General features: G+C 47.3%; 6 protein-coding genes across 10 annotated transcripts; 3 read left to right on the top strand and 3 right to left on the bottom strand.

Moving 5' to 3' along the window:
* Nucleotides 1-470: 470 nt before the first annotated feature.
* LOC102687906 (3-mercaptopyruvate sulfurtransferase-like) lies at nt 471-3,171 on the top strand. The gene is made up of 2 exons (XM_069196461.1): nt 471-1,362; nt 2,543-3,171. Exons 1-2 carry the CDS (start codon nt 783-785, stop codon nt 2,887-2,889), a joined length of 927 nt encoding a protein of 308 aa, XP_069052562.1. The 5' UTR covers nt 471-782; the 3' UTR covers nt 2,890-3,171.
* Nucleotides 3,172-4,811: 1,640 nt separating this feature from the next.
* Nucleotides 4,812-13,460, bottom strand: mpst (mercaptopyruvate sulfurtransferase). The gene is made up of 2 exons (XM_015359613.2): nt 12,776-13,460; nt 4,812-6,497 (listed from the first exon to the last, which is right to left on the bottom strand). The coding sequence occupies exons 1-2, from the start codon at nt 13,362-13,364 to the stop codon at nt 6,199-6,201; spliced, it is 888 nt and encodes a 295-aa protein (XP_015215099.2). The 5' UTR covers nt 13,365-13,460; the 3' UTR covers nt 4,812-6,198.
* A 264-nt stretch (nt 13,461-13,724) lies between these two features.
* Nucleotides 13,725-17,158, top strand: rps19bp1 (ribosomal protein S19 binding protein 1). Its single transcript, XM_006636839.3, has 4 exons — nt 13,725-13,920; nt 14,986-15,171; nt 15,769-15,866; nt 16,540-17,158. The coding sequence occupies exons 1-4, from the start codon at nt 13,866-13,868 to the stop codon at nt 16,687-16,689; spliced, it is 489 nt and encodes a 162-aa protein (XP_006636902.2). The 5' UTR covers nt 13,725-13,865; the 3' UTR covers nt 16,690-17,158.
* Nucleotides 17,159-19,407: 2,249 nt separating this feature from the next.
* Nucleotides 19,408-27,126, bottom strand: LOC138242017 (uncharacterized). Its single transcript, XM_069196690.1, has 4 exons — nt 27,067-27,126; nt 25,121-25,583; nt 24,228-24,632; nt 19,408-24,024 (listed from the first exon to the last, which is right to left on the bottom strand). Exons 2-4 carry the CDS (start codon nt 25,580-25,582, stop codon nt 20,140-20,142), a joined length of 4,752 nt encoding a protein of 1,583 aa, XP_069052791.1. The 5' UTR covers nt 25,583; nt 27,067-27,126; the 3' UTR covers nt 19,408-20,139.
* Nucleotides 27,127-28,647: 1,521 nt separating this feature from the next.
* On the bottom strand, nt 28,648-57,520 carry LOC102687500 (uncharacterized). Of its 5 annotated transcripts, none has more exons than XM_069196411.1 (4): nt 57,358-57,520; nt 34,988-35,450; nt 34,149-34,553; nt 28,648-33,751 (listed from the first exon to the last, which is right to left on the bottom strand). In XM_069196411.1, the coding sequence occupies exons 1-4, from the start codon at nt 57,360-57,362 to the stop codon at nt 29,876-29,878; spliced, it is 4,749 nt and encodes a 1,582-aa protein (XP_069052512.1). In that variant the 5' UTR covers nt 57,363-57,520; the 3' UTR covers nt 28,648-29,875. The 5 variants fall into 5 exon arrangements, with proteins under 5 accessions (XP_069052512.1, XP_069052513.1, XP_069052514.1 ...); XM_069196412.1 differs by lacking the exon at nt 57,358-57,520 and adding an exon at nt 47,091-47,277; XM_069196413.1 differs by lacking the exon at nt 57,358-57,520 and adding an exon at nt 47,096-47,277.
* On the top strand, nt 49,056-54,051 carry LOC102687292 (cytochrome P450 2J6-like). Its single transcript, XM_015359601.2, has 5 exons — nt 49,056-50,024; nt 51,021-51,174; nt 52,389-52,550; nt 53,224-53,400; nt 53,964-54,051. Exons 1-4 carry the CDS (start codon nt 49,818-49,820, stop codon nt 53,319-53,321), a joined length of 621 nt encoding a protein of 206 aa, XP_015215087.2. The 5' UTR covers nt 49,056-49,817; the 3' UTR covers nt 53,322-53,400; nt 53,964-54,051.
* Nucleotides 57,521-60,948: the final 3,428 nt, after the last annotated feature.

Below are 60,948 nucleotides of genomic sequence, written 5' to 3'. Positions count from 1 at the left end.
TGGGGCATCATCCAGGTGGGGGTACACACTGGTGGTGATGGTGGGATTCCCCATGACCTGTACAGCACTTTGAGTGGAGTGCCCAGAAAAGCTCTGGATCACTGTCAGGAATGACTAATTATTATTAAAACTATGATTTTAGGACTATCTACTACAAAGTGCTTTTACAACTAACACCTTTGCAAACATGAACAGGAGTAGGCTACTGTGGTGTGAGTTTTGTAGTATTTCTGGGACAGTTGTGCACACCTGGACAGATCTACCGCAGCACAGAAAAAGGAAAAGAACCTCACCTCTTTCTCCATTTATGGAATCACAGGTGCTACTCTGCCTCTTAATTTTCTCTATAATGTTTCATCTTTTTATTTTTCTGCTTCCGTGGTTCATTTTACAGTTCCGTTATGTCGTTTCACCGGCTGTTTACATCGTGCCAGCATAAACCAGATAAAAACACGCAACTGGTCTCAAGATTGCCGTTGTTCTTGTTTTTTCGTAAAAACCAAATGAATTCTGGCGGTGCACAAATAATTCTTTTTTAGGACCGCCTTAAGCAAACGCCCTGAGCTTAGCCTCGGGCCTATCTTCTCAGCTCACACTTCAAGCGCCCTTAATTATCTTCTTTAATTCGTCTGCTTCACAGTCTTATCTTCGGATAGGTGGGCGAAGCCTCCGCGGTAGACGTTGAACGCCAAACGTATGAGATACGGTGAAGCAAAATCGAGCAGCAGCACCCTCCTGACTTGACACCGCAGCAAATCCTTCAACGTGCCCGGCATTTCCAAATGCCGGCTCTCGTCTCTGCGCAATTGCTCTGGAGAGCACTCCGAGACCCGGGCAGCCGACCCAATCTTCACATTTTAGATGCGTCGTGGTACCTGCCGGAGATGAACCGGGATGCCGAGAAGGAATTCAGGCAGCCGGGACACATACCCGGAGCCTCGCTGTTCGATATCGATGCCTGCTCCGACAGAGGGTCCCCCTTCGACCACATGCTCCCAACCGAGAGCGAGTTCGCCGCCTACGTGGGGAAACTGGGCATCGGCAACGACGCGCACGTCGTGGTTTACGACGCCAGCGACTTCGGAGCCTTCTCGGCGCCCCGGGTGTGGTGGATGTTCCGGGTGTTTGGGCACCGGGCGGTGTCGGTGTTGGATGGCGGGTTGATCAACTGGATCCGGGAAGGATACCCGGTCACCTGGGAGCACTCAGAACCCAAGCCGGTGCCGTTCGTGGCGAAACTCGAGGCTTCCCGGGTGAAGAGCTACGAGGACATCCTGGAAAACCTGGAGCAGAGGGCCTTTCAGCTGCTCGACGTGAAAACACCTGGCAGATTCAGAGGAACAGAGCCAGAGCCCATGGAAGGTGAGGAGTCTCCGGTTACTCTCTGGGTTGATGTCTGGTCTATCATGATACTCGCAGGTCTTGCATGTGTAAGCGGTCAAGTCGGTGAAGAAAAAAGACATCTCTCACCCGGAAAATTAAAAAAAACCCCAACAAAATCTGGATTTCAAAGAGTCGTAGGAGTCTGTAACAAGCTGCTCATGAAGGTTACAGACAAGGAGAGTCCATGTGTTCTTTCTTGCTTTGGCTGCAGATGGTTGGTCGTTTCCTGAAGAATCTCGAGAGGATCAGATCCAAACTATTTGATTTGGCAGTTTGTTGACAAAGGATCCCAGATCATCAGTTTTAACTACATGTGTGAGAAGTGCGTTCCTTCAGGATACTAGAGAAACATCTTCAGCAACATGACTGGCCAATTTGTTTCCTTCAAGTATCTCGAAGAATCAGCTTTAACGACATGACTGAGAAAGTTCGTTCCAAAAAGGAGCTGGAAGAAGCAGCTGTAATAAAATGGCTGGGCAGCCTATTCCTGAAGAAGCTTTAACAGCTTGACTGCTAGATCTTTGCGTCAGAGCTAGGCATCAGAGAATTCGTCCTCGCTGGCTGGAAAAACCCATTAACCTGTCGTCCCGTTGGCTGTTTCCGTTTCTCTCTTCTTCTTTCTTCTCTCGTCTCTTATCCTGCCTCAGGGTGAGACCACTTTCACGTAAGGCACAGAGCCAAACAGGGAGGTGAACGTCATTAAGTGCCGAGAGGGAGCTTGTCAACTGACTCAAAGGTCGTGGGGACCCTAACAAAGAGGAAATTGCATGAATCCATATAATTATTATATAATATATATATATACACTCATACTCTTGTTTCCTGCCATTCAGGGTCATGGGGGAGCCAGAGCCTATCCCAGCATGCAACGGGCACAAGGCAGGGTACACCCTGGATGGGATGTCAGTCCATCACAGGGCACACACAGACACACACTCACACCAGGGCCAGTTTTCCCAGAAGCCTACCAGTAGGCCTTTGGACTGTAGGAGGAAACGGGGGGAGGGGAACATGCAAACTCCACACAGACAGCACTCCAGGAACTGAACCCAGGGCCTCGACCCTGTGAGGCAGCAACGCCAACCACTGCGCCGCTATGCCACCTGGGTGCTTTGTTATCTCAGTCCTCTGTGTGCCTTTGGTTTCCTCTCTCTTCCAGGCGTGGAACCTGGCCACATCCCCGGCTCAGTGAACATCCCCTTCTACGACTTCTTAACCCCGCCTGGGTTCTTCAAGCCTCCCTCCCAGATCCAGGAGCTGTGCGGCGGAAAGGGGCTGGACCTGTCGCGGCCCCTGGCGGTGACCTGCGGGTCAGGGGTCACGGCCTGCCACGCGGTGCTGGCCGCCGCCCTCTGTGGCAGGGCCGACGTGGCGGTGTACGACGGGTCCTGGGGCGAGTGGTTCCGCAGGGCCCCGCCCGAGCTGATCCTGTCCGAAGGCGAGGGAAAGAGGTCCCATGACCCCCCACCCCCCCAGAGAGCCGAAGTTACGCCAAGCTCCCTTTAGAGGCAGAGGAAGCAGGAGAAGCCGCCCTCTGGCCAGGTCCAGAAGCCTCACATGCTTGATCTCCAGTCCCCCATTTTAGCATGCTGGGATCATCACGCTAGACCCTAAAAACTCAGGGAAATGTATCTGTGAATGACTCCTACGGGCACAAATGACAGGGACAGGACTAAATGTCTGGAAATCAGTTGAATTTTGTAAGGCTTGACGCCATCATCAGCAAGACCATTTTAGTGCCACAAATGTTATCTTATAACAAAAGAAAAATAAAGATACGTTTGCTTACCTTTTCAGGACATTATTTCTTTTATTGTTGTTTTTTTTTTTTAAATATTGAAGCCTCTTTAATTGAAGATGCTCATATGCCCAGAGCAGCCACTAGAGGGACCACTTCCCATGTGTTTCCGACAGGTGGTGGCTACCTTGCCTTGTCTCATGTCAGGGTACCCACAACCCACCTGGAATAACTTTCCAAGATTTTTCCCATTGCATTTTTTTTACTGTAATGCCACATAGCCATCTCCTACAGCTATTAAAAGCAATGTGTCATCACACCCCCACTGTAGCTCCTATTGCATACAGTACATTGGAGCAACCGAGTTCGGAAAAACAGCTACGCATTCCTGCATTGCGGACCCAACTTTGGCATCGCCTGTTTGCACACTGATCTCATCAGCCAAGGCCAGGCCTGGTCAGTGCCAGCATGGGAAACCCTCACAGAAAATCAGGCTGCTGTTGTGAGTGATATTAGAGGACCAGTAGGTGGCGCTCTAAGCTTAAGCCCAGGATCTCCAAAGCATTGTCCCATGAGGTGACTGGGATCTTGTAAGTTGTAGAAGGCGTCTTCCTTCAAACAAGATATTAAATGTCTGGTCCTGACGACTTAATAATCATGGATCCCATGGCGCTGTTTTCGTAAGACAAGAACTGTGACCCCCCGGATCCAAAGCTAAATTTAATTTGGGCTGACGCAATCGAACCCCCCATTCTTTCAGAGGCTGAAGCGGGGTCTCCCTCCTGCACTTGGCCTGCTGGGTACTGGAGGTGCCATTGTACAGTATGTCACTCAGATGGGGGCTGTACTTGATTGGGTGAAGTAGGTCTCCTCCTCCGTGAAATCCTTTGAGATCCTTACAAATAAAAAGCGCTAGGCCAAATGGAAGCAATTAACTAGGAATTGTAACTATTTTTCTTTCCGTGGATAAGGTACTGATGCCCTTTCAGCAGATAGCGCCATCGGTGTCTTTTAAGAAGCACTGGAGTCCTCATTACCTGTAAAGCGCTTTGAGAGGGGTGTTTTACATAGAAAAGCACTATGTAAATATAAGGAATTAATAAATAATAATATATCTGCACTGCAGTGCAGTGGTTCTCAATCCTGAGTAACCCCTGGCTCAGGTGTTTGTTACAGAGTTCTTAATCACAGGCTAATTTATTTCAATTTTCTGTCAGAGGCCTTTCTTTCAAATTTGCTTTCAGGTCTGAAAAAGCCGAGCAAGGTCTGTAATGGCTACGAACCCCGTGCTAATTAACGAGGTTCAGGACTATAAGCTGAAATGAGCAAGAAAAGCAAATTCTAATTCATCAAGACCGGGGAGAGACAGTCCCAACGTCTCGGTGTTGACATTGTTGGATAAACTATGCGCTTCAACAGAAGCGTTTTTCACCCCAAGGGCTGGACGCTGAGAATCGTTTAAATTAGCAAGTGGGTCAACCACAACAGCAATTAGCCCAGCTGATTAAGGACCCAGTTGGACCAAAAGAACCAGCAGATGAACAGGTCCTCTAAAACTCAGACTGAGGACGACTGGCATAAGAGGAATCCGTCATATGATTACCCCAGACACAGGAACGCAATGACAAATGCCTGAGGTTCGGACCAGACCTGCAGTGAACACAGACACAGAGGCTTGCACATCTGTCACTACATGTGTACAAATGATTTTATTACAAGATTACTTACTGGATGATTTAACAGGAGAGTTCAAGAGAAGCCCGTAAGCCCCGATCCGTCCAACACCTGCGAAGTCAGCAAGGAAACCCAGACACGGTATTAAAAGAAAAGAGGAAGAATCTCCAGCATCCTGAGCGAGACAGGCGGGCAGGGGCAGAGGGAGCAGGCTTCATGTTCTCACAGGAGGAGAATTCCGAGGAATTCCCGGACAGAACACGAATCCCAAATCTTGTTACCGGTGCCCCCCAAACGTCCGCAGGTTTTCTTTCCAGCCAGACTCTGGGCTACTTAGTTAAGCCCCTGCAATAAGCTAATAAAACAACAAATTAGACCTTCCTCATTTTGCTGCTCCTACGAAGTGGCACTTTTCGGGGGACGCGAGAACGTCGTCAGGCGAGTTCACATCTCGCATCAACCTTTCTGAACTGTTTTTTTTAGGTTTGGAACCAAGTGGAAAGTGCAATGCGGGATCCAGTTAAAACAAACAAGAGCTCAGCTGGAACGCAAACCTGCGGACCTCAGCTTCAGGAAGACCTGGACTGGAACGCCCTGGGCCGGGCAGTGTCTATAGAAATGTTCAGGCCCAGGCTCTCTTCCCTTGGCTAGTCCGCTCCAAATCCTTTCCAGGTCTTTGATCCAGCCGGGACTTTTTAACAGTTAACTTCTCTCATGCTAAAGGCCACTTCAGCGTATAACGAGCTGCAGCTCACACGTGGCAAAGAAATGATAGCAGAGGCTGTCTATCCCTGAGACGGAGAGATGACGGGAAAGAATAAAAAAGGCGACGAAATACAAGAGCCTCAGGTAACACCCGAGTCTGGAAGCAACTGCAGCCTCAACTTAATTAAATTGGCTTCATTAAACCTGTCAAACATATTTTCAGTTGCTAGAAGACTACCTTTAACAGCTTGAAAACAGGGAAAAAAAAAATCAGGACCCGGGACCATTGCAAAGGACTAATCAATTAAGCCAAGAATGGAAACACCCTGCAGTAAAGGAAAGAGAGAAAAGGGTGCTTTTTTGTTAGTGCAAAGTAGCAAATGCTAGATAATCAGGAGGATCTGAGCTTCCAACAATAAACGTCCAATTATGGACGCACAGAGCCCTGCTATTTTACAACAAGCACCCCCAAAATAAAGTGGCATCTGCCTCAAGCCTAAATGACACTCCCACACACAAGAGCACGCCACTGCCTTGTTTGTGCCTGCTCCGTTTTGTGCTTGGTATTGTGTCTCTCGCACCCCGAAGGCGACTCCGTCTCATGTAGCGGAGCTCTGTAGCTTGCAGGAAAATTGGCAGCTCAATAGACTTGCCCCCCCACCCCACCACACCCCAAAAAACCCCAAAAAACCCCGTCTTCAGACGTGCTTGCCCCTGCCCTCAGAGATGACGTGTTCCGGGAGGGCCCTCGTGTACCACTCCGACCAGGCCCCGTCGTACACCGCCGTCTCCGGGTGTCCGCACAGGAAGGCCGCCAGGGCCACATGACACGCCGTCACCCCCGAGCCGCAGGTCACGGTCAGCGGCAGCCGCAGGTCCACCCTGGCCTCGCGGAACATCTCGGCCAGCTCCTCGGGGGGCTTCTCGTGGCCCGAGGGGCTCAGGAAGGAGAGGAAGGGCATGCTGGTGGAGCCGGGGATGTGGCCCGGTTCTGTGTCTGCGGGGCGGAGCAAGAACACGGAGGATCTGTGTTAGTGTCTCAGCTCCCGGCCTCCTGCAGAGACTGGCCCAGGCCCTGCTCGAGCGGGGCACTCTCCAGCGCGAGAGCACAGGTCCCAGACTGGCTTGAGCAAGCTCGCTCCCCGCTCCCCACTCTCTCACCCGCTCCCCACTCTCTCACCCGCTCCCCACTCTCTCACCACCTCCCCACTCTCTCACCCGCTCCCCACTCTCTCACCCGCTCCCCACTCTCTCACCCGCTCCCCACTCTCTCACCTGCTCCCCTCACCCGCTCCCCACTCTCTCACCCGCTCCCCACTCTCTCACCCGCTCCCCACTCTCTCACCCGCTCCCCACTCTCTCACCTGCTCCCCTCACCCGCTCCCCACTCTCTCACCCGCTCCCCACTCTCTCACCCGCTCCCCACTCTCTCACCCACTCCCCACTCTCTCACCCGCTCCCCACTCTCTCACCCGCTCCCCACTCCCTCACCTGCTCCACACTCTCTCACCTGCTCCCCACTCTCTCACCCGCTCCCCACTCTCTCACCCGCTCCCCACTCCCTCACCTGCTCCACACTCTCTCACCCGCTCCACACTCTCTCACCCGCTCCCCACTCTCTCACCCACTCCCCACTCTCTCACCCACTCCCCACTCTCTCACCCACTCCCCACTCTCTCACCTGCTCCCCACACCCACTCCCCACTCTCTCACCCACTCCCCACTCTCTCACCTGCTCCCCACGCCCACTCCCCACTCTCTCACCCGCTCCCCACTCTCTCACCCGCTCCCCACTCTCTCACCCGCTCCCCACTCTCTCACCTGCTCCCCACTCTCTCACCTGCTCCCCACTCTCTCACCCGCTCCCCACTCTCTCACCTGCTCCCCACTCTCTCACCTGCTCCCCACTCTCTCACCTGCTCCCCTCACCCACTCCCCACTCTCTCACCCGCTCCCCACTCTCTCACCTGCTCCCCACTCTCTCACCTGCTCCCCACTCTCTCACCTGCTCCCCTCACCCACTCCCCACTCTCTCACCTGCTCCCCACTCTCTCACCTGCTCCCCACGCCCACTCCCCACTCTCTCACCCGCTCCCCACTCTCTCACCCGCTCCCCACTCTCTCACCCGCTCCCCACTCTCTCACCCGCTCCCCTCACCCGCTCCCCACTCTCTTACCCACTCCCCACTCTCTTACCCACTCCCCACTCTCTCACCACCTCCCCACTCTCTCACCCACTCCCCACTCTCTCACCCGCTCCCCACTCTCTCACCTGCTCCCCACTCTCTCACCCACTCCCCACTCTCTCACCCACTCCCCACTCTCTCACCTGCTCCCCTCACCCACTCCCCACTCTCTCACCCGCTCCCCACTCTCTCACCCACTCCCCACTCTCTCACCCACTCCCCACTCTCTCACCTGCTCCCCTCACCCACTCCCCACTCTCTCACCCGCTCCCCACTCTCTCACCCACTCCCCACTCTCTCACCCGCTCCCCACTCTCTCACCCGCTCCCCACTCTCTCACCCGCTCCCCTCACCCGCTCCCCACTCTCTTACCCACTCCCCACTCTCTCACCCGCTCCCCACTCTCTCACCACCTCCCCACTCTCTCACCCGCTCCCCACTCTCTCACCCACTCCCCACTCTCTCACCCACTCCCCACTCTCTCACCCGCTCCCCACTCTCTCACCCGCTCCCCACTCTCTCACCCCCTCCCCACTCTCTCACCCGCTCCCCACTCTCTCACCCGCTCCCCACTCTCTCACCCACTCCCCACTCTCTCACCCGCTCCCCACTCCCTCACCCGCTCCACACTCTCTCACCCGCTCCCCACTCTCTCACCCGCTCCCCACTCTCTCACCCGCTCCCCACTCTCTCACCCGCTCCCCACTCTCTCACCACCTCCCCACTCTCTCACCCGCTCCCCACTCTCTCACCCGCTCCCCACTCTCTCACCCGCTCCCCACTCTCTCACCCGCTCCCCACTCTCTCACCTGCTCCCCTCACCCGCTCCCCACTCTCTCACCTGCTCCCCACGCCCACTCCCCACTCTCTCACCCGCTCCCCACTCTCTCACCTGCTCCCCACTCTCTCACCTGCTCCCCACTCTCTCACCTGCTCCCCTCACCCACTCCCCACTCTCTCACCTGCTCCCCACTCTCTCACCTGCTCCCCACGCCCACTCCCCACTCTCTCACCCGCTCCCCACTCTCTCACCCGCTCCCCACTCTCTCACCCGCTCCCCACTCTCTCACCCGCTCCCCTCACCCGCTCCCCACTCTCTTACCCACTCCCCACTCTCTTACCCACTCCCCACTCTCTCACCACCTCCCCACTCTCTCACCCGCTCCCCACTCTCTCACCCGCTCCCCACTCTCTCACCTGCTCCCCACTCTCTCACCCACTCCCCACTCTCTCACCCACTCCCCACTCTCTCACCTGCTCCCCTCACCCACTCCCCACTCTCTCACCCACTCCCCACTCTCTCACCCACTCCCCACTCTCTCACCCGCTCCCCACTCTCTCACCTGCTCCCCTCACCCGCTCCCCACTCTCTCACCCGCTCCCCACTCTCTCACCCGCTCCCCTCACCCGCTCCCCACTCCCTCACCTGCTCCACACTCTCTCACCCGCTCCCCACTCTCTCACCCGCTCCCCACTCTCTCACCACCTCCCCACTCTCTCACCCGCTCCCCACTCTCTCACCCGCTCCCCACTCTCTCACCCGCTCCCCACTCTCTCACCCGCTCCCCACTCTCTCACCTGCTCCCCTCACCCGCTCCCCACTCTCTCACCTGCTCCCCACGCCCACTCCCCACTCTCTCACCCGCTCCCCACTCTCTCACCTGCTCCCCACTCTCTCACCTGCTCCCCACTCTCTCACCCACTCCCCACTCTCTCACCTGCTCCCCTCACCCACTCCCCACTCTCTCACCTGCTCCCCACTCTCTCACCTGCTCCCCACGCCCACTCCCCACTCTCTCACCCGCTCCCCACTCTCTCACCCGCTCCCCACTCTCTCACCCGCTCCCCTCACCCGCTCCCCACTCTCTTACCCACTCCCCACTCTCTCACCACCTCCCCACTCTCTCACCACCTCCCCACTCTCTCACCCGCTCCCCACTCTCTCACCCGCTCCCCACTCTCTCACCACCTCCCCACTCTCTCACCACCTCCCCACTCTCTCACCCGCTCCCCACTCTCTCACCCGCTCCCCACTCTCTCACCCGCTCCCCACTCTCTCACCCGCTCCCCACGCCCACTCCCCACTCTCTCACCTGCTCCCCACTCTCTCACCTGCTCCCCACGCCCACTCCCCACTCTCTCACCCGCTCCCCACTCTCTCACCCGCTCCCCACTCTCTCACCCGCTCCCCTCACCCGCTCCCCACTCTCTTACCCACTCCCCACTCTCTCACCACCTCCCCACTCTCTCACCCGCTCCCCACTCTCTCACCCGCTCCCCACTCTCTCACCCGCTCCCCACTCTCCCACCCGCTCCCCACTCTCTCACCCGCTCCCCACTCTCTCACCCGCTCCCCACTCTCTCACCACCTCCCCACTCTCTCACCCGCTCCACACTCTCTCACCCGCTCCACACTCTCTCACCCGCTCCCCACTCTCTCACCACCTCCCCACTCTCTCACCACCTCCCCACTCTCTCACCCGCTCCCCACTCTCCCACCCGCTCCCCACTCTCTCACCCGCTCCCCACTCTCCCACCCGCTCCCCACTCTCTCACCCGCTCCCCACTCTCTCACCCGCTCCCCACTCTCTCACCCGCTCCCCACTCTCTCACCCGCTCCCCACTCTCTCACCCGCTCCCCACTCTCTCACCCGCTCCACACTCTCTCACCCGCTCCCCACTCTCTCACCCGCTCCCCACTCTCTCACCACCTCCCCACTCTCTCACCCGCTCCCCACTCTCTCACCCGCTCCCCACTCTCTCACCCGCTCCCCTCACCCGCTCCCCACTCTCTCACCACCTCCCCACTCTCTCACCCGCTCCCCACTCTCTCACCCGCTCCCCACTCTCTCACCCGCTCCCCACTCTCTCACCCGCTCCCCACTCTCTCACCCACTCCCCACTCTCTTACCCACTCCCCACTCTCTCACCACCTCCCCACTCTCTCACCCGCTCCCCACTCCCTCACCCGCTCCACACTCTCTCACCCGCTCCCCACTCTCTCACCCGCTCCCCACTCTCTCACCACCTCCCCACTCTCTCACCCGCTCCCCACTCTCTCACCCGCTCCCCACTCTCTCACCCACTCCCCACTCTCTCACCCGCTCCCCACTCTCTCACCTGCTCCCCTCACCCGCTCCCCACTCTCTCACCCGCTCCCCACTCTCTCACCCGCTCCCCACTCTCTCACCCGCTCCCCACTCTCTCACCCGCTCCCCACTCTCTCACCCGCTCCCCACTCTCTCACCTGCTCCCCTCACCCACTCTCCACTCTCTCACCCGCTCCCCACTCTCTCACCCACTCTCCACTCTCTCACCCACTCCCCACTCTCTCACCCGCTCCCCACTCTCTCACCCACTCCCCACTCTCTCACCCACTCTCCACTTACTCACTCCCCACTCTCTCATCCCCCCACTCCCGCGCCCCACTCCCACACACTGATCCCAGCAAAACACACACGACCCTTCCCAGCATTGCGCGCACACACACACACACTGTCGCACACCACCTGACTACATTCAATTAAGCGCTCTGTGACAACGTGCTGTGAAGGGAGAGAGAAGGGAAGAGAAATGAACTGACTTTAAGTTGGCACCTCAGCCCATACGAGGAAGAAATACTTTTCCTACACCAGTAAAAAAGATGCAGTTGAAAGAACACAGCAGTTTCCTGTTTAGAACACATATTTAACACTAAAGTGCAGACGCAAGGACAGGACCTGTTACACAGAGCTGTGGCATATTTCAGGTTTTGAATTCTGCAGGCTCATTCCAGATACTGGAGCTGGGAAGTTATAGGCTGCTTATTATTTAGCGCAGAACAATGCACGGACAGATGAGCAGGGTTAAGACCATCCCTCCAATAATAAAACACACTTATTACTGCTAAGAGTCTCGGCAACACACAGCCTGCCCCAGACACCAACCCATCGTGCACATGGGCACCAGCACACAGGGCCTGTTTAGAGCAGGGGTTTCCAATTCTGGTCCTGCACAGCCCTAACCCAGTTAACCTCACAGGTCACCCTAAACCACCTGTTGGATCTGTAATATTTAAGTAAATGATCAATTAAGCAAATAATATTTCAAGAAAGCAAACATCGGGTCATTGAGAGTTGAAGGATACTCTATTTTTGGTCCCACCCGATCTCTGTGTGACTTAATTGGACACGTCGTCTGTTTGTCTTTCACAGTTTACCCAGGCCTTCCCAAACGGATTATTTAAAAGCGCGGACCAGGTTTTACGTTTTTAAGATATGAAAGCGATCCATCATTCCTGTTGCTGCTAGATCATCAGCATGCACCTCATAAAACAAGGAAGTGCTCAGAGCATCTGGGGGTAAATAAAATGAAGACAGCCCTATTTCTTTGGGTCCCGAAAGGTCTGACCGCAGAGAGGTGCTTCAGTCCATTATCAGTGGACTTTAAGTAAACAGAAGAACAGTTAATACCCGAGTCAGCTACTCTGCTCAAATCAAAGTACGCTTCCGAGATAAGACAGCTCGAATTCACCCTTAACTGAATATTGTTTTTCGTCTCCAATTCCAGGGTTAAGCTGTGCCGTGCATGAACCCAGCAGACAGAACTGCCTCCGACTACCAATACTGGACTCGCAAAGTCGGAATGGTTCATTATTACACTGGTTATCGTGGACGAGTTTTAGGTGAAAGGTTATTGTATTCACAGACAGGGGTGTCCGAGGTGTCTCCGTCCAAAACTATATTTTCAGCACACCCTGTCCGACGACAATGACATCCACTCAACATGTTGGGTAGAACGGCGCTCCTTCCCTATCACAAACCGGCGTTTCGTTTCAATTTGCTTTAATACTAGAACTTTAAATTAAAGGAATCGATCATTTAAAAAAATGGAATTCGGTACTGTCGCCATGTCTCACGGATTATTATAAAAATGAGTGTGCAAAAGATTGTTCTAGACTGCACTGCCCATTTCATTTTGATCTTTGACATTTTCCAGGGAAACTAGACTTGACACTCACAGCCTCTGGATGCAGGGATATGAAAGGTGTCGTATTCTGGAGACACTGTAAAAACTGTAAATATTGGGGATCTAACAAGTTGATACGTACTGTCTCTCGGTTCTGGTTCGATTCCCCGGAATCTGCCTTCGGGTCTGGCGTCCACCACCTGAAACTGCTTGGTCTCTAGATTATCCAGCATATCCTCGTACGTCTTTACCCAAGAGCGCTTGAGTGTCGCCCGGTACTCCGAAGGCACGGGTTTGGAGTACTCCGAGCTGACGGGGTGTCCTTCCCGGATCCAGTTCTTGAACCCGCCGTCCAGCAGCGACACCGAGCTGTGCCCGAACACCCGGAACATCCACCACACCCGCGGCGCCGAGAAGCTCCCGAAGTCGCTGGCGTCGTACACGACAACGTGGGTGTCGTTCCCGATGCCCAGGTAGCCCACATAATCCGCGAACTCGTTCTCGGTGGGCAGCATGTGATCCAGGGGAGAAGTCCTGTCACAGCACCGGTCGATGTCGAAAAACGAGGCGCCGGGGATGTGCCTCTCCTTGAATTCCTTTCGGGCGTCCCGCTTGAGCTTCGGCAGATACCAGGAGGTGTCCAGGACCCGCAGGCCGGGTCCGATCCGATTGCTTTTCACTGCATCGGCCAGCCACTTCGCCGCCACCAAAGCCCGAGACTGAAGCGCCATGCTGGATTTTCGAGCCAAGGTGAAGCTCCCGCAGGTAGTTACAAAACAGCCACGCCCCCCGACCTCTCAACTTTCAGATCTTAAAAGGCATGAGGCTGCTACCGTAGTTGCACTTAATTTGCGCATCCTTTTATTGCGCAGTTTTACAAATATAGTTTGCTTCGTCTGTCGCGCTCACGCTCACCTTAGCCTCCAAATCAAAATCTATATATTGTTTAAACAAAGCGATAAAGAAAACCAAACAAACAGCATCGGGATCCAAATTAGCCTCCTCGTTCACTGTTGTTTCCAGGCGGAACGGTTTCGTTGCCGCACATCACCGCCACTTAAAAAAAAATAACGTTTCCTACCCGGAAGGTTATACCGAGGCGCCAGGTGCTAAGCGGAAGTAAAAGCCGCGTGTCTTTACTTATTTTTACGTGAGAAGTGGAGTTTGGCTGTTTTTTCCGTGGTGTTTAATCTTAATCTTTAACAAAGGAAACGATAAACTACGAGTCTGGTATGTCGGCTTCCCTAATAAGGAGAGGATTGGAACTCTTAAACGATGACCTTAAAGGTAATATTTTCATGATGCCAGGGTCTTGGCAGAGAGATGCATGCCTTTTGAATAGTCATATTCATAAAATGTTGGGCTTTAACGGTACAGACAGTTATTTTTGCCTATAAATGAATACCTGGCTAACAGCACTGAAGTCTGGAGTGGTAGTCCTCATCTCAAATGCTGTATAATTTAGTCTAAGGATTTTCTACTTTTTCCGTGTGTTATGTAACATAACTAATATTAAGTATTATTCTTTTGAAAAGAACTCACAGATGGCCACAGTCAATTCTTTGTTTATATCATGATCTGTGCAGAGGGTGTTGCCTGCTTGCTCGGCTCCCTTGTTTCTCACCCGGAATTTGCAGAAATTGGATCTTGTTTTATTTTGGCGTCCAGTGCGAAAGCTGAGATGCACCTTTCAGTGTTTCAGCGCTGCCTTAGAACGGAAATCAAAACTGGATTGAAGAGAGAGTAAAAAACTTGTAGAAACGCATTCGGCGTCTTCGTGTTTTAAAAGACCCCCCCTCGCTCACTATTACCGATTTCGATTCAAAGTACTTTTTTCGTCGCCGGCGGGAGGGGAAAGATTTAAGCAGCCAGCGGTGCAACATACATCACGTACTAAATTAAACAATATGACTAGGGCAAATATGAATACAAACACCAAACGGGCCATACAAATGATCATGAAAGTAACACTGTGCAGTATTTAAGAAAGTATTAAATTGCATGTACATTTGCAGAACGGGCTCTATAAAGGGATCATAGGGATAAAACGATTTCCTGCTCTTTATCTTGCACTGTGGACAGCGAAAACGTCTTTCTGAAGGCAAACGTTCAAAAGCCTGAGGAAGGACTTGAGATGGGTCTTTAGTGTTGCTGTAGGTCTTCCTCGTGGTCAGCTGCACAGAAAAGCTGTTCCAGCAGTCTTAGAGGCTCACTGATGATTTTTAGTGCCTAAGTCCATGACACTTTGAAGGTGTTTATTTTTTTAATCTTTTTGTCTGAGTGAAGTGAACCAGCACTTTCAAGCTGTGAGATAAAGGAACAAAGTTATCGGTCTATTGCCTCTTTTCCCAGGTGAATCAAGCGACGGGAAGCGGAGGAGCCAAAAAAAGGCAGACGTGGCTCCGGGGACCAGCGTGATGGACCGGATCCGCTCCGACAAGCAGGGGGTCACCCGGCAGGTTAGGCGTCTGCGCGGCCGGCCAGGTCCTGGGAAATCACGGGCTACGGTCAAGGACAAGCGGATCAAGTCTGCTGTAGGTATGCCCAGCACCTGTTCTCAAGAGCCTCTGTCAGCGTTCCGTATCTCTCGACCCGGTCCTGGTGACCCGCACACCTGCTGGCTTTCAATACATCGCTGAAGCCTTACCTGAGTTAAAAAGCCGGAATACCTGCAGTTTGTTTATAGTCACCAGTTTGGGATTTTATTTCAGTTCCAAAAGCACAATGCTTAAAGCTCCAACATGTTTAAAAGCTGGGAACAATCAGTTCACATTATTATTGTTGTAGTTGTTGTTATTATTAAGGTAATAGAGGGATCAGTTGGAACAGAAAGCAGCAGGTGTGTGTGGGGAAACCGCTGTCCTAGAAGCACTGAAATAAAGGGTTTCATTATTTGTACGATCGCTGGCAGTGCCTCGGGCGCCCGTTCCGTGACGCAGTTTGCTACTATTATGAAGAATCCGCATGTTTTGTGTCTGAAATAACAGCCACGCATTGACATGTAGAACTCGTTTCGGTTTGCCTACCGGAACAGTGTCGTTCGATGCCGCTTGAGAAGAGTCACCTGCCTCTTCGATCTCTCTCTCTGACCCACGGCCAGATCATGATCATGCGCAACCTTCTTGTGTTTTTCAGAGGAGTATCTGAAGAAGCAGAGCAGCAGCCATCTGAAGAGAAACCTGAAGTACTTCCTGGGCAAGGGGTTCAAAGCCGAGGAGAGCGTCACGGGCAAGGTGAGCTAAGGTGCTCCTTTTTCCACTCCCCACCAGTGACAAGAATCTGGCTCTGCCCTGCATACATTATACTGCTCTTCAAACCAATGATATTCACTCCTGGTCCTGGGGGAGGTGTGGGGGGGGTCAGGTGTCCTGGTTTTTGTTCTGCGTTAGGCTCTCAGTTACTTGATTTGAATCAGAATCACTTACGTACTTTTTGCTGTCGCTATTTCCAAGTCTAAAGAGGTGTAAACTATCACAGACCTGGCCTTCATAAAGTCACGGTGCTAGGTGGGACCCATGACCAATTAAGCTGGATTTGGGGGAACAGAGAATGGTTTGAGACTGATGGGTGTCGCATCTTAATTGTGCCATCTTGTGTCTCAAAACACTGTTTGTTCCCCCAACTCTAGCGTCTCAAAACACTGTGGGGGGGAACTGGAGGTTAGCCATGTGAACACAGGGAAAACATACACACTCCAGGTCTGGAATTGAACCCAGGACCACAGTTAAGTCTTAACACTTTATCTAGTGTTTAGAGAATTAAGATGGGTTTGGGAGAAGTGCCCATGACTGATGATGAATTATACAAGTTGCTGAATCGGGGCTCTCAGGACCAATGTTTGGACGCCCCCTAGTGGATAAAATGTGCAGGGCCGCGCCCGTGACCTCACTCTCTGCCTCCCTGCAGATCTTGTCACAGCACCAGGGCCGACAGGCCCGAGACCGCCCCCCCAGCCCTGCCAAGAAGAAGGAGGAGAAGAGATCAGTGTTCACCGAGGCCGAGTTCGAGCAGTTCCAGAAGGAGTATTTTGGCAGGCTGGTGGAGGAGAACGTCTGACCCTGTAGGGGGTCCCATGGGACAAGGGTGCGCAGCTGGTTCCTCGAGCAGGGAACAGACCGAGCCCTTTCTGACACTTATTTGGGCACCTGATCAGCTTCTCTGGACTGTGCACACAGAAGCAATATACTGTGGATGCGATAGTGGGGGGAAGAAAAGATCATTAACTCTTCCCATCGTTCCTCCTGTTATTATTATAAACATCTTTGACTGGAGCAGCTTAGCGATTTCTCTTGTTCGGGGGCAGGTGGGCTTGGTGGAATAAACTGGGAAATGTGTTTTATTCCAGCCAGGGAATAAATCAAGTCCTGAATAATCAAGTGCGTTTGGAGTAGCAGCACCTACCTGCTAATTACCTTCTTAATTCCTATGGAAGCAGTAAGGGTGTACTTTATTGTTCCCACCTGGTTTCTGCATGTTGGCTTAGTTTTGGTTGAATAAATAATAAAGTGAAATCTATTGAGTGTTATTTGAGGCTAGATTTGTCTAATTATATAAGTCAGTGAGGACCAGATTATTTATGCCCTGAAATGTAAAACCATTGAATTGAAAGAGGGTCAACTTTATTTTTCACATGACTGTCTGTATATAAAACGTCAGACAGTGGACCTTGAGCATCAGAGCCAAGTCCCCATGTGTGAATGTATTATCTGACAAAGTGGCTGTTTTCTTGTATACTTTATTTCTCATGAGTGCTGGAGCAATAGTCAGGCCCAGTACTGGATTCCCAAACAGTAGAAGGACTGTTAAGATATGCAAAAAGAAGTGCTCTATGCACAGGGGCATACAACAGACCTTTTCCAGAGCCAAGCCACTTTCTTTTTAAATATTTATTGTACCAAAAATGTTTGTTTTTTTTGGAGGAATTCAAAATGTTGCAGATTAGTTTCCCCTCCCCACCTTGCACATTTTACATTTAAATGTTTTGGACCTTTATTTCCCTGAGTGACTCGAGGGTAAACTACTGCCAGGAGGGATAGAGTAGCCTTATGAGAAGGAAAACACATGAGAGCCAGTTGCTCTCAAGGATCACAGTGGACTTGTAATTGCTAAAGCTCGCAGGACACCATTCTCCATCCAGCAGCAGGTGGGGGCAGCTGTGCATGTTCCAAGACTGAAGTAAATTGTGCCTGGAGTCACAGAAGTACCCCCTAGTAGGTATCCCACTTGTCTGGAAGGGTCAAGAACTTGACTTCCTTTTTTTTTTAGTTAAAGGACTAAGAGTGGATATTGTTTCCCTTCACTATACTAGTTTCAATTGATTAGTTACATTATGCAATACCATAAAATAAGAGACAAAAAAAAAAAGGACAGCTTAGGTGAAAAACAGAAAAAGTTTCTTACTTTAGAAAAGTAAGAATCACTGCTCCAGTGGAGAGGTGCATAATTCCAGTCATGAACAGCCAAGCTCTCTTTGGCTATTTGCTCATTCTCTGCTCTTGAGGACAAGATTGAACAAAACACCACCACAATTCCACATGTAAGTGTCTGGCCAGAAAGGACTGGAACTGTGCACCACTGTGCTCCAGCAGAGCCCCTAGGTTAAATGGTTTGTGTACATGTTCCTCTGGACTTTCCCCAACTGTCCAGGGAGATTTAAGGCATTGTCCCTGTAGTGAAAAACCCATCCTACTCAGGCTACCACTTATCTGCACTGAAACATTTACATGTAAAAGTAAAGAGCTTTCATCCACAATCCTCAACATGTCAAAGCTCAGGTTTTACCAGGCTATTATGGAGACTATTCTGGAGACTGAAATCAAAAGGCATGTTTAAGTTCTAGAGAGATACAACAGGCAAGTTCAATCAGTCTCGAGATGCCCTAAATCATAATCATTTTTGACGTAACTTTGTCACATTAGAAGTTATGTGAACTACACAGCTCAAATTATAGCCCCTTAGCCACTTTTCTCCCTCACATTCACATCCCTCCTGCACCCAATCTCCACCTTTGCAGCCGCCCCTTGGACACTCCTCACTCTGCATGGGGTTCCCAGCCTCCTCGTCCTATGGTCAGGTTAGCCCTCAGCCAAACCGGTTAAGCCAAAGTTTGCTATGACTAAAACACTCAATGAACTTACTTGGATGTTAGTCCTAGTTTAAAAATGCTAAAGAAAACTAGTTTTAGTTGTTACAAATAAGTCTCTTGACTTGAAGTTTAACCATCCTTTTGGTTTTTGCAACTTGCAAATCAAATATTTTGCTAGTTAACCATTGTGTTAACCAAGTGTACTGTGATTCAGCTCTTGAGTCTTGGAGAATATCTGTACTGAAATGATCCTGACTTTAGAGTTTTGTTAATGGCTAAACCATTCCATAATATGTTATTAAACAGCTACCATCACGCACTATGGGGCAAAAGGCTGAGATGAAAAGAAACCGCATAAGTTATTTTCAAACCCTGTGCATGAGGTTTCTAGGTGCTTGTGAGCTAGGCATCAACACTTCACAAGAAAACAGTGCAAATTCAGAATAAAGTAAGAGGAAAGCCTCCAAGTCAAAAATAGTTACTTTATTAAATGCAACATGATCTTCTATAAAGCAAATAGAAGGAACTTCAAAAAGTGCAATTAATGAGGGATTTAACACCAAGCATTAATCGTAAATATAATGGTTAGGTCTTGTTTTTATGAAAGGGTAAAACTTTAGTTTCTGGTAATGTAGCTTTTACCCAATTGAATTCTTTATATAAAAAAGAAAGGAAACCAAAGCCAAAAGTGAAAGCTTGAACATTTTATTTTAAATCTGAAAGCTGGCCATCTCACTGGCAGTACAGACAAAATCCCCATCAAGCTCTGAGCAGGTAACATGATGGAACAGCTTTTGTGAATCAAGAGTGTAAGAGTAAATTGGGAGGGGTGGAGGAATCCATAATTCTCTTAATAGAGAATGCAACAAGAGAAACATACCCAGACACCAACACCAGGAGAGAAGAAATTCACAAGTCAACTGGTTAAGTCAAAATGACAATTGACAATGTGGGTAGAATGTCAGTTTGCACTTTCTAAAAAGGGGCAATTACAAATGTATAGACAATCCCTGCTTGATCTGATAAAGATGTCCTCAAAATCAAGGACTTGTGAATGTCTAGACCACAAAGCTGTTTCAAGTCAATCAATAAGAGAAACATCAAAATCAATGGCAACTACTAGCAGGAATTTAGTCAGGGGGCGGGGGTCTTCATCCTATCAAGTGCTATATCTTGATCACTAATTTTTTTAGGTTAGCTTTTCTCCATGACATGCCTTCACAAACATGTCAGGCCCCAAAAATAACCCAAAGTTTTCTAGCTTCGGTCATGGCAGAACTACATCTGCAGAAGTGGAAAAATGACAACTGCAAAAAAAACAAAACAAACATTCATATACATGCATATTAAACAGCCTACATGAAGGACTCTGATGTAGGAAAAAGTAATTTGGGTGCGATGTTACTGCATAGCAGTTGCTTTCATGGTAGGCATTTCATGAATTTCATCCTGGGGATAATGTGCATGTCTCGGACATCATTGTGTTGAAGCAGCCAGCATAAATAGCGCTCTGTTCCCATCCCCCACCCACTTGTGAGCAAGGGTTTGACCCGTCTCATATCAACATACCATTTGTAGACCTCTTCGGACACCGTGTGCTGCTTTAGAGCTTCCTGTACCTTCTCGGCAGTGGAGTGCCGTTCACCAAGCCCCAGAGTCTCCCCTAAGCCCAGGAGCAGGTCAGCCGCTTTGGCCTTCTGCTTGTTGGTGCCATCAACGTAGGCTTGATAGAAGGGGACGCCAAGGTGATCCATCTCGGTCAGCCACACGGCACCGCCAAACTTCTTGATCAGTACCCGCTCCCCTTTACGGGTCAGCTTCCTGCCGAACTGGGGCTGGCCCTCTACCACCCACTCCAGGCATTCTTCCGATGGCATCATGGTGAGGGCTTGGTCCAGTGTCACTCTGGGAAAGCCTTTCAGCCCGCTAAGCTTCTCAAGGAGGCTCTCGGCATGGGATAGGGTCCCAGCAGTCTTGAGAATGAGGTCCGCATGCCTTCGGAGTATGGAGCGAGTCAGGTACGCCACGTATGCTTCTGCTACTCCGATGGCTTTCTCCATGTCCCCCAGCAGTTCACACTCCACATGGTAAAACTGGTTCAGGTGAGTAGCATCAGGATCTTCTCCCCGGAAACTGGGGGACACATAATAGGTTCCTGGCAAACCTTCCTGAAAGCGGAGAAAGTATTCCAGAACAAACTGCATGGAATCTGCCAGATAGATATCTTGTCCAAGCAAGTTCACACGTACTGGCTCTGAATCGGATCCCAGGCCCATGGGAGAGGAGATTGTGTCTGTTGTAATGGGAGTCAAAGCATATGCATACCTGCAGGTGTTGTGGAAGAACTCCACAGTTGCATGGTAGAGGGTGTTCTGTATTTGGAAAAGGTTGCGGTACCACTGGCTTTTGATTGCTGAAATGGCATGCTCTCGGGGGTTCTCCCATGAACGAGGAGGCCTGCTTTGGGTAATCTTGGCCTGGAGGTCCTTCAAGTCCTGGGGGTTGGCAGGTGGCCCATCCACAGAAGATACATGGCCTGTGTAGATGGGGCAGAAATGTGGCTCGGGAGCCTCAGGACCTTGAGAGGGCATGATGAGAGGTACAAGCTTGGCATGGGCGTAGTCAATCTCTAACCCCTCGAAGATCAAAGCACAACTCTGGGCTCCAAGGCCCTCCTCCAGCAGCAGGGCCACCGTACTAGCAGCAAGTGCCAGCTCAATATAGTTCTCTTCATCCAGGCTGAAGAGGTCACTAGGAAGATGACGTCGAGGTGCCAGCACTGTAAAACCAGGCGAGTTGGGGAAAGGGGTAAGAAAGGCCACGTGGGCATCATCCTCCCACACTCTCCATTGCTTCTTCTCTACACCTTGCACAATGCGCGAGAACAGATTATCATCTGCGGAATCGCCAAAGAAGTGATAGCTGGGGGTAGGAATGGGTGACCTCAGCTTAGCCTGGATCCTTGCCTGGACCTCCTCTAGGTCTGCATCTGTAGCTCGTGGGCCATTCTTGGAAGTGCAGTAGCCTCGATACTGGGGATGGAACTCCTTCTCTTCATGAAGATGTGGCTTCCACTCTGGTTCTAACCCATGCAGTGGGAGCAACTTGACATGGGCTGGTTGATCCGCCTGAGCCTCCGCCATCAGAGCACACCGGTGAACTGGCATCTGCTGGCACAGCAAGCCAGCCACAGCTCGAGCCCCCAGCATCAGTGCTGTGTACTCTGGCAGAGGCAGATGAAAGATACTGGATTGCCAACTTGGGCTCTTTGAGGTCAGGATAGTGGTGCCAGGAGTCCAGGGATTAGGATGAAGGTAGGCCACCAGATCCTCCGATTCCCAGATTACATTTAAATAAGTCTTCTTTGGTCTAAGCACTTCTGCACGTGTGACATCGCCTTTGACCGATCCTACAAACATTACTGCAGCATTGGTTTCAACCACGGCTTCCCCCTTGGAACTGACAGCAATGATGCCTCCGCAAGAGCCTTCCAAACTCTCCCTGAGGACCTCTTTGCAGGCCTCTCTCAAACTGTATCCTTTTAGGTTGTACATGTGGGCCACTTTGCTGGCTACCGTATTTCTCAAAAAAACGTCACCATCTCCTGAGCAGGTCACAGCCACGTTCTCATCTGCATAAATCCCTGCACCCACCACAGCCGTGTCCCCGATCCGTCCCTTCCACTTGCCCACAAGTCCACCAGTAGAGGTAGCAGCTGCCAGTTTCCCCCAGCGATCAAGGGCTATAGCCCCAACAGTCTGGGGGTGGCTAGGTCTTGTGGTGAGGCCACTCCGTTTTGCTTGGAGCTCCATCCAGCGTAAGTCCGTATGGAAATAATCTGAATCCACAGCCTTCTCTTTCAGAGTTTCCAAAAAGGATTCAACCCCTCCACCAGAAAGCAGGGCATGGGGGGATTTTTCCATAACCAGACGGGCAACTTTTACTGGGTTTTTAATGGTCCGCAGACAAGCCACAGATCCTGAGCGCTTTCCACAGCCCTCAATGATGGTTGCTTCCATTTCCTGTTCACCATCCTGGTTGTATACAGAGCCCTTGCCAGCATTGAACAGGAAGCAGTCTTCAAGGGCTGCAACACATTTCTCCACAGCATCAAGACTGCTCCCCCCAGAAGAGAGCACCTGAGCCCCAAGCGAGGCAGCGGCTCTCAAGGAAAACTCAATGACCTCCACCACCTCCTGCTTCAACATCATCTCCTCACCCGCTCCTCCATGAATGATCAGGGTACCATTTTGAACTAATTTTGGAGTTGTCCCACTTGGATATACTTCTTCAATCAGACTCTGGCCTGGAAGGTTAAAATTCTGATTTATATCGCCCCCTTTTTTCTTATCTTCAGAAGAGTCTACTCTTCCCATCTTCTGGAAGGACCCCAGCAGGCTTTCAACAGCACCCATCTGCTCCGTGATGGCATATCTCAGAGCCAGACCCTTCACCAGCATAAGTGCTCCGTTCAGGTTCTTCTGAAGGCTTTCCAGACATTCAACGAAGGTCCCTTTGCCTGAAAGCACCATTCGAACCCGATCTCTCCTTCCCATGTATGAGACTGCAAGCTGATCTGTAGCATAGACATTGCCCACCCCGCATTCCACCCCAACCACAAGGTCTTTACCAGTGAGGTAGACTGAAGGACAGCCAAAGGGTTCGAGGAACTGCTTGAGTCGGCTGCCCTGAGGAAGAGAGTTGCGGAGGATGGACAGATGTGGACCAATGCCTTGGCCACTCTTGGTGGCCTTGATGAGCTCTTTGTGCAATTTGAAAGCCTGGTGAAAAAGGCTATAGAGCTCTTCAGGACTGTACTGGACACTGGAAAGCAAAGCCCTCACCAGCTCCCTAGATTGCTTGGTCATGGTGTATGTGGGGTCACATCGGCCATGCTTGTAGTGGCGCATATGGGTTGGCGTGACCAAGAGAAAAGCATCCTCTCCACAGGTCTGCTTAAGTGCCAGCTGCAGGGAGAAGTTGACCCAAGCGTCATATACTCCTCTTTGCCCCCGCAAGGTCGAGAACACATCTGGATAGGAGGAGATCTCAAAGGTGACGATCTTGTGGACAGGTTCTGGTGATGATGGGATATCTGGATGGTGTTCGTCTCGTAGGGAGAAAATCAGGGGCTTCACTGGAGGGGTCTCAGGTGTCCCCAACTGCAGGTCTAGTCCATCTAATTTAACTGCTTCAGAAAGGTGCCACACACCCTCTGCCACTATTCCTGCCACCATGCCATCCACAGCACTGTGCTCAAACACCATGCCCGCTGTGCCATCCTTAAAGACCACCACGTTGACCACCTAGGCCCAGGGGAAAGGAAGAACGGATCACTACAAAAGAACCTTACAGAATAAGATTTGTTCTAAGTCAACTTGTATAAAAAGTTAAATTCAACACCCGTCTCGGGATGATAGTAGCAACCATTTATCAAGTGATACCTTCAAGCACAGAATGTTCTTTAAATCAAAAATAAACCACTAAAACTTAGTTCTGCTGGCCATACCTTGTCATAATATCTGAAGTAGTGCCCGCCCTCGCTGCCCTTCCCCAGCTTCAAAGCGTTCAGCGCATCTGCTGGATCGGGTGGAGGGTGGCCGTCTTCCAGCACCAGAGCGACCACCGCACTCTCCAGGACCTCCATCACCTGCGCCACCGCACTCCCGCCTTGCTCCAGCAGGGTGCGCCTCAGGGCGTACCACACCCGCCGCTGCAGGCCAGAGAAGCTGCAGATGGGAACCTGTGTGCTCCTGTCCAGATCTGCATGGCGGAGCACCTCAGACACCTGCCTGTGGATTTCTGGGAGAGGCAGGGGAGAGAGGGAGCCCCCCTCTACCGAGCGGGACAGGATATTCACGGGGAAGACAGCTCCCGCGTGGAACAGTACAGCATGGAGGCTTTGTGGGTACACCTAGAAAGTAACACTCTGGTTAATGCAATTTGAAAATTAACGTTCTATTATGGTTAGACTCCCTCTACTAAGTAGGTTCGATATCAGGAATTAAATGCACATTTGAAGGTTATGCAACCTTACAGCTCTTTAAACCAAGCAGTTCACTACTCAGATCTTGGATCTGAACCCACAGCCTCCAGGTTTCAGGGTTATGATAGTACTAAGGCCAAGAGCCCCGTCTCAACACCAGGTTTAATGGAGCAACTTTATTCCTCCCCCCACATTTTATTGTTCAAACTCCAAACAGGAAAATAGTGTGAACTACGCCAGACAAGGAATCCACTACGAAAGACCAAATCCAATGTTATATAAATCTAGCCAGCATCAAGTTCTTATTTAAATGAAAAGGAATACCTTTAACTCCTCCCTTATCTTTGTTCAGTAGGAGTTAATTGTGGACAAAAATCAGAAACAAGAACAATACAAATAAAAACGCTTTGCCAAACCTTGATCTCGTCTCGGGTTTCTCCAGGCAAGCGGCTGGCAGAGAAGACCTCCGACTGCTGGGTGCGCTCGGTCAGGGCACCTCCTTCGACCAGCCAGGGTTCGCTCCTCAGTTTGGCCACTGCCCACAGCAGGGCAGCCGCCCTGTCCACCTGAACCCGATCGCGCCGCTCGGGGCACTGCTGGGCAGCGGAGGAGGACAGTAGCGCAGGGATAGCGGTTGAAGTAGGCAGGGGATCTGGGAGGGAGAGGAGACGGGTCTTGAACTGCTCCGTCACCCAGTTCTCCTTGCCCGCCACTTGGGTAGCAAAACGGGAATGAATATCCTGCAGTAACCCCTCCTGCTCCTTGAGGGCGCTGCAGTACTGCAGGTAGAGCTCAGGCTCCAGGGTTAGCTGCAGCACACGACTGGCTTCCTTCAGGGTGCGCTCCAGATCAGGAACAGGGAAGCTGAGCAGTGCCATCCTGTGGACAGGAGGACCCAGCGGTGTTAGATATTGTACACTGAGGCAGTAGAACTAGATTGTAAGCCCATGAGAAGTAGCTTATCAAGAGAACAGCCTATTCAGGAGTTATCAATACTCTAGAAGAGTAATCGCACAGAAAAAAGAACCAGTGCTGTGCAGAAGTATTCAAACCTCACATTTTGTTTCTTTAATGCTTTCAGTTTGACACCAACTGCTACCTCCCAGTATCTTGTATGCACAATGTACTACACACAAACAACTGTGCTTGCAGTCCCCACCCCCAAAGGAGTCTATTAATGCAAAAACTTTCTAATCCTGAGGCCATATATACCCCCATCCATGAGGCTCCTCCTTGCTATGCAAACTTAAGCAATTACATGCTGCAAGTTGAGACTCATTTCAAAAGTGTTCAATGTTCAAAAAGGTGAACTTGTGAAGCTGCAGTTTTAAGCATACAAAGAAAAAAACATTCAATAAGCTCAGCTCATGTGACTGGGCAGAGAAATCCTACTGCCAATATGGTTTACTTCTCATTCAATTAATTGGATAAAATGTCACAACTAATAAAGCCCCAATTATCCCATGTACTACTTGTGAACTGTGTGAAAGACCCCCCCCCCCCAATAAGGGCTCTCCTCCCTCTCAGGGTCTCATGGCAGTATGCTGCATTTTAACAAGATGGTTTTCCTCAGCACCAAAAGCTGATCATACAAGATCGGTATGCCAATTCCTTGAATTCATAAAAGGTACTTCTCATCCTAAAGTATAGGACAGACACCCATTCATCCACCAATGAAGAGCTGCCTCATAGCCCCTATGTCAGTTGACCAGCAGCACTGATCAGGGGAGGATTGAGGACCTACTCCACCTAAGTTAAAGGGAGAACTTTCCAATGTTGATGCTCTCAGGGACACTAAGGAATCTGGATCCATGAAGCCGCTTTTTATAAGCAAGAAGAATGCTAAAAAAAAGTTAAATGAAGAAAACGTGAGAACGCGTCTAAGGTGGATTCAGGCTTTGAATGAATTTTACACCGCTTTAAAAAAAGGACCTTGATCTGATCAGTTCCCCAGTCAGAAGGTGAATGATACCGAAAGACACCGAGCTGGAAAATATTCTAGCTCCTACAAAAATACGCACTGTTCATTTCGTATAGTTTACTAAAATCTACCCGATTATAGTCCCATCTGCTTGATGGAACAAGTGAATGTTACAGTTACAAGGAACAGAACACAGTAATATCCAACACAGAACTAACCAAGTGCTTAAAAAAAGAAACATCAGCACATGAAAGTTCTGCCCTTAATTAAAAGGGAATAGCTGCTAAAGTTGAAGAGTTTGTGACTCCACAGGTTAGTTAGCTCCTGGTACTACCACGGAATCAGCAGGTATTTCGGCGGATAACAATAGGCATTGTGCTCGCCTCCTGACTTCCATAAGAAAAGCGCGACCAAGCCTACCGATCTCGTAAAGTTTCATACCTTACGGCGCTACCGGACAAACCTCACTCGCCAGCCCTCCCAAAATTGTCTCACAACTCCACCCAAACTCAGCTACGGGTCTTTATAACGGCTGCTGCCCGAACCAAAGCGATAGATGGGGGGGGGGAGGGTTGTCATGTGTCATGGAAATGTAAGTCGGTTAACACATCTCAATGTGTGTTATCTAAAGGTGTGTTTGTTTCGAAATAATCTATTATGTATGTAAGTGGGTGTGGCGTTTTCTCCGTGAAAAATCCGTAAAATGTATAGATATATAGCATCGTTGTGGATCCATATCCCCGCTGTGAGGGATAGGTTAGTACCGCCCACACGGGGAGTTGGAGAAATTAAATCCCAAGATTGTTTTTTTTTGGGGGGGGAGAGAGGATTCATTGTCGCCAAGTGATATTTGATTTGCCAAAGTGCTTTTCATTCTCCATCCAGCATCAAGTAGTTGAGCTGCCCATGTTCTCACTGAGACTGAAGTACATTGTACCTTATATTGTCTGAGAAGTACCCCAGGCCAATAGAAATAAACGGTCCGTTTCACTGCTGAAGGGGACAAACGAAAACGTCTTGAAATAATAAGCCATTTTTTTTCAACACAACTGATTACATCATCCTTTCGAAGTTAAAATGCATTAATCTTATTAATCATTGATTAATTAATCTACTGCCTGTCACCAAAATTCCCCAGACAAAGAGGTGCATTACTGTGCTGAGTACTATGAGTCTAAAAAATGTCTTACTCCTCCACTGGATGCCAGTACTTCCGTAGGTGCTGGGGGAATTTGCACACGTGAATCCTGAAGATGTTAATAGTCATCATCTTTCAGTGCTGAGGTATAGCAAACAGCGAAAATATAATTTACAGTACACTACACTGGCCAGAAGCGATATCACCCTGCAACTCACAAGTGGCAGCCCACTGAAGCTCAGCAGGTGTGAGCCTGGTCAGTACCTGCATAGGAGACCTCCTGGGAAAGCTGAGGTTGCTGCTGAAAGAGGTGTTAGTGGGGCCAGTAGGGGGCGCTCACCCTGCAGTCTGTGTGGGTCCTAATAGCCCAGTTTAGTGACGGGGACATTATACTGTAAAAAGGCATCATTCTTCAGATGAAACGTAAAACTGAGGTCCTGACTCTCTGTGGTAATTAAAAATCCCAGGGTGTTTCTTGAAAAGAGTAGAGGTGTTACCCCAGTGTCCTGGCCAAATTTCCCCCAGGCCATTACCAGTCATGGCCTCCTAATAATCCCCCTCTCTGAACTGGCTTCATCACTCTGCTCTCCTCCCCACTGAGAGCTGGTGTGTGGGGAGAGTACTGGTGCATCCAGGTGGGGCTGCACACTGGTGGTGGTGGAGGGGATCCCCATTACCTGTAAAGTGCTTTGAGTGGAGTGTCCAGAAAAGCACTGTATAAGTGTAAGCAATTAATCATTATTATTATCATTTAGAGATTCCAATTTGGAAAGTGTTATGATCTTATTTGGGAAAGCTATTTACTATTGCTGGCAATGTGATTTTGTCGTATGAATGAATCAAAGAAAAACAGATCTTCAGACAGCAAATTAAACCACAAGGCGAATGTTTGAATGTTTTATTGAAGATAAGAAAGTGGGTAGTACAGGCCAAATAAAATCTCTACCTAGCTCAAGCCCTGAGCAGGTGATGTAAATATTTCAAAGGGAAACCATGCGATTTAACACAAGCTGTGAAGCAAGGTATCAGCAAAGCAAATTAGGAATTCACTCAGGGAAAGCAATAACAAAATTTAAAATGATTTTGGATCAAATGTCTCCAGAGTACTAACACATGATAACTAATATGAAGTAGCAGTGTAAAGATCATAATCACATTCTTCTGCATATTACATTTCTGTTTCATTGGATGTTAGTTAAAGGGCAGGCTGTAACAAGAGAAAAACTTGCCCACACACAGATACAAAAAAGGAGGATGAATTCTGAGTGGTGGCTGGTTTGTTTCAAAATGACGATGGTTGCTGTGGATTTGAGTGTAGACAGAATAGCATAATTTGTTACTTCTGGCAAAACCCTTATGTTTCTCCTGTTAGAATGTGTTTGTGAGGTGGTCTGTCTTAGTGATCATTGCTAGATCTGATAAATCACACACAGTTAAATGGACCTCTACAGAATGTTTCTGTTTTTGTTTGAATGTGGTCTGTTGGTCTTTCTGTCTTGTGTTGTGTTGTGTTGTGTTGTGTTGCATCCACAAGCTTCTGGGTTTACGACATAGTTTCCCAAACACTACAGTAGGTATTTCCTTAAGCAGTTTGCTACAGGCAGCTCAAAAAGGTTATGGAAAGTCATCCAAATGAATGAGAGTCCATTGGGATTTTTCTTCCATCTTTGGGTCAATGTACTGCTAAAAGCTAAACATGGGTGACATAAGGAATCATAAGTAAGGAGAATGTGTTTCAGAACATTTGATGTTCTGATCACAAACAAGTTGATTTCAATGCAGCTGTTAACTAGAAGGGCCACAACAAAGCTTGAGTGAAACGTTTAGCCTCTGTCATCAGAGAAATATGTGCTTTTTTTATACATCTGCTCAAAGATCTTTTGCAAGACTTGATAAGTCAGGTTTATTTGCACTAAGGAAAACGGAAGGAGAAAAGAGTATTTAAGCTTCTATCTGAATATTTTAGAATTTCTAAAGAAAACCCTTTAGGGGTTGGTCTGAAAATAGAAGCAAAACATTTTTATGCAAACTAGCAGCCTACAGGAAAGGCATTATGCAATAGATGAATAACAAAGACACAATTTGGGAGGGGGGAGTATTGAACGGAGGAGTTCACGGTAAGTATTTCTTGGATTTCATCCTGGGGATAATGTGCAAGTCTCGGACATCATTGTGTTGAAGCAGCCAGCATAGATAGCGCTCTGTTCCCATCCCCCACCCACTTGTGAGCAAGGGTTTGACCCTTCGCATGTTGATGTACCAGGTGTATGCATCTTCGGACACCGTGTGGTGCATTAGAGCTTCCTGTACCTTCTCGGCAGTGGAGTGCCGTTCACCAAGCCCCAGAGTCTCCCCTAAGCCCAGGAGCAGGTCAGCCGCTTTGGCCTTCTGCTTATTGGTGCCATCAACGTAGGCTTGATAGAAGGGGACACCAAGGTGATCCAACTCGGTCAGCCACACGGCACCGCCAAACTTCTCGATCAGTACCCGCTCCCCTTTACGGGTCAGCTTCCTGCCGAACTGGGGCTGGCCCTCTACCACCCACTCCAGGCATTCTTCCGATGGCATCATGGTGAGGGCTTGGTCCAGTGTCACTCTGGGAAAGCCTTTCAGCCCGCTAAGCTTCTCAAGGAGGCTCTCGGCATGGGATAGGGTCCCAGCAGTCTTGAGAATGAGGTCCGCATGCCTTCGGAGCATGGAGCGAGTCAGGTACGCCACGTATGCTTCTGCTACTCCGATGGCTTTCTCCATGTCCCCCAGCAGTTCACACTCCACATGGTAAAACTGGTTCAGGTGAGTAGCATCAGGATCTTCTCCCCGGAAACTGGGGGACACATAATAGGTTCCTGGCAAACCTTCCTGAAAGCGGAGAAAGTATTCCAGAACAAACTGCATGGAATCTGCCAGATAGATATCTTGTCCGAGCAAGTTCACACGTACTGGCTCTGAATCGGATCCCAGGCCCATGGGAGAGGAGATTGTGTCTGTTGTAATGGGAGTCAAAGCATATGCATACCTGCAGGTGTTGTGGAAGAACTCCACAGTTGCATGGTAGAGGGTGTTCTGTATTTGGAAAAGGTTGCGGTACCACTGGCTTTTGATTGCTGAAATGGCATGCTCTTGGGGGTTCTCCCATGAACGAGGAGGCCTGCTTTGGGTAATCTTGGCCTGGAGGTCCTTCAAGTCCTGGGGGTTGGCAGGTGGCCCATCCACAGAAGATACATGGCCTGTGTAGATGGGGCAGAAATGTGGCTCGGGAGCCTCAGGACCTTGAGAGGGCATGATGAGAGGTACAAGCTTGGCATGGGCATAGTCAATCTCTAACCCCTCGAAGATCAAAGTACAACTCTGGGCTCCAAGGCCCTCCTCCAGCAGCAGGGCCACCGTACGAGCAGCAAGTGCCAGCTCAATATAGTCCTCTTCATCCAGGCTGAAGAGGTCACTAGGAAGACGACGTCGAGGTGCCAGCACTGTAAAACCAGGCGAGTTGGGGAAAGGGGTAAGAAAGGCCACGTGGGCATCATCCTCCCACACTCTCCATTGCTTCTTCTCTGCACCTTGCACAATGCGTGAGAACAGATTATCATCTGCGGAATCGCCAAAGAAGTGATAGCTGGGGGTAGGAATGGGTGACCTCAGCTTAGCCTGGATCCTTGCCTGGACCTCCTCTAGGTCTGCATCTGTAGCTCGTGGGCCATTCTTGGAAGTGCAGTAGCCTCGATACTGGGGATGGAACTCCTTCTCTTCATGAAGATGTGGCTTCCACTCTGGTTCTAACCCATGCAGTGGGAGCAACTTGACATGGGCTGGTTGATCCGCCTGAGCCTCCGCAATCAGAGCGCACCGGTGAACTGGCATCTGCTGGCACAGCAAGCCAGCCACAGCTCGAGCCCCCAGCATCAGTGCTGTGTACTCTGGCAGAGGCAGATGAAAGATACTGGATTGCCAACTTGGGCTCTTTGAGGTCAGGACAGTGGTGCCAGGAGTCCAGGGATTAGGATGAAGGTAGGCCACCAGATCCTCCGATTCCCAGATTACATTTAAATAAGTCTTCTTTGGTCTAAGCACTTCTGCACGTGTGACACCGCCTTTGACCGATCCTACAAACATTACTGCAGCATTGGTTTCAACCACGGCTTCCCCCTTGGAACTGACAGCAATGATGCCTCCGCAAGAGCCTTCCAAACTCTCCCTGAGGACCTCTTTGCAGGCTTCTCTCAAACTGTATCCTTTTAGGTTGTACATGTGGGCCACTTTGCTGGCTACCGTATTTCTCAAAAAAACGTCACCATCTCCTGAGCAGGTCACAGCCACGTTCTCATCTGCATAAATCCCTGCACCCACCACAGCCGTGTCCCCGATCCGTCCCTTCCACTTGCCCACAAGTCCACCAGTAGAGGTAGCAGCTGCCAGTTTCCCCCAGCGATCAAGGGCTATAGCCCCAACAGTCTGGGGGTGGCTAGGTCTTGTGGTGAGGCCACTCCGTTTTGCTTGGAGCTCCATCCAGCGTAAGTCCGTATGGAAATAATCTGAATCCACAGGCTTCTCTTTCAGAGTTTCCAAAAAGGATTCAACCCCTCCACCAGAAAGCAGGGCATGGGGGGATTTTTCCATAACCAGACGGGCAGCTTTTACTGGGTTTTTAATGGTCCGCAGACAAGCCACAGATCCTGAGCGCTTTCCACAGCCCTCAATGATGGTTGCTTCCATTTCCTGTTCACCATCCTGGTTGTATACAGAGCCCTTGCCAGCATTGAACAGGAAGCAGTCTTCAAGGGCTGCAACACATTTCTCCACAGCGTCAAGACTGCTCCCCCCAGAAGAGAGCACCTGAGCCCCAAGTGAGGCAGCGGCTCTCAAGGCAAACTCAATGACCTCCACCACCTCCTGCTTCAACATTATCTTCTCACCAGCTCCTCCATGAATGATCAGGGAAAAATTCGGGACCAGTTTTGGAGTTACGGCAGTTGGACATATTTCCTCAGTTAGACTCTGGCCTGCAAGATTCAATTTCTGATTGATTTCTTCATCTTTTTTCTCTTCTCTTTCTGTCTTCTGGAAGGACCCCAGCAGGCTTTCAACAGCACCCATCTGCCCAGCGATGGCATATCTCAGAGCCAGACCCTTCACCAGCATAAGAGCTTCGTTCAGGTTCTTCTGAAGGCTTTCCAGACATTCAACGAAGGTCCCTTTCCCTGAAAGCACCATCCGAACCCGATCTCTCCTTCCCATGTAGGAGACTGCAAGCTGATCTGTAGCATAGACATTGCCCACCCCGCATTCCACACCAACCAGAAGGTCTTTACCAGTGAGGTAGACTGAAGGACAGCCAAAGGGTTCGAGGAACTGCTTGAGTCGGCTGCCCTGAGGAAGAGAATTGCGGAGGATGGCCAAATGTGGACCAATGCCTTGGCCACTCTTGGTGGCCTTGATGAGCTCTTTGTGCTGTTTGAAAGCCTGGTGAAAGAGGCTAAAGAGCTCTTCAGGATTGTGCTGAACACTGGAAAGTAAAGCCTTCACCAGCCCGCTGGACTTCTTGGTCAGGGTGTATGTGGGGTCACATCGGCCATGCTTGTAGTGGCGCATATGGGTTGGCGTGACCAAGAGAAAAGCATCCTCTCCACAGGTCTGCTTAAGTGCCAGCTGCAGGGAGAAGTTGACCCAAGCGTCATATACTCCTCTTTGCCCCCGCAAGGTCGAGAACACATCTGGATAGGAGGAGATCTCAAAGGTGACGATCTTGTGGACAGGTTCTGGTGACAAGGATGATGGGATATCTGGATGGCGTTCGTCTTGTAGGGAGAAAATCAGGGGCTTCACTGGAGGGGTCTCGGGTGTCCCTGACTGCAGCTCAAGTCCATCTAATTTAAGTGCTTCAGAAAGGTGCCACACACCCTCTGCCACTATTCCTGCCACCATGCCATCCACAGCACTGTGCTCAAACACCATGCCCGCTGTGCCATCCTTAAAGACCACCATGTTAACCACCTAGGACCAGAGGAGACGAAGAAAATTTCATTGGAAAAGGAGAGTTATAAAACACATGCCTTTAAAATGTCTTATTCTGGACTATGAAGTCTATGTATATAATAGTTTCTTTATAAAAAAACTTGAAATGGTTCATGTGAGCCGGCTGAGGTCCCTGCAACCCGCAGGGAGGGCGATGACGTCACCGTGCCCAAACTAGCTCCGCTACAATTACATTATGTAAAATTTCAGCTCAAATGACTTTGACACTGCCCCTTTGCAGAGAATGTTTTTCCATCAAATGATGTTGATCTGATCACGAACAACTTTAGAGCTCTGAGAACTAACTGTGTTCACTAAAAAAACAACATTATTTTAAGGTGCTCTTATTATTTAATTTGTTTCCTCCTGGCCATACCTTGTCATAATATCTGAAGTAGTGCCCGCCCTCGCTGCCCTTCCCCAGCTTCAAAGCGTTCAGCGCATCTGCTGGATCGGGTGGAGGGTGGCCGTCTTCCAGCACCAGAGCGACCACCGCACTCTCCAGGACCTCCATCACCTGCGCCACCGCACTCCCGCCTTGCTCCAGCAGGGTGCGCCTCAGGGCGTACCACACCCGCCGCTGCAGGCCAGAGAAGCTGCAGATGGGAACCTGTGTGCTCCTGTCCAGATCTGCATGGCGGAGCACCTCAGACACCTGCCTGTGGATTTCTGGGAGAGGCAGGGGAGAGAGGGAGCCCCCCTCTACCGAGCGGGACAGGATATTCACGGGGAAGACAGCTCCCGCGTGGAACAGTACAGCATGAAGGCTTTGTGGGTACACCTAGAGGAACGACAGCATGGAAGATGGAAAATGGAAAATCAGGAGCTTGGAAAGTGAGGTTCTAGATTAAACAGGCTTTTTTATGAAGGTTCAGAGGACAATACATTTCACTTATAGCCAGACTATCCTGTCTACCAAGCAGGTCTGATGCTAGGAACGCCTTTAGTTAATTTTGTATGCCTTTCAAGGTGTCTATAGAGGTGAAATGCACATATTTGTGATATGCTCTTTGCAATCTAAGCTCAACAGCCTTTCCCAAACGTTAACACCATTTGGAATTTTCTAGGGAGAGACTACTATGAGAGCATACAGTATATGAACTGTAGATGGTGCCCCAAAAACCCACTTTTGACTTGTTACTATTACAAGGTATTTTGTGAACGTATCCAATCTAAAACTGTAAATGAACTGAAGCTAAAAACGCTTTGCCGAACCTTGATCTCGTCTCGGGTTTCTCCAGGCAACCGGCTGGCAGAGAAGACCTCCGACTGCTGGGTGCGCTCGGTCAGGGCACCTCCTTCGACCAGCCAGGGTTCGCTCCTCAGTTTGGCTACTGCCCACAGCAGGGCAGCCGCCCTGTCCACCTGAACCCGATCGCGCCGCTCGGGGCACTGCTGGGCAGCGGAGGAGGACAGTAGCGCAGGGATAGCGGTTGAAGTAGGCAGGGGATCTGGGAGGGAGAGGAGACGGGTCTTGAACTGCTCCGTCACCCAGTTCTCCTTGCCCGCCACTTGGGTAGCAAAACGGGAATGAATATCCTGCAGTAACCCCTCCTGCTCCTTGAGGGCGCTGCAGTACTGCAGGTACAGCTCAGGCTCCAGGGTTAGCTGCAGCACACGACTGGCTTCCTTCAGGGTGCGCTCCAGATCAGGAACAGGGAAGCTGAGCAGTGCCATCCTGTGGACAGGAGGACCCAGCGGTGTTAGATATTGTACACTGAGGCAGTAGAACTAGATTGTAAACTCATGGAAAGCGGTTTAATGGGAGAGTCCATTCAGGATAAAAACACATGTAAACAAAAATACTGTGCCTTACAAAAATATTCAGGCACTTTTCATTTTGTTGTTTTAAAGCTTTCAGACACAACTTTGAAGTAGCTGTTAATTTGTTGTATAAACAATGTACTGCACACATTCAAAGCCAAACTTGAAGTAGCTGTTAATTTGTTGTACAAGCAATGTACAGCACACAAACAACACAAAAACCAAAAAAAAAAAAACATGCTTGCACGGTTTTCCTTTTAAAGGAAAAGTCATATCTGCATGGGTATGCTCCTCTTTTGCCCACGAACCCTTCTAATGAGTTCAAAATAAACACCTGTCTGTGAGGCTCCTTGGTCAGGTAGTGAATATCAAGCATCAAAGAATTCTGGCACTGCACACATTTAAGAAATGACGTAAATTACCTACGGGAAAAACCTACATCAATCTTGAAAGTGTATAAAGTTAAAAATGTGAAAGCAGTATGCAGCATCATGTCAGTTAATTCATTTTTGACACAAGCTCAGCCTCTGGGAGCTCACATGATTCTGTCAGAAGCACTCGGACTGTGCTGCCCCTGGTTAACGTCTCATTCAATTAATTAATTGCGTTAAGTCACACAACAACTAAAAAGGCAGTGTAAACGTAACAGTGTCTCGAGGGTGAGATAATTGTGGTGCAATGTGTGGAATGCCCCAAGAGCTTCCTGTTAGCTTTCCTGCTTCTCTTGCTCACTATGACAACATTACTTCTCTCAGGTCTCAGTTTTGTATGCTTCATGTCCAGTCACAAGGTGCTTTTCCTCCACATGACCAGAGTCATTGTACAGAGTCTGTTACAACCTGGATGTCCAAATCCGGAGTGAAATTTAGCCAATTCAATGGGCTGAAATCGAATTTCACCTCTTATAAAGGGTAGAAAAGGAAAGAAATCCTTATTCCCACCATTACTCCATTCATTCCACCACCTCAGTGGTGCCCCTGCACACAGAAAAGTGCTGAAACACTGTTTGTTTTTTGGACTGAAGACAACAAAATGTCGTGGCCCACAGTGCAAAGTTACACAACATTGTCTTGCTCTACCATGAACAAAATGACAGTGTTGCTAATTTCATACCAGATTGTGCTGTATGTTTCCAAAATAAAGTTTCCAAACTTTAGTCCCCATTATGAAATGATCGACGGGACACTTTTGTCTGCCTTGTTTTTATATCCATTTGTCCATTTTTTTACTGCTTCTTTCAAGTCAGGCTCGTGGGGGGGAGCCTGAGTCTATCCCAGCATGCTACAGGCGTAAGGCGGGTTACACCCTGGATGGGAAGCCAGTCCATCTTGGCACCTGTTTGTATACATTCATACCGAAGCAATATGAGGAGGTGTGGTACAGTATACAGGTGTGCTGTAGAGCCCCAAGCAGGGTTTGGGTCATCTGTGAGTCCAGATCCATTAACGCAAGCCCATACTGCTGTCCTCTTCCAGCTACCCATCCGTTAGGAGATAATGGATTCATGGGGGGGCTGAATCTCTGACTCACTCATGGGGAAAGAGAAGGAGCAGGGAGGTCTTTTTTTATCAACCTATGTGTCTGCTTCTTGACACGTTTTGTGAAATTCGGCCCTTGTTAAATTCTAATCAATTATCCCTTTTTTTATTCCCGTGTCCCAAACTAAAGCAGAAGGCAGCCAAAGAACAAACTTTCCAGCCTGTTCTTATTCCTCTTTCGAAATCAGGACTTGTTGTCTGAGTTATGCAGAAGTGCCGAACTAAAGAAATGATGTCATACTACGGAGCCCGGGAGGGGCCATCAGTGGGGGGGGGGAATTATGTCGAGGGAACGATTTATAATTTGTGCGCACGAAATAGCAAAATCGTTCCATCGTTATCTTTAATTCATTGAACGAAATACCGTTTTCTAACTCTTTGCTTCGCGAGGACTGGTCTGGCACTAGCAGTGAAAGAGAGGTGCAGTCCTAACTAGGAGTTCAAGAGTACAGGAGCTACAATGCCCTAATAACTCCCCAAACCAAAATAAAACTTAATCAGTTCATCTCTACCCATTATCCTAATCTCCAGCAGTGTCAGATAGTTAGGCTTTATTGTACGAATATAAAGACACAGTAACGTGTTAACTAGTGTTTGATAGCATTGCTGTAAGGAGATAATGCTGGCGTTTTAGAAACTTTCTATGTGTATGTACGCTGACGTCACCAAGTCCATATGAAGGTGGGTAGCTGCGAGTACTATAAAGTAGTACAAAGCGACACCTTTCGTCAAACTTTTGACATGTACCACGCCCCCTTTTTTCCAGCCAATGGGAGTCAGCGGTGGGTGGATGTCACGCCCCCTTGCCAGCCAATGGCGTGTTGTTATGGGTGCATGCCCCGCCCCCTCGGGAGCCAATGGTGTGTCGTTAAGGTTCGGAACCCCCTGCCTACAGTGAAGAGACGCTGAAGACGCAGTATTCAACAGGGCTCTTTTACAAAGACACAGCCGGGCAACACGAGTCCACAATTTTGGATGGTCTCAATCAGGGGTTCCGAAAAAGAGCATCATACACGACGCAAAGCCGAACACTGGAGCTCCTGGGTCACATTCACGCAGACCTGTTTTTTCAGGACAAACTACTGCTGAATGGCGTGGACCTGAAAATAAAACTCACGCGCAACAGATATGCTTTCTGCTTAATGAACAACGTCGGAGAACACAAACTGAGCGTACTCTCTGCATCTTTGTGAAAAGAGTCGGAGTGTCACCCGGGATCAGACTGGGAAGCACTCCTGACTGCCAACGCTAAATACCCCATAGACCGCGTACAGATGAAAGTCTTCAGTCTGCCCGCAGGGAGCCGTGTGTGTAACCATGAAAACCTCTTTCTCGGACAGTTACGCAAAGTGGTCATTTTGGGGGTTTGTGGGCAACGCGGCATTCAGCGGCAGTTTTACACAAACCCCCTTCAATTTTAAACACTAAAACGTTAACTTTCTGGCTCTCTACGCGGACGGTGAACAAATCCCCACTAAACCGCTTCAACCAGACTGCCAGAATGGACATTGGGTCCGGGAATATTTTAATCTGGTGGAAACAGCCGGAAAGCGTCTGAAAGACAAACCACTTCTGGGGGACCGCGAGGAGTACGCGCACAGGGCATTATTCACTTATCAAAACGGGTAATCTGAGAGCTGAAATACGCTTTGCGCTACCGCTACCCACTACAGTTAACATGGTTGTGTACGCGCTGTTCGACAACGTGATCGAGCTGGATATGAGACGTCAAGTATGATTTGGCTTCATTACTCTGCTCTCCTCCCCACTGAGAGCTGATGTGTGGTGAGCATTCTGGCGCACTATGGCTGCCGTCGCATCATCCAGGTGGGGCTGCACACTGGTGGTGGTGGAGGGGAGTTCCCATTACCTGTAAAGCGCTTTGAGTGGAGTGTCCAGAAAAGCGCTATATAAGTGTAAGCAATTATCAATTATTATTATTATTATTATTATTATTATTATTATTATTCATTTACGACTTCAGCTAAAAAGCACGGGAGACCACACAACCTGCACATAAAGATGAACACCAAACAGCTGGAAGACATTCTAACCCGAGACCGCTACACCCGAGACAGTTTTCTAGGCGTGTTCCCCAATGATGCCCTACCGCGCGAGAGACTGGCCCTCTGAGTTTAATAGTTAATACTCACCCACACGACCGCCCCGGCGAACACTGGCTTGCTATTTACTTACCCGGTGACGAGGGCGCAGAATTTTTCGACTCCTACGGATTTTTCACCCGAAGCCTTTTTTCTTTACCAAGAACATTATTGATTTCTTAAACAGAAATGCTTCCATATTTTACAACAACAGACAATTGAAAGATTATTTTGCGGTGACCTGCGGTCTACATTGCGTCTTTTTTCTGTACAATAGATGTAAAGGTTTATCTTTTAGAAACATTTTTAGAACTTTATTCTACGAATGCAATCCAGAACGACCGCATGGTGGAAATGTTTCTGAAAAACCGACGCCGTGTGAGACGGAGACCCCTGTACCCTCTTAAGCCATTTGAAAATACGAATGTTCGATTATGCGGGTGTTTACGACAATTTAAAACATGTCATAAATGTTAATCGACCGTCTAAAATAAAAATGAAATCGAACCATTCCGACGTCTGTGTGGTTATTATTTAAAAAAGAACACAAAACATGATTTAAAATCAATACAATATTTTTATTATACATGTTACAGCGCTCAAGCTTTTTTTTAATACATGTTACATCCAAGCCGTTTTATTACAAACATTTTTAACTATATTGCTCAGGCTTTTTATAATACATTTCAAGTCATTTATCACAAACACACATATCCAGAGGAAAAAATGTTACAAAGACAACCATGTGGGTCTAGGTATTAATGATCGTCTCCTTTTAGCGGTTATCTTAGAGACCGGGTCGACCGTCGACAACTCTACCGGCTGTTTTAAAGTTTTGACCGACGCTGCACAATCCCAGCGGGGCAGCCTTGGGTTTTTCAAGTAGCTCTCGGTTACCAGCGTTGGCTAGCGAGGTGCCCGGCACGTTGATATCGGCCATAGCCTCCATGAACACATCCCAACCTTTTGGTTTCTTACCGAACGCAACTGCTTGCTGCTCCGTGAGAGCCCTGACAAGATCAATCATGTGAGAGCCCTCAACGGGTGCCCCCTGTACACAAATTCCCCCTTTTCATTCCAGGCTATTAATGGTTCATTGCGGGCCATAGTCTTTAACAATATCTCGGCCTTTCTCCGGAACCGCTGAGACACGCTGTGTCTATATAATAATATATATTATATAATAATAATAATAATAATAATAATGATAATAATAATAATAATAATGATAATAATAATAATAATAATAATAATAATAATAATAATAATAATAATAATTGCTTACATTTATATAGCGCTTTTCTGGACACTCCACTCAAAGCGCTTTACAGGTAATGGGGACTCCCCTTCACCACCACCACAAAATATACCCAAAGTCAGCGTCGCTCGATGACGGCGGTTGTGCTAACGTGCCTGGTAACACTTAAAAGTCCCCTTTTCGGAAGTCTCCTGGCGTACTAATGTCAGATACCGTTGTGACACCTGACTGTACAATATCACCTTTTCATATTCGGCCAGATGCGAGTTCTGAAGAATGTCTCGCATTTCATCATCCAACCGACGGGTTGTTATTTTTCTTACATCGCTTTCGAACCCAGACCGGTCTCGGAGTCGATCGAGCTGTTCCTGAGGTACCAGGTACATATTTTTCAGAGTGCTCCATTATTGACGTTGTAGAAGACCCGTAATCAATGGTACTGCAATACTCAACAGGGTCCCGATAAAACCGCCGGACTGGTTCACCAAGAGTCTCTTTCTTTTAACAGAAAGACCCTTTCGACTTAAAGTCTTTATAAGCTTACGCTTTCTCTTCGGGGTCCCAAACTGCTTAGCAGATAACGGTATGTTCCCTTTCAAGGTATTCAAGGCGATTTCAGCTATGGCCTGTACAAGATCATTTGTAGCCCCGCATAGAATAGCTTTCCGCTGATTGGGGGCGGCTTTCTTACAGAAAATTTAAGAGAGTCAGGTTTCTCCGAACGCGTGAAGACATGACGACGCCCCGAACGTGTTTTTTCGACTTTTTAAATACATAAGCCGTGGGTACATCTGGGGGGAAAAGACCTGTTCGCAAGCGATAGTCATCTGGGGTGTCGTTATTTCAATCCACCAACAAGTAACCGAAAGGTTTTTTAGTAGCGTCATCGAACGCTTTCAAAAATAATTGGCTTTACCGGGGAACATCTGCCGGGACAGGGTTGTAATCTGTAGATTTATCTCTAGGGTTTTTAAACAGCACCATGTCCTTTGTATTTAACGCTATGGTTCTACTTTTCCGGCCTTGACAAAACACATTTTGGACGATATACATGAGGCTGAGGTTTCGGTGGTGTACGTATTTGATAAAAGCTTTTTCTATCTCATTATTTTCACACGCAGACTCCATCGAATCATCAACTATGATCAAATTTACTCTGCCCGGCGGCAGTAAGCTGGGCGTCGGAAAACGACGTCGGTAGTCCTTCTATAAACTGAATGTATGGAAATTTCACGTGCAACTCAGCGTATAGAGGTTGCCAGCATCTGTAACACCAGACTATGTGTTCGGGTTTACGAGTCGTAACGGTATCACCGCTCTCCAAGAGCTGTTTTATAAAATATTTCGAGGGTCCGGACAAAATGCATGAAAAGGGGTGTTTGAACCTGACATCCATCGTGTTAATATCCGTAGGGCGACGATGTCAAATTTTCTTGCAGCGCCCGCTTGTCGTACAGCACCTTCTGGGTTTTCTTTAAGGTCCGGGTCTCAATGCGCCAATCCTTTTTACCACGCACGATCATCGGCTGTTGAATAGAAACGTGTTTCAATCCCCGGCACTCTGCATAAGGGTTAACGCCATAGTCAAAAACCAAGTCCCGCAGACTCTCAAAGTTAACTTTTTCCCAATTGTTCACATTGAGCGTAATGCCTGTCACCTTTAAACAGGCGTTTCCGCCAGACAGCTTGTCCCCTTGTACGACTTGGGTCCTGTTGACACAAACTCGGTGATGTGTTGTCCAGCAGCGATTTCGCTGGTCAGCTCACCCAAATAGTCACCCAGCCCCGGATCCCACTCACCCTCCCGGCTCACAAAGATAAGGGAATCTGTGTCGTGGAACAGACAGCGGCCTTGCAAAGCATTTAGCCGATTGTATAACTCCAAGCGGGCATAGGCGGTTGTAAAGCTAGCGATGAAAATGTTAGTGTTTGAATGGCCTGTATAGCGGTGTTTAGTGTGTTTCCACGTAACACAGGCTGTGTTTTCATCGATAAACTCGCAGGCTGACACCTCCTGATATGGCGTAAATAAGCCCCTGGACAATTCATCGGGGTTTCTCACGATGGTGGTCCGTGGTAAATTGTCTCTTTGCCCATACTTGCCCCACAAACTGTTCAAGGCAATTTTGGAAAGCTGTCTTTTGGCCGGATTCTTTTTAATGTTGCCGGGGTCCGGCCGGACACCCTCTTTTTCATAATATTCGCTGATATATCTTTGTTGTTTCGGGACATCCGTACACCACTCTGGAAACCCCGAAGCTTCCTGTTTCCCTTTCAGATGCAGTTTGATGTAGTCGGTAAAAAGATGAGGCCTTTTCGAAATGCCAAATTTCGTAAATCTTACACACTCTATACCCCAGATCTAAGGCCATCTGTAATTCAGGGGTGCACCAGACACCAGTCAAGGCGCGATCTTCATCACCGTGCTCACAGGGAGTGGTCTGTTTTGTTTCAGCACACGTACGACACAGTGCGAAAAACAGTTTTTTGTCAATTTTGGTTGGAAGAACTGGAAAGTACAAACGTCTGGGTGGGTAAACGTTCACCTTCGCTGAACCGAAATACCGTTTTAAATCTCCAAAGTTGTTATATATTATTCGGGGGGACCCGAGTGGGTATTTTTTAGTTTTGTTCACAAACGGATACAGATTGGTGAAATCATAGTAATGAATTTTTTCACCGGGCTGCGCTGTGTAATGCAAACAAATCGCATTTGTTCTCCCCCCTGCGCAGCTGTTAGAAATTTACCCAAGTCTCCATTTTCAACAAGCATGTCTCTGAACTCGTGCTCCCACAAAACGCGCACGTTAAAACCTCTCATTTTGAGAAAATTGATTTTCACACCATCGTCTTTCTGTACAACCAACCAAAAGTAGTGTTTGTCAGCGGATCAAAATCGTTTTCACAATAACAAACGCTACAACCGTGGAAAAAGCAACCGTTGAACTCAAAGGCTGTCGGCACTCCGTCAATTACAGCATAACCATCCAGAAAATATGGACCAACCTTGAACTCACCGGCCGTGGTTTACGCGTGTTGGATTTTAACACGCTCTGTGTGTTCGATGTACATAAGCCACTGAATGCTGGGTGTAGAAATTGTTTTGCTGGCGGTGGTAATTGTCATGGGGTAGCAACGCTATCGTCTCTTCCTGTAAAAACATAAGTCTGAACATGGCCATGCAGACACTAGCGATGGCCAACAAACTGAAAGGGGTCGATGCACACAACGCAGGCGGCCCCTGACTCAGTCACGCGTGTCTGTCTGGTCATATTCATGACCTCGTCCCGAAACCTGACACAGCCTTCTCTTAGAATTGCCCCCATTCAACTGGCAGTAACGTTTCAACTCTCTCTGTGAGTTAAACACACTTCCCTTGCATTCTTCATACCAAACCAAAAACTCGGCTTTCTCGCTCGGCAGCATGTAGTTAACGCCGTAAAGACTTTTACGCCCGCGGTGTGTGGAAACTTATGTAAAGTTTTCTAATTTATAATCACCACATGTATTTCACGCAAAAATGTTCTTAACATCGCATCGCGAAAAAATAAAACCTCAAAACGTCAAGCTTGGTTTGTGAACACGTCGCTATAAAGAATAGATACATTTTCTTATACCGTTAATAAAAAAAAACATTTTGCTTGATAATAATCTTAGCGGTCTGTTGGTGAATCAAACACAGACACCGAGAAACATTTTCACCACGTTTTAACTGCTATGAAATCTAGACACCGTTGTATGTCTTAAAATAATATAGATTTTAACATTATAACGGTCTATATTCACTTATCAGTTTATAAGTTTTAAACTTTAAAAGTATCAACACACAACGCAAACACAAATGATGTGTTTGCCCAGAAAAGACATTTTAAAGTCTTAAAGTTTTTAAAATAATGTAATAAGACAGTTTATTTTTAATACCACATTAGTGTGGCACCTTTCTGAAGCACAAGCCGTTCTCCACACCTCAAGGGAGTTGTCGGACGTAACAGAAGCCGTGGTGCGTTTAATAGTCGTGTGGTAACAATGGTTATAAGCGTAAATAAGATCTGAAAGGACGTCGATATATCGAAAGGTGTTTTTGTGTGTCGGGTACCTCCACATTTTTGTTTGAATAGTTCTGTTAAACCTCTCGACCACGCTAGCCTGCACATCGCTGGCCGTAACGAAATGTTCCAATATTCTCACGTTTGAGAAAATCTTGGAAGGTCCTGTTAAGAAATTCTTTACCCTCATCCGTTTGTAGCTTTCTAGGTGCACGCCTCTCTTGCAGTATATTTCGGAAGGCGCCTGTCACGGCCCCTCCAGTCTGGGCTTTCAGCGGCACGGCCAAAGCGTATTGAGACAGCATGCCTATACACGTTAAGATGTAGCAGAAACCGCCGTTGAACTCGCGGTGTTCTCTCATGTCCACCAAGTCGGCCTGCCACTGCCAGTCCATTTCGGACACCAGCGTCCTGTGTCTCTTGAAACGTACGCGCGCCGGCTTGTGCAGCGTATAAGCAGCCTGGCCGGACAACCACTCAGCCATTCCCGATTCCCTAGGGTTATAATAGAGCGCACTCAACCCCGCTGCAGACATGGTCCCCTTCCAAACCAATACACACTTTTACACACCTAAAGCGAGGGATGCGCCGCCTTGGGTCTTTGGGACCCTGAGGCTCCGGACCGACCGGCCGGGGGGGAAGGCGGGGGTTCCGACCCTCAACGAAACACCATTGGCTCCTGAGGGTGCGGGACATGCACCCATAACAACACGCCATTGGCTGGCAAGGGGGCGGGGCATCCACCCACCGCTGACTCCCATTGGCGTGGTACCTGTCAAAAGTTTGACGAAAGGTGTCGCTTTATAATACTCGCAGCTACCCACCTTCATATGGACTTGGCAACGTCTGCGTACTAGGTGGGACACTGGCTCACATGAGAACTTTCCCGAATATCCCGAAAATCATATCGTCACTTCCTAATGAATTTACGCATCCATCGCTTGGGAAATCATGGTAATATCTAACTTAAAATTGATTTCCAGTCACGCCACATTTATTCATCATGAAGTTTGTAAATATGTTTACTAATAAAAGTGTCATTTATTCATAATGAAGTTAAATCTCTGCTAATAGCTGTATTACAGCTAATGCATGTAGTGTCTTGAGTAAAAAAAAAACGTAGAGCCTTTAGTACGCGATAGTGAATTTTTAGATATCTTGAGAAGTGAAGGGAACTAAGATTAATGAAATACCCATTTTAGCAGCGTCGAAGTCCTAATGTGTTCTGTCATATCCGGGCGTCAATTGAATAGGTCTGTTCTGTCATCCAGGGGGAATCGGGGACGTTGAGGAATTGGGGGTGCAGAGAATAAGTTGTGTAGGAAAATGTAAGGGTACTTAATAGAAAAAAACTAGATGAAGTGCAACAAATGTCTCCCTTGAAGGTGCATGAGATTCAAATGTAGCCAATACATACAACCGAAATAGCGGTGTGTTCTCTTTATTCGTCTGGAGGATCTGCTTGTGAATCTGTATCATCTTCTCAATGGAATTAAAAGCCGCTGTAATATGATACATGTTCAAATCCAGGCCCCCAGCTAGTGTACTGGTTTCTTTTGTAACGCTAATGCAATCGAGTAGTAGTTATGTACCCTCATCTGGTACTTTTGTTTTAAGCGGAAATGCAGTTCTTACATTAAAAACGAACATTGAAACGTCAGGGACATTGAGTTATATATAAACACGAGACAAAGTAATATACTGTACATAACTTTGTAATATATACAACCGGTATATACTGGTCTATAAATAGTACAGTATGACCTGAGGCGGCAGCGGCAGGGGCGCATACCCAGGCGAACCCCGGAGCGCTACAATATGTTTTTTTTTTATTCTGCCCTGCGATAGACTGGCGTCAAGCCCAGGGTGTATCCCGCCTTGCGTCTGTTGCTTGCCGGGATAGACTCCGGATCCCCCGAGAACTGGATAAGGCGTTTAGAAAAATTGATGGATGGATGTTTTTTTTAATTTGTACAAATACTAGGTAGAAATATTATTCCGGAGAGGACGTTATGAGATGAAAGACGCCAAGCTTACGTCGTTTGCAACTGCCTTTGGCTAACCTGAGCGTGTTGGTAAACCGTCTGATCCTTCTCAGAGATCAAATCAGAACCGACAACTGTAAATTATTCCGTGGCCGCAGGTACTGACAGAACCTAAAACACACACGGGAACAGAAACTGCCCGATTTTGTATTGAAATCAACGTGACAAAAAAAAAAAGTCGGTGCAAAACCTATTCAATTGTAATTGTAGCTTTTAGTTAAATACTTTATTAACAGTCACCTCCGCTCAGTCATCTAACCTTAGAGCAATAACATTGTGCGTGTAACACGAGCCCATTAAGGTCGCTTTTCGCTCCCCCAAAATAGCAATAAAAAACTCAAAAGGTTTTATTTATTTCATCATTCATAGGCTATTGTTTCAAGACCTTCAAGCCTTTTCCCCTAAGAGGAATAGTTTCTGACAGAGCCTTCTGCTGTACCTTAGCTGTACATCAAAAACAGCAATTTGTATTTTTTAAAAAACAAATCCTTATAATCTGCATCATTTTACAATGCCATAATATTTCTAGGTCTATACTACTACAGGAGAAAAGTAAATTACTCACCTCACCTTAATGTTAAGAAGCCCTCTCTCAGATTGTTTAGAGTGCTTTGATTGCAGAGGCAGTACGAATGCCACAAAATCTTGACTAGAAAACCGGTTTTTAATGTCTGCCTGGTGATTTGAATTAAGCAATCAAATTCAGAGTCCCTTGCACAGTGCTTCACTGTCCGTGAAAGGCGGGTTACTCATCTTATACTGTATGGCGGGTTACAGGTCAAATAGCTCAATGGCTGACAACACACAGGGGCGGGGAGAGGGTGGGTGTCAAAAATTTACACATCAGCACCCTTTTTCAGGAACAAGGTAGAAGATACACGTTTCCAGCAATAGCAAAACAGAGATGGTACTAATTCTCCCAAAAGCAGACTCCATCCCACATCCGTATATATAGCGAATGGAGGTAAAATGATTACAAAACACCCAGATGAGAAGGATACGATTATTGGATCAATTTACTGCTAGCTCTCAAAAGATCTGGGTAGGCTAACTTGAAACGGTGGCGATATTCTTACATAAAATAAACCGGTGAGTGACGTGAGGTGGTGAAAATGACTGTCAGGGCACAGTTATATCAAAGATCTTCAATTTTATTTACCCTAGCTGTTGTAGAGGCCTCTTAACTGATTTTCATCCACCGGGCTTAATTTGGAGAGATATCCCTAAACATGAAAGTTTTAAAAGGCGGTATGCAAGCTACAGCCCGCAGGTTTTCGGGACTGAAGACACTCGTTTCCCTTCATTGCTGCTAATTCCGCATTTCTTAAAATAGATGCGAGGATGAGGCACAAATTCGGTGATCTTTCAGGTTCGCTGACACTTTCTTCATGGTTCAGGAGCGCTTGCTCCTGCTAGCTCTGTAGGGCGCAGTTCAACTTTCGCCTCTCACCCAGGAGCCATTAATGTGCGCCCGCTGTCCGGTCTAACTAACGATCTGACTGCCCCCAACTCCTATCTCTGATCTAGAACACGCGTATAAATAGATCTCAATGGCAAAAATAATATTTTTTTTTTTAAAAAAGGTTGGGACCTAATCCAAAAACCCTTTGCTGATGTAGTAGATTAAAGAATGAACATCTTAAATAAATCTTAGGGACAGGAAAGGTAAAGATGATTCGCAATATCTCCGACGGCGTCTGCAAGGCTGAAACCCACCGCCTCCGATCTTGCCCCATGTCTGTCCTTGAAAGTTGCGTTTGTTCTGCTTTCCTGCGACATTGGGTTTTCTTTTTCGGGCTTGTGACGTTACTCAGCCCCCTAACAACGCCACAGGGGAACCGAACCGGTCTCGTTCGCTTGTGCTGCGTTTGCGCCGCCTTGTGCTGTTGGAAGTGGCTTCCGAGCTGCCTGAGTTCTTGAGACATAACGGATTATTTTTCGGGTTATCGCGGTTTACGGCGAACTTGACCGGTGGTACCACATTCTGTGAAGTTCAGACACTGGGTTACTGGATGAAATTCTGGCAATGTCTGCAGTTTTGTTTCTCTATTTGTCTCGGGGTGGTGGAGGGGAGATTTTAAAAAAGCGAACATTAGCCAACGATTGCATTTTCTTAAGAAGAAGGCTATCGCCGTCATGTAATAATACTCTGTAGCTGTGTCGGTTTTTATTTTTATAACTGAGGCAAAGGTAGAGGAAAGTTTGTCAGTGCCCCTAAATAAATAGACAATTCGCAGACCGTTTAAAGTTTCGACTCGTCTAACTGACATAAACTCAGACATGCAGACAATCAAACCGGGGCCAATGTTGTACCAGAAAACACCGGAGAACATGCAAACTCCACACAGATAGATCCCCGGGGGTTGATTCCAAGGGCAGCAGACACGTGAAAACACGATTAAGGCGCTATAACTCGGGAGATAAACCAGCTGGGAAGTTACTTTCAACGGCACAAACCGGCACAAACGCAGCACTAGCGAATGAGACCGGCTCGGTTCTCTTGCCCCCTCGTGGAGGGGGGCTGAGTGACGTCACGGCCCCGAAAAATTAAGGCGCTCTATCTCGGAAACGAAAGCATTTCGGATTTATTTGTTTTGTCGTGCTCAAATGGCTTGTGTGGGTAGTCCCTTGGGACGCAGGTGCTCGGGACATTTCTACTTTTGTGGCAGACTCACGTATTAGGGAACAAACGTCTGGAAGCCCGTTTCAGCCAGGGAATAAACCGCGCTACGGTATCTCGCAATTGCGGCTTTGTATCGCAGAGGTCCGAGTTTATATCTCGCAATTGCGACTTAAAATCTCAGTTATACCCGAGATATAAAGTCGCATTTGCGAGATAAGAAGTAGTAATTCCGAGATTCGATGTCGTAATTCCGAGATTCGATGTCGCCATTGCGAGATATGAACTCGTAATAACGAGACATAAAGTCGTAATTCTAAGATTTTAAGTCGCATTTGCGCGATATAAACTCGGACTTCTGCGATACAAAGTCGCAACTGCGAGATATAAACTTGGACTTCTGAGATACAAAGTCGCAATTGCGAGATAACAACGCGTTTTTTTTACGCGCTGACGGAAAAGGACTTCCATAGGGGGGTCCAGTTTAGGCAATAAACAAGAGCAGTTTACATTTCCTCTTAGATACCTGTATGGTCTTTGCTAGCTTGGGCATGTTATGTTGAAAACAAAAAAAGGTAACCAGGAAAGGAGTATCAGATCCGAGATTCCTTTTAATTCCAATTTTTTTTTGTTTTGTCTGTATTTGTGGCTGGTGCCGGTTGAACAGAATCAATGTGGCCTCCGAGCCTTGCGGACGGTTTTTCCGTGCATCTGCTCGATGTCCGAAGCGCCTTGTTGTTTTTCTTCGCCTTTCTGATCGTGTCGGATCTGTTCAAAAACAGGAAGCCAAGAAACTTTCCTCCGGGTCCATGGGAACTGCCCGTCCTAGGAAACATTCTGAATTTCGACACTAAACGGGCGCATCTGTACATTACAGAGGTAGGGGCGATTCAGTTGCGAGATAGGGCTCTTAATTTCTTTCGGTTTGTGTTTGTTAAACCAAACCGTTCAGTGTTCTAAAGAACCGGGATACCGCAGATACTGACTCCTGTACAAAAATCGGTATTCACATTGGAGGAAAGTATTGTGCTGTAGAAAGTGACCAAATATTCATTATATTGGACTCGGCTAACAGGTAACTTGTGCGTAACGCGGAGAGCGGTGTGATTCAATTGCGTTATTCAGACAGAGTAAATGAATCAGTAATCAGAGCTTATTTATCATAATGGTAATTAAACTGCTAATCTCCGTCCGCAATTCAAAAGTGAAGTGTTCCTACGTGGATGAAAAGGTAAACGAAAGACGAAAGAAAACACATCAATTAAGCTATTGACGGAGCCTGTTAGCGCCAAAGGTCAATAAACACATGGGCTCAACTGTTACGAATACGCAGGTGAAAGGACGCAGGTCCTAGATGTATTTACCAGAATTCTGTCAGTCCGGAGTAAATTCTACTTTTGGTTTGTGAAACCCTTGGATCTCACCCAGATACCTTGGCTCTTAAGTGAATTTGAGTGGCGAAGAACATCACAGGTTGAGTCTAGGACTCACGATTCGCACTTTCTCCAGACCTCCAGACAAATTGTCACTTTCGATTTCAGAAGATTGACGCGATTAAAGCGGGATATCGCTAAGAAATTAAACAATTTGAGCATTCTGAGCTGCAAAAACTTTGTAATTGGGATGAATTATTAATGATTCAAACTACTGGCATAATAGTAGTAGTAGTAGTAGTAGTAATAATAACATCAACCCCTGATTTTGCCTTTTGCTCACTGTCATTGATGAGGGCAGGGCCAGTGTCTTTATACAGCCCTTTAAGAGCTGAGTTGGAAGGAAAACCCGCAGACAGACTGGCCTTCCAAGACCAGGACTGGATGTAGCGGTCTCAGTTTTGTAGGTGAAACTCCTGACGACATTGCCAGTTCTTTGCAGCTTGCGGAGAGACATGGGAACGTCTTTAGCCTTCGAATCGGACGGAGGATGGTGGTCCTGAACGAGCTGGTGAAAGAGGTTTTAGTCCAACAAGGAGATGACATTTCAGATCGACCCATGCCTCCTCTGATTGAAGATTTCTTCGAAAGGAAAGGTAATTCCGTTTTATTTTTCCTGTATGGTGTAATTAAGAGTGTGTGTTTATATGTCTTTAATAGTATTTACTTTTGCAACCAGATGCCGGTTTGTTACTGTCCAATGGTTACACTTGCAAGCAGCAGAGACGATTTGCTCTGTCTACCTTAAGGAACTTTGGACTGGGCAAGAAGAGCATAAAATCTTACAGAACTCAGTGTTGAATCGGTTGAACTAGGCCAATTTAGCATTTACTTTCCCAGATGCTGCTTTAAAGATGGCTTGAAAGTCTGCAGACATAACAGCCCTCCTGAACCAGAATTAAATCTCTTGATCTATAGAGTAGACCTGTAGTTTTACTCCTGTTTCATCTGGTTTTAATCTCAAGGGTACGTTTAATAACTGAGAGTTATTTAAAAACGAATAACTCAATATTTCTGCGGCTTTAGACTTCTTACACCTGTTTCTGCATTTGTCCTTTATCGAAAAATACTGTGCTGCTTGTCTCTAAAAAGGGAGAGTGGTGTTATTGAGGAATTAGTTCAGAGGTAATGCCATTTTCTGAGAAAAAGCATTACCAATAAAGTAGAGATCAATCATTCAGCCTAACTGGGGCACACAAAAAAGCCAAAGACAGATGTGTGCTTTGGGATCAGTGTTGAAAACAGTTTTAAATCAGGGATCCTCAAAAGCAATCCAATGGATATTCTTTCAGCTAACAATCTGCAGAGAAGGATGGTATCGGTCCACTTAAACATCAGTATTAAAAAAACCTTAAAATGAAGTCAACCACAAAAAACCCCTTCAGAGCATTTTTAGTTCACACTACTACAGTGCGTACCAGACTAGTAATAGTACAATCCATATCTTCTAATAAAGTTAATTCAGAAAAGCATTTTTACTTGGGAAAATTGAAGTCCAGCAGCTTTTCCATCATAGAATGCTCTGCAGTAAAAACATGAAAAGATATTCAAGCAGGGAGTTCACACAGCCCTCCTTAGCATTTTACTGCTACAAGAATTATTGGGGATCCTTTGCAATATGAGCTGGTACCTTCTTCAAAACACCTGCAGTTCTTAGTCCTGAGTGCAATGTGCTCTTTTGTCTGTATGCCTTCAGTTTCACATCCCATTGCTGTGAATGAAGTGATCTTTTTCCTTGACTGTGAATATATCATAAGGATGTTGAAGGCTTGAATCGACTCCTCCACCAGCGTGTGTTTCTGGAATGCAGGACGGCCTTTTGATCCCATGTTCTTCATCAACAACGCGGTCTCCAACTTCATCTGCTGCTTAATGTTCGGGGAGCGGTTTGAGTATAGTGATGCCAGCTTTCAGCAGATGCTGCGGCTTTTGGATGAGGTCATGTACTTGCAGGGGAGCACAGGTACTGCAGGTACTGTAATTAACATGCCATCTTACTTTCCCATTAAGCATGTTGCTATAAAGGAGCTTTCTAACTCAGGCCTGAATTATAATCACCATTGCCGATCATAAATCACCAACATAGGAAATGATGGCCATTTTTATGCAAGAAGATCACAGCACATAACAGGATGTAAGAGATGTCACAGAAGACCTTAGAAAGGCATGAGACAGTGGGGAACACTCTCTGGTCCCACAGACTCTGTAGGCAACTTGTCCAATTCTTGCTACGTGTCACATGGGTCACAAAAGCAAAAGTACTCCACAAAGAACTGAAATTGCAAGTAAAAGACATTTTAATGTATACTAAATGTATTTTGTATTTGTGTAATTAATATGTAGCTGGGTGCTTTGATCTTGATCTGATTTGATCTGGAGCATGTTCTACACATATTCTGCATACTTGGGTGCAATGCAATACTTACAATACAATACAATGCAGAAAATGGAATACCTAGAAATGTGAATGAGAAGTGAACATAGATTTTTGTAAAGTGCTTAGGAAATGTTTTTATAAAATATCAGACGGTTTGGGCCAACATCTGTGGGCTTTGCTCTCTACAAAGATAAGGTCAACAGGTTGAAGAAACCAAACATGTAATAAAACAGTTTCAACTAAAACGGTCTTGAAATCTCCTTGTTAGTTGTACAACGCATTCCCCATGCTGATGAGGAGGATACCTGGGCCGCACCAGAAGTTCTTTTCAAAGGTGAATGCACTGGCTGGTTTTGTGAGGTCTGAGATCGAGGCACACAAGGAAGATCTGGACATCTCTGCGCCCCGGGACTACATCGACAGCTACCTGATCGAAATCGAAAAGGTGACAAGATGACTTGGGTGAAAGGATACTGCCCTGGAGGCAAACCAGGAAGCTGCCTTTTTCGTGATATGAAAACAGAGGAGCTTAAATGATGTGGTGAGGATCTGAGCCATTGAAGTGTTATTTCCAGGGCGACAGCTGTAACATAAACGCTGAATTAAATTCATGAGGTCTCGAGGAGTATTCCAGCTGTACGTACTTGCAAGAATCAATCTGGTAGGATTTAAAACAGGAAGTGAGCTCAGGAATATAGCAGGCTGAGGGACACTACTGCTACCCTCTTGAGCAAAATCATTGGTTCAGATTCCTCCTGGTAGCTCAACCGTAAAAAAACAGATCTAGAAAATGAACACGGAAAATCCCAAAACAGGGAATTGTAAGTCACTTTGGACAAAAATATATCGGCCAAGAGATTTAGTAATAAAGTAATAAATAGTAATCAATTCTAAATAGTAATAATTAGTAATAAAAGCCCAAGGCTGCTTTCTCTTGTTCTCCTCTGCTGATGTCAAGTTGTTTTCCTTGAGATTTTATCTGGAGTGGTTCCTTTTTTTGGTGTAAAGGAGACCCTGAGGCAGCTTTTGATGAGGAAAATTTGTCATTCTGCACACTGGATCTGTTTGGTGCTGGGACTGAGACCACATCCAACACCCTGTGCTGGGCTCTCCTCTACATGATCAAATACCCAGACATCCAGCGTAAGACCGGCTCGAGCTCGCTGTGGCCCTTGGGAGAGAGATGGTTTGCAACTGTCTTGTAGGCTGTGGGCTGTCTAATCAGTTGCGCTATTAGCTCAATTAAAGGTTCAATTCAATTAAGCAGCTCAAAGTCCAGCCTGAATGAGGAGTCACGAGGGTCAGGATTGGGAAGCCCTACTATAAACTATTTGACCTTTCACTGGTACTTTAGAAATGCCCACTCTCTGTCTGATCACCCCACAGCACAATTCACGCTGCATATTGAGTGAAGTGGAGCTACCAGCTGCGGAACTATTTTTGCACTTGCTCTGTGCTTGCTGCTTTATAAGAACTGTATTTTCCTTGTTAGGGCAGCTGGTTCTCATCAGACCATTAAGGATGTGGTAAGGCCTTGCGCCTTTCTGAGCTATTCTGCAAGTGCGCTTACCTGATCACCTCTGTTGTGGCCTTACGTTTCCCTAGGCAAGGTGCGGGCTGAGATTGACAGAGTGATCGGACAGGCATGGCCCCCTGCAACAGAGGACCGAGCCAACTAACCCTACACTGACGCTGTGATCCATGAAATCCAGAGAATGGGAAACATTGCTCCTCTCAGTATTCCTCATATGACCACCAAGGACACCAACATCCAAGGGTATTTTCTTCCTAAGGTGAGAGAGATCAGAACAATACCCAAGATTTTAGGGTCTTGCATTCATTTCTGTTTTTCTATTTACAAAAGTGGTAAGCTTAAATGTTCAAATATGAAACTAGTTTGATTTTTCACCTCTCCATCCTTTCTTTAGGGTACTCTAGTGATAGCAAATTTGACCTCTGTGATGTTTGACAAGACTCAGTGGGAAACGCCAGACACGTTCAATCCGGGCCAGTTTTTGGATGCAGATGGCCGCTTTCTAAAGAGAAACGCATTCCCGCCATTCTCAACAGGTGAACCTTGTTTGTTGAATATTGTAAAGTCTGGTGTTGCTCACTAGGGCGGTCAAAGTTCCTTAACGTTTTCTCCCAGGCAAAAATAAAGATGTATTTCTTCAGTAATATGCAGTCATGTGAAAGTATTAATAACTCTTTGATATGCTAAAGCAGTCAGTCCATTCAACCATCCATTTTCTAACCAACCTTGTCCAGGTGTATTGCTCCCCATCTACCATGAAGGCAAACCAATCATGAATGTTAGGGCTTAATGGCACAGGCCAAAAACCGTTGGCCAGGTCTAAGACTGAGAACACGCTGTGAAAAATACTAACTGAAAAACAGAAGAAGGGTCAGCCACTAAGGGTGTCAATTTGTCAGTGTATTTATTTGCCTCCTGATAATTAACAGTGAAGCGCCATGCCCCACTTGCCTTTTTTACTGGCCATATGGGACTATTGCTTTTACTGTGGCTCCTTCTAATGATGCCCTGTTCCATTAATCTCTGCACTACTGGCCTAATACCAACTTCAGCTTCAAGGCCAATCCTGTGCGGTTTTGTATAGGGTGGTTGTTTGCCATGAAAGTGACAAGGGACATGACCAAAAGCCCACATTCGTCCTTATCTTCTGACCATGATTTCACATAACGTCTATGCGGAACCTGTAACATCCTGTTTTGTGAATGCTGAGTTCTGGCAAAGTGCCATCTAAGGAGGGGTTTTTCTGTTAGACCAGCGTAAGAATGGAAAGGACTGAGTTGACAGTTGGCAAGTCATATGTGCTATTACTTTGTTTGTTATACTGTATAAAAAGACTAACTTTATAACTGTTCGGAGAAACTGACTGTGGCAAGCTAATCTCCAGCATGCATGCGTAATAAACGACTCTTCTTTAACCAACATCGGGACTCCCCCCTACACCCCCCTACTCCAGTTGACTACTTTCAATCCTGTGGGCTTCTCTAATGAGTGTCTCAAATCGTTCCTCACTCTCCTTAAGGTCCGGGCGACTTCACATAATAGTCTTAGAAACATCTGCTTTCAACCCTCCCATGTAGATCTGTTTTATAATGGATGAGGTGTCCTCATTGACTTCCTTCTTATCTGCCAACCCGGAATATTCTATCCATAAAGTGATAAAAGGTTCAAGAAAATCTGATACATCCTCTTTCTGCTGATAGGCTCTCACTTTCTTCCAGTCTGCTTTCTTTCAAAAATCTCCATATTAACTCAAACCCTCTTGCCTCACCATTAATCCCACATATCACATCCAACTGCCCAGTCCGCTGCTCTCCAACTCTCCTTAAAATCATTGCTGCCTCAATGGGTTTTATGCCATACATATCTTTTAACACTTGGAGAGCTGTCCAGGTCTGTTGCATCCCTGCCTTAGGGTGAGGAACTTCCTTGGTCCATCGATCAACATCTTCCAGTTTGACCTAATATTCGGTTATCAGGACCTTCTCTTTTCTCTGAGAAATCACCCTGGAAGGAGAAGGACCCTCCTCTCCCTCACTCAATTTTTCTTCATCTGAACCTACCTCATCTGCAGCCTGTTTTCTGGTAGGGAATAAATAAGTTGGCTGTTTTTATCTCTGTCGTACCACGTATCATCCCAGTCAGATCCACGCCCCCCATACAGCCAGTCGGGATACTTATCCCAGGGGTTATCGTTCCTTGTTTGCAAAGGTCTCAAATCTGGATATAGTTTGAGAGGCTTATTGCCCTCCCCCTCCATCTTCTTTTCTTCCGCTTTTTGAGTTTCTTTTATCTCTACTTTGCTTTGTAGCTTATCTCTTTCTTCAGTCAGTGTATCCACCTGTTCTACCATAGTTTCTCAGTTAAGGACTTCTGTACCTTGTCCCATCCCATTTTTTCACTAGTGGTCTGTCTACATCTAAGGTGTTTTCCTAGAATCAGCCTGGTTTTGGTCTGTTTGTTTTTATTCCAATGTTCATACACCTTTTTACACTCTGGCTCCTTCCAGGTACGGTCAGACAGGCCATATTTCTTTTTTTAGTTTCTCCTCTATCTCTTTCAACTTCTTTTTCTGTGACACCCAGTCAGAGACCTCTGTTAACTTGTCTTTACACCAGCTCATTTTCCCAGACCCACGCAAACCACTCACGTTTGGCTTTACTGTGCATTTCTGTCTTTAAATGGGTGGGGTATTATTCGAAACCCCTCTATCTCAGCCCGCGTGGCCCTGGTACACCCTGGTAGGCCCTGGTACCCCTCAGGTACCCCCCCAACAACCCAAGCATTCGCGGTCCTCGCTACAGTGTTGAGAAAATCCCACTCAGTGGTGTGGAGAGGAGAAGGGACTTTTTAGAAAAGAGGAGTCCTTACCTCATTTAGTAGCGGTGCCCAACTTTTTCTCTCCACCGACAGACTGGAGTTCCCTTCAGCTGGTAGGACCCTGCTTGCAGCGACAAATTGTAGTATCAGATAAAATGACAATTCTGATGTTGGTGAAAGAAGAGTCGTTTATTTCGCTTGCATACGGGAGAGCAGCTTGCTGAAGTTAGTCTCTCTGAAAGACGTTGCTCAGCGCTTTTTATACTCAGTGATGGACAAGCTTCCCACTTTTGACACAGATTACCAAATCCCTAAAACGAACCATCGGTTCTCATGCAAGCTTGGGTAGAGAAAAAGAACACCTTATTTGGACTTTTTGTTTTTTGCTTACAGTTACAGTGCAGAACATTCAACTTCCCTTTTACTGCATTTAAGACATGAGCTGTACTTGTCCACTGACCTATAGATGCCCACTGGTATGTTTCCACTTGCCAGGGTTATAAGCAGTTAGGAAGCTAAAAGATAAGTTTGTGACAAGGATATGTTTTTCCAGTTAGGCAATCAAATGATTTTTGTTTTAATAATGTCTTGTATACACCGAGAACAAATGCAAATTCAACAATGCTGATTGTTTCACTATTATTATTTTTTTTAACAAATCTGCTTACATTTGTACCCATCTACACAACTGGGCTTTGCACTAAAGTGGATATGAACCTGCAGCCTTTCAGTTACACGGCCCAAGTCCTCATCACTGCCCCACACTGTTGCCTAAGTGTGAATGACTGTTTTTCAGCCTGTAGAACCCTCTCAGAGACACAATGGCATTAATCAAGTTAGTATGTCGTGCTATGCAGCTCTAAAGACAAGATTTTATCTGTTTTTTTTTCTAGGGAAGAGGGTGTCTGGGGAACCAGCTGGCTCGGATGGAGCTGTTCCTATTCTTCACTTCCCTGCTCCAGAGATTTAGTTTCTCTCCTCCTGCTGGAGAAGAGCCCAGTCTGGAATTCAGGATGGGAGCCACACTCAGTCCAAAGGCATTCCGGCTCTGTGTTGTCCCTCGCTGGATGAAAACATGCGGATTATATTCATTGTCAAGTCTTACTCATCAATTCTAATTGACGTCTAAAATGTCATGAGAGAATTAACAGGATCAGTTGCAAGTATAGTGGCTCTCTGATAAGCAAGAAAGCTATCAGAATGTTTAGATCACAGATCACATGTGATCATCAACATTTGGAGGGATTGCGAATAGAAATTAATGGTGCAAGATATTTTACTTGTCACCTATGTATTTCTTTTTGAAAAGAACAAACTCCCACACATGGTCGGAGTATTTGGAAATGAGGTTTTCAGCTCAGATTTGTTAGCCTGAATTGTTTGTGTTTATGAGACTTAAATCCAAAAATATTCATTTTCTTCTTGGGTTTTCTTTATCTCTCCTATAAAGTGCTGAAAAAGTGTGCATATCTCTTTACTAATGAGCTTTGGAGTTGAAATAAAAATGTACAAAAGTGCAAAAGTGATTGGTAGCAAATTGTGCCTCACAAAAATGTTACTGTCAATAAGAGAGATCTGACAAGCCACTGCATACTAAACGAAAGCACTGTAAACATGGTTTCAAATTTTAAAAAATGTATATAAAAAATAAAACTTAAACCAATACTTCAGGCATTTTTGAGATACTGTTCTTCTAAAAAATACATAGTTCTGTTCATTTTCTTTTTTTTCCAGTTTGTTCCCTGGCTTAAATGAGAGATAGTGACCAACATCTTCTCAAGAACCCCTGCAAAAGATCAAACAGATATCATTATCTGACAGTCACTGCATTATTTACCTTACCAGGGAAGAAGACTAGTTGTGAGACATCTTCAGCTTGACATGTATCAATAAGGAGTGAAGATTTAAATTTTCCTGGTTTTCATTTCAATCCTCACCTAAACTTTTTCCAAATGAATGAATTTCTGTCCTATTATCATGGATTGGTGACCCCTAGATTCAGGAACTACCCTTTGCTTTGTAGCCAACTACTTTGCCTAGTAATTATAAAGGGTGTTGGGACCCTTTATATACTGTAGGTCTCCTGCTACAGGGTCTTTTAATCAGAACCACCAGTGCACCATAGACCAGCAAACGACACTAGCATTGTCTTATAGGCCAGCAGCCATGTCACCCTGCAACTCACAACTGGCAACCCACTGAAGCTAAGCAGGTGTGAGCCTGGTCAGTACCTGGATGGGAGACCTCCTGGGAAAAACTAAGGTTGCTGCTGGAAGAGGTGTCAGTGGGGCCAGCAGGGGGCGCTCACCCTGTGGTCCACGTGGGTCCTAATGCCCCAGTATAGTGATGGGGACACTATACTGTAAACAGGTGCCGTCCTTCGGATGAGACGTAAAACCGAGTCCTGGTTTCTCGAAAAGAGTAGGGGTGTAACCCCGGCGTCCTGGCCAAATTTCCCATTGGCCTTAACCAATCATGGCCTCCTAATAATCCCCATCTATGAATTGGCTTCATTACTCTGCTCTCCCCACTAATAGGTGATGTGTGGTGAGCATTCTGGCGCACTATGGCTGCCGTCGCATCATCCAGGTGGATGCTGCACATTGGTGGTGGTGGAGGGGAGACCCCATTACCTGTAAAGCGCTTTGAGTGGAGTGTCCAGAAAAGCGCTATATAAGTGTAAGCAATTATTATTATTATTATTATTATTATTATTATAATAGGAAGCAATTGCATTTGATTTTGCTTCTAAAGGTTGATTAAATTGGAACGTGTGCATTTTTATTTCTGTATTCAGCACTGGGTCATAAATGAGGGATCTAACAGGCTAACATCTTTCAGAATATGAGCGTATAACCAACAAGTGTTAATGGTGAAAGACATGAGAAGACTGATAACAATTCAATTCAATTCAGTTTTATTTGTGTAGCGCTTTTTACAATGGACATGGTCACAAAGCAGCTTTACAGATTTCCCGGCCTGAACCCTTAGTGAGCAAGCGTAAGGCGACACAACACAACAAGTCTTGTATGGCCAGCGATTATACTGCGGTTACTGAATGTTAAGCATTTTATTTCATGTCAAAATATTTAAAATATTACAGAACAACAGGTTATTAACGTACAGCTTAATTCTAAAATTATCAAGTAGAAGAAAACGCACCCGTTTTGTGCATGAAAAGTGTTTTACCCCACAGAAATTATTCTTAGAATTATTAAAGGCCATGCAGATATTTCTTACTTTGAATATTGTTTTAATCTTAAAATTAGTTTTTCCACTCTAAATTAGAATACTCTCTAAAATTTTAATTAAGGATATTTTTTTTTGCAAGAAAAATGGGCACCGCCTATACTCGGAATAATACGGCTGCCCCGGAAGCAGTTCTCTTCGCTTGCCGTCGTCCAGCCATCTTCTTCCTGTTTCACGTTCCTCACCCTGGATGATGAGTGGCAGCGGTGGTGAAGGAGAGAGGTTACGCGGTTTTTAAACAGGTTTTAAAGTAAGCCACCCTTATTTCTTGATTTGCAAAGATTAGGTTCCCCCCCCCCCCCCTCGTAACAAAACTTTTCAGGCGTCTGTTTCGCCTGTTTGTTTCAGTGTTGCCTTGGGAAAACGAAAAAGGTCATACAATGCAGTCCGCCT

This window comes from Lepisosteus oculatus, chromosome 12 (genome assembly GCF_040954835.1).
Source record: "Lepisosteus oculatus isolate fLepOcu1 chromosome 12, fLepOcu1.hap2, whole genome shotgun sequence".
Taxonomy (NCBI): Eukaryota; Metazoa; Chordata; class Actinopteri; order Semionotiformes; family Lepisosteidae; genus Lepisosteus; species Lepisosteus oculatus.
Note: the sequence above shows the minus strand (reverse complement) of the source record. Positions and strands in the feature narration are given on the sequence as shown.

What these genes read in the sequence shown, in the direction of transcription:
- LOC102687906 (XM_069196461.1), top strand. Translation starts at nt 783, where the DNA reads ATGCCGGCTCTCGTCTCTGCGCAATTGCTCTGGAGAGCACTCCGAGAC. An exon ending in AGAGCCAGAGCCCATGGAAG is followed by an intron (nt 1,363 to 2,542) that starts GTGAGGAGTCTC and finishes TCTCTCTTCCAG; the next exon opens with GCGTGGAACCTGGCCACATC.
- mpst (XM_015359613.2), bottom strand. Translation starts at nt 13,364, where the DNA reads ATGGCGCTTCAGTCTCGGGCTTTGGTGGCGGCGAAGTGGCTGGCCGAT. An exon ending in CGAACCAGAACCGAGAGACA is followed by an intron (nt 6,498 to 12,775) that starts GTACGTATCAAC and finishes TCCGCCCCGCAG; the next exon opens with ACACAGAACCGGGCCACATC.
- rps19bp1 (XM_006636839.3), top strand. Translation starts at nt 13,866, where the DNA reads ATGTCGGCTTCCCTAATAAGGAGAGGATTGGAACTCTTAAACGATGAC. An exon ending in GCGGATCAAGTCTGCTGTAG is followed by an intron (nt 15,172 to 15,768) that starts GTATGCCCAGCA and finishes TGTGTTTTTCAG; the next exon opens with AGGAGTATCTGAAGAAGCAG. An exon ending in AGGAGAGCGTCACGGGCAAG is followed by an intron (nt 15,867 to 16,539) that starts GTGAGCTAAGGT and finishes GCCTCCCTGCAG; the next exon opens with ATCTTGTCACAGCACCAGGG.
- LOC138242017 (XM_069196690.1), bottom strand. Translation starts at nt 25,582, where the DNA reads ATGGCACTGCTCAGCTTCCCTGTTCCTGATCTGGAGCGCACCCTGAAG. An exon ending in AAACCCGAGACGAGATCAAG is followed by an intron (nt 24,633 to 25,120) that starts GTTTGGCAAAGC and finishes GTTACTTTCTAG; the next exon opens with GTGTACCCACAAAGCCTCCA. An exon ending in ACTTCAGATATTATGACAAG is followed by an intron (nt 24,025 to 24,227) that starts GTATGGCCAGCA and finishes CCCTGGGCCTAG; the next exon opens with GTGGTCAACGTGGTGGTCTT.
- LOC102687292 (XM_015359601.2), top strand. Translation starts at nt 49,818, where the DNA reads ATGTGGCCTCCGAGCCTTGCGGACGGTTTTTCCGTGCATCTGCTCGAT. An exon ending in CGCATCTGTACATTACAGAG is followed by an intron (nt 50,025 to 51,020) that starts GTAGGGGCGATT and finishes AGTTCTTTGCAG; the next exon opens with CTTGCGGAGAGACATGGGAA. An exon ending in GGGGAGCACAGGTACTGCAG is followed by an intron (nt 52,551 to 53,223) that starts GTACTGTAATTA and finishes TCTCCTTGTTAG; the next exon opens with TTGTACAACGCATTCCCCAT.
- LOC102687500 (XM_069196411.1), bottom strand. An exon ending in AAACCCGAGACGAGATCAAG is followed by an intron (nt 34,554 to 34,987) that starts GTTCGGCAAAGC and finishes TCGTTCCTCTAG; the next exon opens with GTGTACCCACAAAGCCTTCA. An exon ending in ACTTCAGATATTATGACAAG is followed by an intron (nt 33,752 to 34,148) that starts GTATGGCCAGGA and finishes CTCTGGTCCTAG; the next exon opens with GTGGTTAACATGGTGGTCTT.